The sequence below is a fragment of the Xiphophorus couchianus genome, chromosome 12 (assembly GCF_001444195.1).
Source record: "Xiphophorus couchianus chromosome 12, X_couchianus-1.0, whole genome shotgun sequence".
Lineage (NCBI taxonomy): Eukaryota > Metazoa > Chordata > Actinopteri > Cyprinodontiformes > Poeciliidae > Xiphophorus > Xiphophorus couchianus.
This window is the reverse complement of record NC_040239.1, coordinates 3,757,829-3,829,917: the sequence shown is the minus strand read 5'-3', so window position 1 is coordinate 3,829,917 and position 72,089 is coordinate 3,757,829. Positions and strand designations below refer to the sequence as shown.

The 72,089-nt window shown below is 36.9% G+C and overlaps 2 protein-coding genes across 4 annotated transcripts; one reads left to right on the top strand and one right to left on the bottom strand.

Moving 5' to 3' along the window:
- Positions 1-35,735: 35,735 nt before the first annotated feature.
- On the top strand, positions 35,736-44,007 carry tmem175 (transmembrane protein 175). Its single transcript, XM_028033768.1, has 10 exons — positions 35,736-36,035; positions 37,527-37,565; positions 37,677-37,774; positions 37,849-37,900; positions 38,004-38,039; positions 38,110-38,193; positions 38,447-38,611; positions 39,835-39,913; positions 39,985-40,120; positions 41,193-44,007. The coding sequence occupies exons 1-10, from the start codon at positions 35,835-35,837 to the stop codon at positions 41,863-41,865; spliced, it is 1,563 nt and encodes a 520-aa protein (XP_027889569.1). The 5' UTR covers positions 35,736-35,834; the 3' UTR covers positions 41,866-44,007.
- A 2,399-nt stretch (positions 44,008-46,406) lies between these two features.
- Positions 46,407-70,698, bottom strand: cds1 (CDP-diacylglycerol synthase (phosphatidate cytidylyltransferase) 1). Of its 3 annotated transcripts, none has more exons than XM_028033770.1 (14): positions 70,335-70,698; positions 63,428-63,585; positions 60,582-60,678; positions 60,274-60,371; positions 57,267-57,406; positions 56,695-56,753; positions 54,658-54,740; positions 54,352-54,439; positions 52,606-52,674; positions 51,141-51,293; positions 50,935-51,054; positions 48,957-49,060; positions 48,072-48,246; positions 46,407-47,958 (listed from the first exon to the last, which is right to left on the bottom strand). In XM_028033770.1, exons 1-13 carry the CDS (start codon positions 70,401-70,403, stop codon positions 48,111-48,113), a joined length of 1,374 nt encoding a protein of 457 aa, XP_027889571.1. In that variant the 5' UTR covers positions 70,404-70,698; the 3' UTR covers positions 46,407-47,958; positions 48,072-48,110. The 3 variants fall into 3 exon arrangements, with proteins under 3 accessions (XP_027889571.1, XP_027889572.1, XP_027889570.1); XM_028033771.1 differs by having other exon boundaries at positions 46,407-47,835; XM_028033769.1 differs by having other exon boundaries at positions 46,407-48,246.
- Positions 70,699-72,089: the final 1,391 nt, after the last annotated feature.

The window sequence follows — 72,089 nt, the reverse complement described above, 5'->3', positions numbered from 1 at the left end:
AGACACCGTTTGTTTTAGTCAAAGTTATTAATTGCCTTTTGTCCAAGATCCAAAGAGCCACTCGGGGCTCCAGAGCCGCAGGTTGCAAACCCGTCCTAAACCCGTAAGCTAATGAGAATTTGTGGAAACTATTAATGCTAATTTATTCATTTGTGTGTGAAGTCCATCACTAAAAAGCACGAAAGTACAAATTATCATTCATCAGCTAATTAAACGAGGCCAACAATGGCACAATTACAGCAAGGACAGCCTGAAACCTGCTTCAAGCCGATATTTGTTTCTCACAACAGGCCACATCTGCATTCACTGGTTGATTGCAGAGCTTTGCAAGGTCATAAATGAATCACTGAACATTCAAATCCTCATTTGATAGATTGTTGGTCAGTTTTCTGGTTTTTAAAAAGTTGTGAAAAGAGGGCAGATGTTAATTTACAGTTTCTCCAATTTGATCTTAGCTAAACTATGTACGGTTTTTATTTAACATTCTCCGTTCTCACACTGCAACTCTTCTTTCCAGAATTGTTCTAATTCAGCCACAATGAAGAAGGTCAAATTTCCATTAACCATAAAATGGTACAAATTATCACAAATCCGCTTAAAGGAAACACGGCAATAAAAAACAAAACAAAAAAAACCCTCAGTTTTCAATAAGGTTTTGCACTCAAATGACTTGATTTTTTCAGCCGCATCAATATTGATGTACTTTGCAAAACTGCAATGGAAACACTTATCACATCACAAGTCAAATGATCAGCAATCAGATGTTTCCACTGTTGGAGACGACAAAAAAGATAACAGGAAGTAGTAGGAGGATGATCATTTGTTTTTGTTTTTTTCTGACAATGTGCAACTGTCAGAAAAAACAGTTCTGCTTTCAGAGCATCACATAGTTCATAAAAAGTTGAGTTTATCAATCAAAAGTGTTGAATCCAAAGCTCTTCTGTTCGCAATGGCTGAAATGTGAGTACATCTTAACTGTCTACATCCATTGCCGCCATGATTTTTAACGACTTATTGCATGAACAATATGTGATCACATGTGATCTTTATTTAATTTCTTATTTAATGGAAACACCACAAATGCTAAATTGTTTTTCTTTAAACATCAGCAGAATATCAACAAAGATTCGCACACAATTGTAATGGAAACAAATTTTCTCCTCCTAGATTTTCAGCTAGAGAGCAAAGTTTATGGTTCCATCAGTTCGTCTAGCTCTTAAAAGGCAAAACAGTCCCACATCATAATGCTGCCACCACCATGTTTGAGATCTTTTAGTTTAAATCAGCCATTTACTACAACACATCAGAGTTGAGATCAGTTTTAGTTTCCCCATTTCACAAAAAACTGCTTTATTAAAAAAAAAGTAAAAAAATTATCGACAAATGCAGGGAAAACAAACGATTGTGAAGTTTTCGGTTTATTTTTTAGCTTAAAATTCTCGTTTCAGCTCTTAAACAGGGTAGTTTGGTGTCGAGGAATTGTTAATATTCACTCTATTGTGCAACTGAGCTCATAAAAAATGTCACCATAGAAAAATTATTATATTTTTATTGATTTTAGAGCTCTACCTGCAGCATTTCCTGAGGCTCTAAACAGCATCAGATGGTTTGTTCTGTTCCTCCAACCAGTGATAAACAGCAAGTCGTGGCAGATTTACTCAGCCTCGTCCTGTTCTACAATTTAACAAATGACTTAACAAATGTCACTTAACTGAATAAAAAGCCTTTGCTTGCCACAGGGCAGGATTCATCATGAATAAAACATGAAACAACCCCCATCTCCCAGCATATAAGGACACAAAAGTCCCCTCCTCCCATGTGTCTTCTTACACTACAGTGGCAAACAAAGACATACTGCTTATTATTTGATCTAGATCTCAGTGTTTAATAGCTAATATATGCATAGAGCTGCCTAAGGCATCTTCAGCGCATAAATTTAAGACGTGTTTTTTTTTGTGAGGCTTAATGTTTGGGTTTGATAAGAGAAGCTATTTTTCTCCAAGGCTTTGGACAAAATGTTTTAGTTCCTTTAACTGAAATGAAGACTTTCTACACAAAGAAACGAATGATGACTTTGAAGGTGGAAAACTTGAAAAAATGTATATGCATTTCTGTGGAAAACACGGCTACTAGATACTAGAAGGTCCAACGTTATAACATTTCACCACTTTGCAAAAAAAAAATTAAAATAAAAAAATAAAGTTAACGTCGGAGAGGGAAGAAGGTCAGCTATGCTTGCTTGACTTTGACAACCTTAACATGTAGATGTGCTGCAGAATTTGGTGGGTAAAAAAAAAGCGACCCACACACCACCTCTCTGAAAGATCATCATCAGAGGAGGCATTTACATTAGCTGATCTGCACCACTGTGTCCAGACAATCATTTATTAATCGTAAAATAATCTAACCTGAAAGCATAAAACTGTAATGGACTGAATGTTCGTTACAGCTCCTGTTGAAAGCTGATACATTTTAATCTCTACTCTGTTAGCTAATAGAGCTGTTGTTGAATAGTTGCTATGGCAACGGGTTTGTGTGTAGCATAACCGACACTAAAAGCGACAAAAAAGATAAGAATAAGAGTGGTTTAGAGTTGCTCTTCAGTGTTTCTCTGCGTCATTTTCTGCTTTGCTGTGGCTCACCGGACTATATCTCCAGTTTTCATTTTGTTAACAGAATCATTCTATTATGGAGTGAGGCTATCGATAGAAAGTAAAAGAATGGTCTTTTTGCCCTCCAGCGCTGTGTGCATGCACAACATATCCAGATGTGAACGACAACATACAACATCTCTATAATTCTGTTTATTTATCTGACCACTCTTGGAAAAACCGATGAGGTTCCTTTAAATTGGTCGGTTTCCTGTCAAAATTCTGACTTTTAGGAATGGTCCACAAATTTTCAGCAGGATTCAGGTGGAGGCCGTCACCTTCACATAAAGATAAATTAGTTGGGATGTTCAGGTGGATGCGGTTTGTGGTTACCAAGGTTCAAACCTGTTAAAACCTGGAAGACGCTGGATTAAATCAACATGAACCAAGAGGTTGCTCAACAACAGAGAAATCTTTTGTTCTGGATTATTATGCATAATAAGAGCTCACATGTACATTTATAATTCTGACAGGAAAATAAAAGACATATTTTAATGGTTTCCCCACTCAAGTGTCAAAACAGGAGGCGATGCTTGGAGCTTTCTCCAGTAATGATAGTTGGTTAATAAAATGAGACCACGGATCACTGCCTAAACTCATTACCCGCCCCGTTTCCACCACAGCGCCGTGATGCTCACAATTAGAGGCCTTTCTCAGTGCCCTTAATTTCAGCGATTACCACAGTATAGAGCCGTACAGTGTACGAATTAATACTTTGAATCGCTTGCTGGTGTATTGTTCTTATCCCTTTGCTATTTTTTCATATCAGCCTAGTAGCAGCCGTGTTAATGTTGGTTTATGTTAATGGCTTCTCTTCCCTTATACGTTTTCCTCTTTTTACTAGTTGAAAAAAGAACGCGAGCGGTTCTTTTAACATTAAATATCATCATTATATCATCTCAGTAATGGCATCTTCAGGGCTTTGCTGATGCATATTTTACAATCAAAGCAACAAAGTTTTGGCCCTTAGCAACCTTTAAAAACAAGTAAAGTTTAATCTCTGGAAACAATTTCAAATGTCGTACAAACAATGCAGCATTGAGAGATGCCCTTTACATAAGTTTAATCTCACAAAGTTATTGCAAAACAAAAGAATTTACAGAAAATACCTGTTAAATTTAGAATAAATCCATTGCATTTCTATTAATTATGTCTTGATTTATTAGGTGCAAAAAGAAAATGAACTAAAATAACAAGACACTGAATTACATATTACTTAATATTAGGGAACAATGTGGAGGTAAAATGTTTTTAAAAATCTAAAATATTGGGACAGGAGAAGAAGTTATCTTCCAAATTTAAATTGTTTTTACTGTATAAAATGCTTGTGCTGCTGTGTCTCTATTAAAAACTAACAAATTACAACCATCCATCACAACCTTCAGGTGGCGCTTTTGCAAATGAAGCTTCAGCAATCCATATTAGTCACTCTTACTTGTTAAACTATGTAAATTACCTCTGGGTACTTACGTTTTCGCAGCTTAGTTCTGCTGAAGGCAGATGCTACTTGGATGTGCAGACACATGGAAGACCGATTGACAAATAGGCTTCCTGTAAGCAAATTATATTTGCACAGTTGGTAACTCCAGGACCCAGTCATGTGAAATTGATAAACTACACTACTATGAAAACAAATTGGTGTGTTGGGTCCTTAAGCCAGTCGTTTGATTATGCATCACTCAATGAAGCTCATTGTGGACACAAAAGAACATTTTTCCTATGTTATGAGTGAAACCATCTGCCAGAGGGTCTACAACCATCATCAACATTAATAATAATTTAAAACAAGCTCCTATATCTTGCTGAAAAGTTACTTGTAAGTTATTTTTGTCTTATTTAAAGTGTACAGATATAGTTGCATTATAAACTAGACAAAAATTACTGTAAGATTTTATGTTTTTGTAGTGTTTAGTATGGAAATGTGCTTTTATAATGGGGAAAATTTTGTGCAACAGCAGCAAAGTCACAGTCAATAACAGCAAATAAACTCACACAAAGATAGAATAGATATTTAGAAATGCATATCAGAAAAAGGCAAGTTACCTGCTCATCATGTCTTCCTTAGATATGATGAGCAGGTTCATCATGTCGTATGAAGCGGCTCCCACAACTCAGCATCCTAAGATAACTAAATCTTCATCACTGCAGATGGAGCACTAGCTTGATGTAGTATGATCTAAAATGTAACATTTGATCATTGCTTTGACATTTGAGTAGCAATGACACAAAGCGGATCTGAGGGTTGAAATGCTGAAGCAACAGAATTTCTCAACATGGTCAGAAAAAATTTGGCTGGACCCGTTTAAAGCTGCTTTGAGATCGCAAAAGTTCAACCTGAAAACTTTAAACTATATTTTATTGAAAGGTGATTAAAACATGGCACAAAGCACATAATACATATGAGTGTTTTAAGATCCTGTCAGATGTTTCCAGAAAATACATGTTAGAGTTTTAGACTACCTAGGTTTATGGATTTTGCACTAATGTTTCCTGATTGACTCATTGCATTCGTTATTACTCATATATCCAACCCACATGGCCACTTAAAGTCAAGCTTTCATATGATAACCCTCCTTATTGGGGTTAATCAGCTTAAACTTCACTGCAGTGCCGCGTTCCCTCCCCTGACAGACCGGAAAGTCACTAAGCCTATTTTATTTCCTCTTGGATTACTGGACTCAGAGAATGAGGGGTGGATGATGAGCTATTGGTCAAGCTTGATCTTGTTTGGCACATATGGCGTTTATTTTCCTCGCAACACCGATTCATTTAGAAAACATAACTGAGCTGTTATGACTTCAAGGCAAAATCGGGGTCAGTTTTTACTAGATTCTACCCAAATTTGAGGAACAAGTCAAACATTTTTTCTCTTATTCTAATTAACTAAATTTGTTTTTAATAAAATAAGTGCAAAGATATAAGTACATAATCTTATCTTGAATTTTTTAAAACCAGGAGGATTACTGGATAAAATTTTCTTGTATGCCATTGAATAAGACGCAGGAACCCTTAAGTGATATCACTGGGCTTTCTCCAAATTCAAGCAATTTCCAACAATCCAAGTACCCTGCTTTACTGAGTTGGTTTAATAATGTAACATACCCAGTATTGTTGTACTTCTATTTGGGTCTCCCCTGCTTCTAAAAACACTATAAAAAAAACTAAATCTTACCAATTATTTTCTTTAGTTTCTAGTGCAAATATTTTAGTATATTTGAAGACAAAAAAATAAGTAACTTTTCAGCAAAATATAGGAGCTTGATTTAAGTAAATAATTCCTTATTATTAAAAAGTACTAATTCCATTTACAGGTTATTTCACTTGTAACAAGACCTTCTTCCCCTGATGCAAGTGAAATAATCTTCCACTGGCACTAGTACTTTTTCCATCCATATTAAGGAATTATTGACTTTAAAAAAGCTCCTATATCTTGCAGAAAAGACACTTGTAGGTTAGTTTTGTCTTATTTTAAGTAAACTAAGATGTTTACACTAGAAACTAGGCAAAAATACTTGGCAAGCTTTTGTGCTTTTCAGTGAACACCCACCAGCCGATCTTTAGCAATAAGTTCCAATTATTTGTAATACAGAAAATGAGCAGATTCAAAACCCTTCGGAATGCAACGTCACAAATCAGCAGGCACTGCCCGTTACCTAGCAACCCCAGCAAAGCCTAGCCTGTTACCTAGCAACGAGCACTTCTCTACTACGAGAAGTGCAGACCAGAGTTCCCTTAATACATTTTTTAATTTTTTTTAAATCAAACAAAACCCAGCTACCTGGAAGAAAACTTTTAAAGAAATGAGGGAAAGACATTTGGCCAGCCAAACAATAAATCTATGTAAATTTTTTCCAATCCAGGTTTGCCTTTCCATTTCTTGAATTAATTTTGTGTGGCCTAGATAACCAATGTGATCCAGGATTTTATCCTTTGGCATTTGAGCAGTCAGACCTTCAATCACGGAGGAAACATTTTGAGTATAAAATGTAGGTCAGACACTTCCTTCCCTCAGTTAAAAGCGTGGACATGCCAAGGATTATACAGTGCCATTGAAAACCAGGTATTAAGTGAACACAGCAGGAACATAAACACACACACGCTCAGAGAAATGAGTACAAGCTGGGCTTGAGGCCAATGTCCAGGCCGTGACTAATAATCACAAGACCAGACAGCATTGAGACGTGCTTCCATGTAGCCAAGTGTGCAAAACAAACACATCCAAAGGCATTCCCACCCTGAACCAGACAGCTAAATTCATCCCAGCAGCTCCGTGTTTATCCCTGTAGAGGTCCGTGAGAGTAGACCCCACCTCTGCTTTGACAAGGTTACATAACATAAGGTGTGTGTGTGTGGGTGTGTGTGTGTTTAACATGATCCATTAGGCTACCTTCACACTACAGGTCTTGATGCTCAATTCAAATTTTTTGTTGAAATCTGAAATCTTTACTAATCAAATATGACTGCAATCAGACTTCAGTGTCAGCAATGAGAGTCAACAGTGTCGTCACAAGATCATAAGAACATGAAGGAAGCTAACAGCAGCGGCGTTTTGTGGAGCATTTGTAGAGAAGTCTGTTTGGATGTAAAGTCAAAGCCAAGAATGGTGGAATTGGGATGTGATGTGCTTCAGTGACAGGCTTCTTTTAAAATTTAAAAATCATAATTTTCAGCCATTATATATGTCCAAATTTCTTCATCTAGCTTTTTCTGGTGCAGAATTATGACAAATGTCTCACATCAATGACACAAAAGTTTAATAAAATATGAATGACCATTCAGCATGCTGACGCTTTAAAGTAGGTAATTCAAGTATCTACCCGAATTAGAACCACATATGGAAATGGAACAGATTGGAAGTGGGTCGCTCACGATGCAATCCTGGTCATTTCTTTTAATACCATTTCTGTTTAAGGTGATGAGATCTATAGACACGTAGCGTGACATCACACACACAAAATCCTGTCCTGCAGCTCCCTGCTGCAGGGCAAAAAGATGCTCACTGGCAATGACTACCATTGTTTTGAGCTGTCAAGTTGTCAACATATCATGCTAAACCTTAAACGTACAAATGATATATAGAAGAAAAAGGGACAAAGTGCTTTACTACTAAATGTCAATACTACCACAACTAGATAACAAGGTCAGGATAATGTTTAAAAAGAAAACAAATAGTGAGGGAGAAGATGTAGGTCAGTTATGCTAGCTTGACTTTTACAACCTTAACTGTGCAATTCTGTGTTTTGGTTCAGTAACAAAAAAAAATGGCAACATACACTAACTGATAGATCAGTAGAGCAGCTGTTTAAATTAGCTAATCAACTACCGCTGTGTTCGATTAGCTAATAGCAGCTGTAGCTAATCTACCACGGCGATCAGTTGTTAATCGCAAAATAAACATGAAGCCTAAAAACATAAAACTGTAACGGACTGAATGTACGGTTATTTGTGTGGGAAATGTTTGTGTTTTTTGGTGCTGAATCCTGAAACATAGAGGCATTGTTGTCAGTTGCTATGGCAACAAGTCTGTTGTCATAGCATAGCTGACAGTCAGAAAGCAAGAAAAAAAATGGTTTTCAGTTTTTCAACGTTTTTTTCTGAGTTATTTTTCTCTTTGCTGTGTATATTAATAAAACCTACATCTCCAGGTTTCATTTAGTTAAAGGAATTGTTCTACGGCAGCAGCGCGGTTATGGATGACAAAGAAAAGAGCTGTGTGCATGTGCAAAATCACCGGATGTAAACAATAGCTTGCAACGGATCTACAACCAAGAGAGATTAAATGGATGCAATTCCATACTGTCACCAACATGCTGTAACTCCCAGATGACCCCAGCTTTACGAACATCTGCCATTAATATTATTAATTCATGGGAGGGCACTTAAGGGCCACATGGAGCCCCAACGCTGACACATGCGAGGTCAGAAGTTTAATTCTCTCTGGGACCATCCGTTCGGAAAAAGGTCAGCGTTCCTGGTACTGTAGAAGCAGGGAAACATTCTGCCTTTCCCTCTACATCTGAGTTATAAAAGGATTACAAGTTTAATTTGATTAAACTCTGTGTGTCAAACATTTTCATACACACTTCCTGCCGGCTCACAGCATAGATTTAATCATAAAAACATGCTGCAAACAGCATTTCCTGATTATTCTACATATTTTGCCAACATTTGGAGGTTTCCATCTGTTCAAACATATGAGTTGATGAGACCACCTCTTGGTCAACAATAAAAGGGGAAAAAAGGATTTTAAAACACATTTAGCTTTAGCTTCATATAATTTGCTCACTATATACAGTATGTCAACAAGAACAATTTAAAGAGTCAATGTAACCTAACAGTGTTTATTGGACTTAGTGGGAGTCAGTCCACAAACCTTCAAAATAATTTAACATGTGACAGAAGATACTGAAAACATCTAAAATCTCCCCCAAAACCTAATCGTCACCATAAAAACCACTTTGCTTCCTGATCTGGTTGTCTTTGGAAACGAAAGCCTCCAAACAGCTGAAGACATGCGATTCATAATATGCCATTTAGCTTAATGTTATTCATCAATTGAGCTTTCATTAATTAAAATCAAAAAAACGTCACGGTGAGCATCCAACTGTGGCAAATTGACTGCAGTCATCAACGTAATGGGAAGACTTAATAGTAGTAGGCTCCATAACGCAGTTTTAATTGTGTGAATGCGTCTTGAACCTGAACGCAGAAGAAACATCTGAGGAAATCCTGACAAATTAGCAAAAATTCAAATGTTTTTAAAATTTTATTTTCAATAAAAAATAGAGGTTTTTGTTACGGTTTCATGATTAGAGGAAACGTTGCATGTCAGATTTACCTGCTACAGTGTTGAACGAAATGAGGTAAAAATAAAATCAATTAGGATTTAGGAACAATTCCTGCTTTCTTATTAGATTAATCCCCCAAAGCTGCTGCATGTGTGAGAATTAAGCTGCCTGCGCCGATATCATAGAGGTAACCTTTTCTGGCTCAGCGTCCCACTGAGAGTGCTGTTGTTTGGCATGCATAATGTTTGCATAATCCTCAGGCACCGTTCCACCTGGGCCTTCCAGGGAGGTCAACATGCAATCTGCAGGAGGCTTAAGTCGAGGAGGGGGAGAGAAGCTAAGTGTAGCAAAATAAAAAGTGAAAAATACAGAGGTGATGATCTGAGACAAAGAGAAAGAAATACAAGCAACGTCCTTAACTTTTAATGCGGTAATTCTTAAAAGATTTAGTCCACAGACCTCAAGTGTGACAGCAGTGCAAGACAATAAATGCAGAACATCACATTAATCATTAATTCAGAAAAAAATGATGATCTCACCCATAACAAGACATTTTTCCATGTTGTAAAAGAAATAGAACAAATACTTTTTCATCATTATTGACTTAAAAAAGCTCCTACATCTTGCTGAAAAGATGCTTGTAAGTTAGTGCTGTCGTATTTCAAGTGCACTGAGATATTTGCATGAGAAACTAGACCAAAAATAATTAGTAAGATTGTGTTTTTTCAGGGAGATTTTCCCTGCCTCTCATAATCATTTGAATGAATTTTTGATGACAAATATGTAAAAAAATTAAGTTACCAATCTCAAAAAGTCTGTCAAGATGGGTTGTTCACTCTCAAACACATGCAACAGTGCTGAGTAATCAAAGCAATAAAAAACAAATTAAGGAAATGCAAATAAAAGTAAATTTGGAAGTAAAAGCATGAATCTATGATTCATTGCTCTCCGTTTGGGCTGCGTGTCTGGGGTGTAAAAATGTCTTGCTTTGTGGAAGAGCTGCATATTTTTTGATTACCTCTCGATATCATAAGTTCTTATTTATTCCAACGATTGTGGTCAAATAACTGATAAAAACCTGGAAATTGTTGTTAAAGTTTGAAAACTGCTTCTAATTTGTTGTATTTTGAAGAGTGAGCTGGCCCAAATGGTGAATAGAACCACATGTACAAATTATATTGAACTAAACTATGTTGAAATTATATGTAAATTGAGTATATTTAGGACTATTTATTCAATTTAATTGATATAAAAATGTAACTACAGAGAAATAAAGTTGAATGTGATTGTATAAATGTGATTGTATACCAGCAGGGTTAATCGACCCAGAGGTATTTCAGAATACCACATTTGGCTCGGATGAAGAATATTAGTTCTGACTGGATGTTTCTGACTCATCCAGTAATTTTCTCCTTTGCTTAAAATGTTTTATGTCATTTTATTCACAGAAACTATCAGTGAAGAATAGTAAAACTTGGAATAGCCTAGACGTTGCATGAAAGTAAACAGCAGCAGACCGCTATAATCCCCTCTGGCTTCAGATCAGGTTTGGCTCGTTGTTCTTAGTCTAAGTCTAAGCTTTTCATGATGAGGCTCTGCGGTAATGTACCTGCGGATCCATACCGCACCGCCCATACACCTGCTGCCATCTGATGCTTACAGCTCTGCAAAAAGCAAAGCAGGAGGATCCCGGTTGGTGGTCACCGGGGGGGTCTTAGAGACGGACCATAAAAGGATGCTTTCATTCGTTTCTGATAAATTGGAAATTGACAAACCCATAAATCTGTTTGTGCTGCTGTTCTAAGTAATTAACAAAGTCATGTGCCAGCTGGCATAGAGTCGCCACTCTCTTCTTTTACTAGATTAAGCCATGCAAAGACCAAGCAGGAACGTAATGCCCTTTGTTGGTGCTTAATTGGCTTTCCGTGGAGTGTTACCATTTGCATTACACAACAACAGAGTGATCAAAGAAGGGTTTGAATTCAGTAGAAAACATGGCATCATCAACAAAAAGAGAAGATTTTTATGCCATCTGCTGCTTGAGAGTTAATCTGAATTGTTTTATTAGTTCAAAAGAATCTAAACAATACACAGCAAATCAGTTACAAACTTTCAATTCGACCCTGATGTCTGCTTCTGCTGATTTTGCTTGTTAATTTTGAAGCTTTTTAATTAAAACCATCATCATGTTCGAGAGTTAAATGCTCAGCCAATTTAAGGTGCAATCATCTGGTCCCGAAAGCAATAAAAAAAAAAGCTCCATATTGAGAGGACTTACCAATCTGCTGTCGAGCAGAAGCCTCTCATCAGTCAGCGAACAATGAAAGGTTGGCTGCAGGAAGGAAGAGGAAATGTCACTGCATGAAGCGAATTTATCATCCTGAAGCACAAAAACAACCCAGATCTGAGGTCATTAGAAACTAAATTCTATGCATTAAAGCTACGAAATGCATCTTTTATAAAAATATGTTTTTTGAAATATTCGTTAAAACTGTCACCATGTAGTGACAGTTTAAGATGAGAAAGATAAACTGAGAAAAGATCAGCTTAGTGTAGTATAGAACAAGTTGGCTCGGGGGAGCAAGGATGAGCAGCACCACACTGGACTGATTGACAACGCTAAGACCCACCTCCTGGATCTCATTGGTTGTTTTTAGTTAGCACTGGGAGAAGACAGGGGAGGTTGATTTTTTTTTCCACAGATTTTCTGTCATACACTCGTGACATAGTGACAGTTTACACAAATGTGTTAGTAAATATTTTTTTTTATAAAAGTTACATTCTGGACATTTAATTCTAACATCTAAATCATGTAAATGTAGCTCTGGTCAGGGTCCTGCTGGAAGGTGAACTTTGACCCCAACCTTTAACAGGTTTTCTTCCAGAATTATCCTTCATTAACCATCAACCACCACCAGGTTTAGGTCTGCATATAGAAGTGGTAGAAACTTGATTTTTGTTGTTGTTGAAAAATAAATAATCAGAACTGGGTCACTCTGGCCGCCATGAAAAAGTTGGATATGAGTCGCATTTGCCTGCTGTATAAACGTATATTTGGAAAGTTAGTTTTCTAAAATCTCTGCAAACTTTGGTTTTAGACACAAAATGCAGTTCTGGGAAAGTCTGGAAAATCTGATTAGGACAGTTGAACTTTAGTTAAGACTGGATTCAACAGAACTGATGACAGGTGAGAAGTCAAGAAGACTGAATCCTGAAAATGAATCAGCAAATTTTTCCAATTTACTGCATCTTTGATTTTTTTTCCCCAATCACATCCTTTTTGGGGGGTTTTTAGTGTAATGAAAGTAACATTATATGTAGAAAAGGTTTCTTTCCATTTTCGGATAAGATGTGCAAAGCTTGGTTCACTACAGGAATGTCCAGACTCACTTTTGCAGACTCAAAAGAATTCGCCTACCAAAAAACCCCTACAGCAAATAAAATCGCTGATATTTATTGTAGATCCAGAACTTGAAAGAGATTTTCAAGTGTTGGGGCCATTGTAGATAGAAAAAAGGTGTACCGTATATTTTCGCCAAAAACTAATATATTAAAAAAAAAAAATTTTAATGTAAAAAAATATATATTACACTGTAAATTTTGTAGAAACTTATATCTAAAAAAATGTTTTTTTCTTGAAAATTCCTGAGATTCCTCAAAGAATTTTGGGAGAAATGTATTACTTTTTTGTTTGTGTTAAAAGAAAGACGTCTGGTTTTTGGTTTCTTTTGAGCACGATTGAATAAAATGATTCAATAATAAATTAAATAAATTTATTTAATAATGAGAACAAGATTTAGGCCCTGTTGATTCAAAAGTCTTGCTCTATTTAGCCAAGTTTTTTAAAAAAAAGAGTAAAAGTTAAGTAAAAGTCTGAATAAATTTGGTTTCACCTTTTGTTAAAACTTGGTTATAAAAAGATAAATACTTTGTTCTGTACTTTACATTTTTTATGTAGGAAACTACAAAGGACGTTGTTGGCAACAGTTTTTACTCTGATTACAAATTAAAACTCATCTGCATCTAAAGGCCAAATTTGTGTCATTTTTGAATTGCATTCGGGGGCCGCACAAAATCAGTCCAAGGGCCACAAATGGCCTCCGGGCCGCACGTTGGACACCCGTGGTTAACTGTTTTACTAGCTCAGCTCATAATGAGAATAAATTACAAAAATTCTAGCAAACATTGTAGCCCCTGAACAAGCTTTTCCAGCAGCTCCAGCCATGTTTGACAGGCACAAGCAGAATGCGAGGTAAAACAAATAAATGCCTGGAGCGACGCAGCAGCTGTGCAGCAACCTGCTGAGCTGTGAGGAGCTGCTGCACACCTACAGAGGAATGACGCTAATAAAAATCTAAATATATTAAACCAGGCCAGGTGTCTAATGCAGACCTGGATGTGAGCATTCAGGCTAATCGAGGCCGAGTCAGACCAGAAGCAGACAGATCGCTTTAAAACAAAGCAAACATTTTTATTTCTGTTTGCAAAGGAGAGACAACACAAACCTGTCGGGTTTAGATGCAAACTGTTGAGTTTCACATACAATCCAAGGAAGCAAACTGCTGCTAGAGATGAAGACATTAATTATACATTTATACCACTTAGAATGACAGATTCAGATTTAACTAAATCAGAATCTTTTTTTTATTTCTATGTCCCACGTGACACTGTCTGGGTGGGCATTCACTCTACTTTAATCACCACAAATTGAGCCCTGCTGGGGATTTATGAGCGCAACTCTGCAGTTACATGCTGCTGCATAACCAGAGCCTATTACCCACACAGAAACAGGAAATCAATGAGAAAAGGCCATTTTGATGCACAAGATACAGCATTAATTATCTGTGTTTCATTGTGCATAAATTTGCTGGGTTTTTTATGCATTTCTGCAGGACGAACTTGGACGAGTCGAGCCCTCCTCTCGGGAAAATGAATTGTCCACAAGCATTAAAATGTACAGAGGAAATCCTCTCGGAGTATATTAGCGAGAAAACGGATTAAATCCTGGAAGCTGGGACCGGTTTGCATCATGAGGTCAAAGGGTCGAGAGAGAAACTCGTATTTACAGTGCAGTCCTTCACCTTTTATTGCAACAAACCCTTCTGATACAAATGATCTCTAAAATCACAAGGTAAATATTTACCAATATATTTTTAAATCTGCCATTTTGTCTCCGTGTGACCAGTAAAAATCACATTTCACTTCACCCTGAGCCGTGCCAGTGAGCTAATTGTTTCCTGAAATTGTTCATCCGTATTAGTTATTAAAGCGGGCTCAGGCTGAGATCTATGAATCATTTATGAGCTGGAGCAGAGACTAATTGAAAAGAAAGAACAGATTGTGGTAAAGGTCTTCAGCTCAGTGGGCTTTTCAAAATTTGTGAGGCAGAAAGCTACAAAAGGTGTGGCAAAAAAGTCAAGTTTTTTAAAGGTAAATTTTGTGAATTATCAAACCTGTGATCAGAGTCTGAACCTACTGGTGTTATTTGAATACTGAAAATCCTCTTGCACTGCTGCTTCTGTGGGGATTTTCCTGAGTCTCCATCCTGTCCTGTCATCTGGATCCTGGTTCTGCTGGAGGTTTCCTCCCGTTATAAGGGAGTTATTTCTCTCCACAGTCGCCAAACACTTAGCCAGGATGAAAGCTGCAGGTTGCAGATATAGAATGATAGATGTGCAAAACATAAAATCTTACCATTTTTGGTCTAGTTTCTTGTGCAGATATCTTTGCACACTTGAATTAAAACAAAACTAACCTACTACAAACTTTTCAACAAGCTAACAGAGCTTATTTTAAGTCAATATTGATGAAAAGTGAAATAATCTGCTAGTGGAACCAGTACTTTTTAAAACAAGCTCCTATATCTGCTGAAAAGTTTCTTGTAATTTAGCTTTGTGTTATTTCAAGTATACTAAGATATTTGCACTATAATCTAGACAAAAATACTTGGTAAGATTTTGTGTTTTTGCAGTTCATCTGTAAAATGTTCTGTGAGAAAACAATTATCTCTGCTGGACTGTGAACTTGTTTGTTTACTCAAGTCTGTATAAGATTAGCGTAAACTTTTTATATATATATAATCAGAATCACCCAGGTTGACTTTTCCTGTCTTGTGACTGATCTAAACGGGCGATTTTGAGTCAACACTTGTTTTTTCTGCAGTATTTCGGTCCAGTTCAGTGGTTTCATATGACCAACAGCAGCAGCCGACCGTAAACTCAAGAGAAGCCAGAAAATTTTAAAACATTTCACATGTCGAAACGTAAAATTATCTGCAGATAAACTCCCCTCTGATGTTGCAGCCAGAAACTGTGAAATGATGGAGACCATGTGATGTTTTCAGTCGTTATAAGCCGTTCTGTGCTGTGATTGGTGCAGGCGGCCGTGTGTGAACGTGTTGTTCTTTAAAGCGTGAAGAACACAAGTGAACACAAACATGAAACATTCAAAGTGTTTACTGACCCGCTGTCTGGAGGAAAGACCGAGTCCAAGATGCGGCGGACTGCGACACTGCATGGAGGAGAGAGATGAAAGTTAAAATGCAGTCTTTATACATAAGGTTGAAATATTGGAGGAAACTGACTCCTTTTAAACTAAAAACTAAACTAGTCATTACATTTCTACAACATAAGAGAAGCATTTTGAATTTATATTGTTGAATTTAGGCTACGTTCACACTGCAGCCTTAAGTGACACAATTCAGATTTTTATTTTATTTTCAAAAGCGACCCAGGCCGCTTGGATATCTGATCGTTTCAAACATGACGTGAGTCTGTACGGTTGGGTTGCTTTCGTCTGACCTGAACGTCATCGATACTCGACAAACGTCACTACTCTGCGTCCTGACACGAGCAAACAGGAAGAAAAATGGCGGACAATAATGGCGGGCCATAACGAGGATTAAGTTGTTAGTGTGCCGGCTGTAGTCGGATAACTTCATAATCGTAAAATAAGCTCCACCATTAGCATCCACGTTTACTTCCGCAAACACCGAGCACTTCTTCTTCTTCATGGCGTTTGGCAAAACACTGAGCACGCTCTCCATCTGTTTCGTTATTGCGCCCTCTACTGTACATGCGGGACATTTTGAGGTTGGTTATAGTTCACACAGGACTGCAAACAAGTCCTGTGTTTGCAAATATACAAGTCTCATGTTTGGAAGTGTGAATTACCAGGTCCAAAAAAAATAATAAAAAATCCGATTTCACACAAAAAAAAGAAAAAAGAAATTAGATTTGGGTCACTTCAGGCTGCAGACATTCCTCAACATGGGAAAGACTAAAAAACATGCAATTCAAGTATAGTAAATGGGTGTTAGTTTTCATAAGTCAGGAAAAATCTACAAGAAAAGCCTCTTCAAACCACACAGTGAGGCAACTGCAGCCAAAAGTGGCATCTCTGAGTCACTAGGTCTCCATTGCCATGGTAACTGCCCAACCATCACAAAAAACATTGGAAGTGAGTTAAAACTGAAAATGCCATTTTTGTTCAGTTGACACTAAAGTACAGCAACAACACTCAAAGTGGGTCCAATATAAAAAAAAAATAATACCACAAGTCATTTTTTTGCAAGTCTTAAGTTTATAAGGAACAATCCAAGACAAGTTTTAATCTAGATTAAAATCCCACCTGTTCAGAGTTGTTTTTGAACCATAATAACTGGAAAACTGACCAACATATTCGGTGTATTGATGATTTTGATGATGACACTCATCAAAACGTAATGATTGTTTTTCAATTTTTGACTGTATGGTATTTTTTTATTTTTGTTTTTGAGATGTTTTGAGATGCACTTTGAACTGCCTCATTGTTGAAATGTGCCATAAAAATAAACTTGACCAAGTCTCTTGTGACTGAAATAAACATTTCTTATTAAATCCATGAGATCTAGCTCCAACTCTGCATAATTTTATATTAGAAATATTAAAAGTGACTGAAAACAGTTAAGTCTGCAGAGAGAATCAACAAGACTGATTACAGGTCTATGGTTAGGAAAAGCACAGCTAACATCTCCACACATCCTGGACACAAACTGTGCAGACTTTTATCTACAGGACGGTAAACACTTCAGAGACACTTTCTTCCTCCTGGCTGTCTCACTAAACTACAAAAAAAATTATTTCCCAACCATTTTTTTTATACATTTCCATTTAAAATGTCTTCAGTGAGAGTAAAGCGAACTAATGTCACATTTCTTGTTTGTAGTTAAACTTCTGAGCTTCATCAGAACACATAGTCTAATTTAATGAATACAACCGTTTATTCTTTCGCAAAATGAAAACAGAATTTAAAGTTAAAACTTTTGCAAACAACAAAAACTTGGTTAATTTCTATATTCTTACTGTACAAGACCAAAAACTGGTGTTTTCTCAAGCAGCTGTCATTTTTTAAATCTGCAGTTTGACTGAAAGCTGACACTCACAAACTTAAACAATGACAAGAAAAATTCCCAAACATGATGAAGAAAGAGACTTTCCGTTTAAACAACTGTATAAGCTGTTGGATTCCCTGCTGGCTAAGAGCTACATGCAGCAAATGCAAATTACAAATAAACAGACATTTAAACGTGTTAGACATTTTATTAGAAGTAATGTTGGAGCAACGAATCCTAATGAGTGTTTAAAAGGCAGAACAAGAAGCTCCCAAAGGAGTATTTTACCAAGAAAAACCACATCAGTCAGCTAATGAGCTGCAGAAAACACACAGACATGAACACCCTCACTCTAAACACCGACAACACACACACACACACACACACACACGACTTACAGAGCGACAAAGATGATTTACAAGGTGGAATTTACTGTCGGCTGTGACCTGCAACAAACCTCTACGCCTAGAGTTACGATTTCATCCAGAACAGGCAGAAAACCTCCAGGATGAACCTGGTTTATGTTTAACCAGCTGCATCATCTGTAACCTGATGAACCAGTTTAGCTTCGAAACGTGTGAATTCAAGATAAACTGTAAAACAGCTGAGAACATATGAGACCCATAATAACTAAACAACTATCAGCTGATAAGTTAATAGCTAAACAGATTCCATTCTAAATAATAATGCATTTTTATTTTCACACCCAGTGGTTAATAAAGTGGACAGTTTTCCATAAGTCACTCCCTACAACTCCAACATTATAATTTAAAGCATTGATATCTTTTCAGAAGGAAAGGAAAGTAAAAAATAATATTGTTCCCTCGTCAAAAACATACCTGGAATGTTAAATTGGTTCTGTCATGCAAGTTTGATAAATCCTTTAATCACCATGGCAACCATACAGCTGTGCAAAACACCTGAATGTACCAAGCCCCGCCTACAAGGACGAAGCTCCTCCAGGAAGCTGCAGGTTCGAAGCTTCAGCCTCACAGAGAATCACTATGAAGGAAACAGCACTGGCTGCATGTGAACAGTAGGGGGCGTAGGAGGCACTCGTACTGCATACCAAGTGCAGCCAGAATATGATTTACATGCAAATTAACCTCCTGGAATCAAACAGCAGCCGAAAGCATGTTAACGCAGAGTTAAAATGCAACCTACAAAATCCACTAGAGTTCAAAATGAAATGCGACTCACACCATCATGATGCTTAATGTTTCCAGTGCATTTATTAGAAAATGGAGGCAGCTCCTCTGCCATCATTGAATCGCAATTTTAGCTTGAAATGCTATAATTGCTTAAACTTTACTTTTGTCTTTTAAAGTTTAGCTGCAGAAACATCTATGGATGATTCTCCGTAAATTAAGTTATCAAGATTGTCTGTTGGGCAGAATTTGAGGCGATTGTAATCCAAACAATCCATGTTATTTTTCAGTTTTCTTTCAGCAAAGCAAAGAATGCAAATGGGAGAAAACCTACGCATGATTCATTCCTACAACAGGATTTTTTTTTTGAGACAATACTCCGTGTTGCTACCCAGCATACGTTCATTTGATCAATAACCATTTGAATCTGAATCAGTTTTTTTCTTCAAGTTCATAAATAACTGAATCTAATTCTTTAAAGTATTATACATTTCTTAAATGCCAAAAAAAAAAAAAAAACATTAATTGGAAATCACCAGCTTAAAAAAGAGCATTGATATTGTGAAAGCTGCTGATCCGGCACTTTTCACCCAAATCTACTAGAAACTGTTTGAAATCATTCATACTAAGATCTGCTGTTTTACTCTTTATTCCAAAAAAACAAATTGTTTTGCTGTTTGTGAAATCCCAGATCACCACTTTCTCCTGTCGTTCACTTTGTTTTATGTTTAACATCACCTCCTAGTGGCCACATCATCTAATTATAACTAATCAATCCCGTTGTAAAAAATAATGCCCTGTTGCCTCAGACATGCATCATAAATCTCTGCACAGCAACCAAAACCAAACAGCCAATCCTGTAACCAAAATAATTAGACCAAAGTCTATAAAACCAAATCAGGACGTAACAGAGCTGCTCCAACATCCTACAACACAGCAGCAAATCTACTACAGAATGAAAGAAAAAAGTGTTGGGGTGGCCTAGTCAAAGCCCAGCGCTCAACCTGATTGGACTTTTAAAAGGCTGTGAAGAAACATCTCAACGAGCTGCAATTACGCTGGAAAGAAAGCGTGTAAAAAAAAGTGAGAGACTTGGAGAAAATAACAAGGTGTTGCTGCTGGTTCCACATGTTGTTGGATCGCGGTTTGTTTTTAATATACAAATAGATTGTTAAATAATGTTACAATCAAATAGATACCAGATAATTTCTATTTTACCTTGGAAATAAAAACACAACATGTTTTCTGTTGAAACTTCTGGTCTTTTAAAGTCCCAATTTTACAGAGGAAGATGATCTTCCACAGTACAATAATTAGTCAAGTTTTCACAATTAAAATACAGATCACACATATTAAAAGACAATAATAACAGTGCAGGAAGAGGAAAAAGCCCAAATAGTAGGGCTGGACACAAAGGCTGAAAATCTTATTACACTATACTGTAAACGTTTCATATCAGTCAATATCAATAATTATTATTGATTAGATTTTGCTTTAAATATTTGAAATACTGCCAAACTGGTGGTGTGACTTTTCCTTTTATCCACAGTTTTCTCTCCAAGCCATTGTTTTTTTAATTTTTAAGCAGTGACTAGGCAAAACCTGAAACTGTTACTCAACAAGTTGTTGCTAGGTAACCAAACTGTGAGTGAGTTGCTAGGTAACGAAAAAGCAAGTGAGTTAGTTAAATCCACCAATATTTCTTACTTAGAACCTTGGAGTTCAGTAAATATTGAATATTCTGTCAGGTGTATCTTGAAAAAGTTGGACCTTGAGAGATAGACGTGATATTGATCACATGTCTATCTCTAGGTTATTATTGATTTATTGGGGAGCCCTACCAAAATAGTATAGAAAAAAATATATATATAATCTAAGAAAACAATCCTTCATCAGTTGATCATATATTTAGGAATACAATAAGATTGAAAAAATAAACACATCTATGAAGTATTAATGAAGAATTTAAAAGAAATTTAATGAAGCGACGATGTTGCAAATTTTCAGTAAAATCCAACGAGGCTCATTGAAACTTTCCTCCAGAGCTTCTATGATCTGGTAACCGGCAGCCATTAGCTGCCCAGATGGGCTTCAGTATCACTGAACGTCACAAATAGCTGGGAAAGACGTGAAAGCTGGTCACTGCGGGGTTTGGCATGTTTGGATGAGACCCAGCTGCCGATCATGAGGGGAATGAGGGTTCTCGTAATCATCTTTATTGAATGTGATCAACCTTCTGCAATGAGAAAAATACCTTCTGGATTAGCTTTCAGGTTTGACTGACAGCAGAGGGACCGTCCGCCTGGCCGTTTTCCCAAACAGCACGACTAATGAGAGCCTAATTAATCTCCATCTATAACTGAAAAGATCATAAATAGCATAAAATGAATTTTATTTTGTTAATTTCTGAATTATTTAAGACAAAACTGTTACTATTGAGTAGTTTGTTTTATTTAAATCATTTAAACAAATCATTATGTCTGAAATCAAAATCTTCAGATGCCTGATCTTACATAAGTTCATAGTTTAAGGTGGAATTTGAAAAATACCACCTTATATAACTGTCTGTGCATCTAATCTAATGCAGGTTGTCTTTTAATATCCCAGAAGTTAGTGCTGCCTTCTCAAAGAACTGCCAGTGCCGATATTCTTGGACACATGCGAAGGTTTTAATATCTTGGGTTTATGCAATGCGTGAAGAGCAGATTGGGATGAAGCCTGATGGATTGGCAGTCACTCGCCATCTGAGGATTATAACCCATAAGAATAAATCTGAATGTGTCCGTCATCTGGAGTTACGCAATCAACCCCAGTTTTCCAGACAACACAACTGCTTAAAGGCTTACAGGGTTTTGCATAAGTCTTTATGCCTCAATATATCTAGAAATCAGATATTGAATAAAAATCTAGATCGGTATCGGTGACAATACCTGATCCATTAGAGCAAATCTATTCAGTCTGATTACTGGAAAACACTGTAAATATCCAAAATAAACAAATCGACAAATTGAGTGGAGGGTGGTGGAAACAGATGCAAAACAAACTTTTTAGATTTTTATTATATCAGTTTTCACAATTACAAACTATTTGTGTTGTAAAATAAAACCTGAGTGAGTATGAATACTTTTGAAATGGACTCAATGTACAGAGGGAGTTGGTAGTATCTATTCTTTATTTTTATAACTCTGAATTTTGCTTTAAAAAATTCTTACTTTGGATTATTTACAAAGTTTATTTGTAGGGTTAGGTTATTGTTTATTTTATTTACTTTTCAAGGTTAGACAGTAAGTTTAGTTTGGTTTTTTTAAACAAGAGTTGGAAATAATGGAAAGTTACATTTTTGTCATTTGCTTACCAAACTGGAAAAATAAACCGTGAAAAGCAACCTTGAGGTTTTTTTGGACACTGGACTTCTTTGGATTTGAAACATCACCACAGTGCAGCAGTGGCTCATTCATTAAACTTTTAATATAATTTTTGGTTTGACAAACAATCACCACTACATAGTGGAATTAGAAAACACATTTATATACCGAAATCATTCTCAAGCTGTGTGATTATCTTTGTTTTCAGAGTTAAAATGTGCACAAAACTTTTGTTTTTGATAAACAGTTCACATTGAAAACATTTCTGTAATAGTTATGTCCTAGAAATTCATCCAGCATTGCTACTGGCGTGAAAAAGGCATAAAAAGCTGACGGCAGCAAGACTGGAAATAAAGCGAAAGTCCTCTCACTAATACAAAGTCAGGTATGATCTGATGCCTTCTGACAATTTAAACGCCAGTAGGCATCAATCTCTGCATCACTCTGACACCAACATCCAAGAGATTTTACAGCCTGTCCCCAACTTGTCAACCAAGATGGCGGCTTCTCTTTGGATCCGTTGAGGCAGCAGAAAAGTGAAATAAAAATTAATCTGTAGTAGTCACATCCTTCACAAAAACAAAAATTTAACAACACTGCCGCCTTTTGGCAAAAATAAAAGAACTAATATGGAACAAATCAGATTAACATTCTACATATGACTGCAACTAATTACTATTTTAGTTATCGATTATTCTATCGATTAATCGGAAATACCTATTTGGCACATTCTGTAGATTTCTCATTGAACCGCTTAAGCACATCTCATACAATATTAGAAATGCATAAAAGGATGGAAATTAAATAATTCAGTTTATTTTTTGAAATAAGAAAACATTTTAATGCCTAAAACGCAATAACAGCATTCCTTTTGTGTACCTTTGCAGCAAAGGCATTTGTAGCTAAAAAAAAAAAGTCCAGCTTTCTTTCTTTTGACATCAATACAGTGTAAAGCTAATCTGCCAATATTTTTTTATTAACCAACTTAGTAGATAGATAGCTAAAGGTGATTATTTTAACTGGGTGAAGTTAAAATAGGCCGCTTGAGGAGTTCTAGGTAAATAAAAATGTCAAAGGGTTTTTCTCATCATAAATAAAATAATTATAAACCCATTTTTCAGTTTTGTGTTATTTAGTGCTTTATTAATTAGCTAATAATTAATTTGCACTTTCAGTAAATTTAATTTGATCAGTCTGTATACTCGAGTTAATGATTACTCGATTACAAAATCGAGTAATCGAGTAGCGTTTTTTGACCATTATTTTAAATAATCGACTCATCGAGCTGTTGCATGGCTTTCACAAATCACAAACTTGTTTTTCAATATTCTGCAACCAGTGCAGATTAATCTGGACTAGCTTCTTCAACAGCAGCAGCATGTCTGTGGCACACTGACCCAAATACAGAAGAAGAGTTTGACTCTTGGCCATTTCTTACTTGATGCCACTTTCTGGCAACGCAACATCACAGTCACCATGTTTAAGCTGTGACACTCACAAACATTGTGCAATAAAAGCAAGAATTTCTGAGCTCAGCTAATTACGCGTTTAATCCACCTGCAAGTAGCATGAAGTTGACACGCAACACAACATATGAACAAACCCTAAACCCTCTGCTGATTCCCAGAAATAAATAACCAACAGTGACTTAAATTATTATTATTATAATGGAGGGGCAATCTGTTCAGCTCACATCTGACAGCACCGGATTAATAATGCATGAAGGCTGCGGGATTTTAAAAAACAAACCTGGTGCATCCTTACCTCAAACAGAGGAGGAGTCCCCTTGTTGGGAAGTGTGCATCCCAGTAACTCAGCCAGAAACTTCGCCATATAGCGGTGAGAAGTGAAATTTCCCTGAAGTAGTGAAGCTTTATCAAATTAAAAGCTCCTATTTTCCTAAAGGCATCACCTTTCTGTCTTTGTCACCGGCTTCCCGAGCGAAACGGGGAAGTTTCGCCCGATAATAGGAGCGAAATTCCGGCTTAAACATCTGCAGAACCCCCGCTGGCTGTGGAGGTTTACAATCTTTACTCCCACCGCCAAAATAATCTGAGGTTTAGTGTCAAAAATGAGTCAGAAGGCGGCGACAGAGGGAGGTGTGGGCGGGACAACGAGCTGCAGGTGGTTTTCAGCGACAGGTGTTTGTTTTAGCAGATGTGATGACGGACAGGGCCGGCCAGAGACGTTGGGAGGGGCCGGGGCTCAAAGTAAAAAATGGGCACTCTGAACAAGATTTTAAAACACCTTAACTAACTAACATAACAATAACAAATACCAACTCATATTCACCAAGAATCACGTCATCAAGTTAAAAAATGCTTTATTGATCCTAAAGAGAAATAAACAATGGATGTTGCTATTGAGTGATTGATGAATGAGACTTTAGGCAGCAGCTGCATTTCCAATAACCAGGAAATTGCACAAATAGATTACAAAAAGAAATTTGCTTAATAGAAACAGTTTTCAAACGCAACAATTTCAATAACGCGTTTTTAGATAATAAAAAAAAAGTTTTTACTACTAGTGTAACAGGGCTTTATTTTACCAATATTATAGATGTGTTCGTCAAAATTTATACAAATTCATTTTGTTTAGTCAAAAACGTTATTTCTCCTGACATTTATTGGTATCAGTTGTGCAGATTTCTAACTTTTGGGGATGAATGTTTTTTATTTCTACCAGTTTTCCCAGCAACAGCAATGAGAAATCTCTCCAAAAACCTTTTGCTATTTAGCCAAGTTTAATGAAATGGCGTGCCCAGCGCTGTTTTAGCGTAAAAAGTCAATGGATGTTTGTACCTTACTTACTGTGAAATTGAAAAAGACAGTAAAATAACAGAAACAAGATTTAGTTTCTGTTCTAACAGTTTCCATTTAAGAAAACAAATCTTTCTCAGTGAAAACCTGAGAAAGTTTTGTCCTAAAAATGACAACGTTTCCAGCAGGTCCCTGTGGTGGAGGGCCAGGTTTCTGAACTCCAAACAAAACTATTGCAAAGGCTGCAAAACTGCAGAGTTTCAAGCTGCAGAAGCAAGAGGACTCTGTTCTTAATATGCAAATGCTCTTCAGCTGTGTCCTTATTCTGTCAGCATGTTTCAGTTTTCCTCCTCAGTCCCTCAGCATTGTTACATTTCTGTCTCTTACTTCCTCTGGAAAAATGGACGCTGATGCTTGTTTTGGGCTTTGTTAAAAGAAAAAAGAAGTCTGAGGTTAAAATCGATGCAATGTGCATTACAATTTTGTGATTTTGCTTCATATTGGTTTGTGTTTAGTGTCAAAATTGGATGTTTTTCAACGATTGTTTCCTATTTCTGAGCATTTGAGATTATTGTCCATCTATGTAGGATCACTTTGTTTCCTTTGCACTAAATTTACTACCTATTTGCATCTCATTTAAAGGTTTTGGATGTTATTTTTTCTATTGCTTCTAATAGTTTGTTTTAAGTTAGTAATTTCTTAATATTATTGAAAAAGTGCTAGTTTAATCGGCAAATTATTTCACTTAAAACAAGACGTTTTATGTAAGGGAAAAATAGAACTAGTACTTTTTCATCAGCATTAAGGAATTATTTACTTAAAACGAGCTCATACATCTTTCTCAGAAGTTACTTGTAAATTTGTTTTGTCTTATTTCAAGTGTGCTAAGAAATTTGCTCTAGAAGCTAGACCAGAAATACTTGGTAAGATTTTGTGTTTTTTCAGTGTAACAACTCATAAAAATAAAAATAAAGATAAATACACAATTCTATATTTGATTTGTTATCAAACATTTTCCACCACTAAATGTAGAAACTACATTGGAGTTCACAGTGTGTTCAGATTTTTGAAAAAACTGAATTAAAACTGGTCTTTAATGAGGAAGAAAATGTGATGATAAAACAAAAACTTGAAGCTGCAGATCTGATAATAGGAGGTAATTTAGGTCAACACACACACGCACACATCGACACACACACACACACACACACACACACACACATTCCTACATAAAGCTCCCTGTGTTCGCTGCAGCAGCTGCCTAATGTTGCATCAAAGCCCTGTCTCTGATGGAGAGTGTTTTTCCTCTTTATTATACTCCGCGGCTCTGATGGAACTTCACCACGAGCCGAGCCTCCACTCCATCATCCATCCCATAAACGGCTTCACGACTCCGCAGAGCTGGAGACACAGACAGCAAGACAGAGAGAGAGAGGGGCGGGGGGGAAATAAAGGAGATGAAATAAAAAAGGAGATAGCGGCTGCGCTCTCTCTGCACTGCAGCAAGGCACTGTGGGTGATTTATCCGTCAGTTGGCTCAGGGGAAAGCTGAGTCTCACCATTAGTAAATGAGTCCTAACTCACCCAGACAGCAGAAAACATATTTCCTGCAGCCGTGTGGAGCTGAAGCCAAGTGTCAGCTGCTCCGTCTCTGTCTCTCTGAAGCTGGCTTCACAGAGAAGATCCCACTTTCCTCCAGAGATAAGAAACAGACTCCTTTGTGCTGCGAATGCATCAGCGCAGGATTTCCATTTGAAAGGCAGACCCTCCTGTGGCCTCTCCTCACAGTCGGACCATATCAAAGAAGAAATGTCAAACCCAGAATTATCATCCTACAGTCAGGTTCATTCTTGAATCTTCCCAAAAATTGTTTTTTTAATAATATTTAAAGGTGCATTATTATGTAAAATCAACTTTTTTGAGCTTTACATCTTGTTATGATGTTATTTCCTCATCATAAACAAACCTGGAGTGTTGCTTTGATTCTTTAATAAATGTTTGAGAAAGCCTTTAATCTCCATGGCAACAATTCAGCTGTGCAAAACACGTGGGTGGATTTAGCTTCAAGAAGCAGCTCCTCCTCAGAGCTGCAGTGTTCAAGTTTCTGAGCTTCTGCCTCCACCATGACTCCCCCGCTCAGCTCCTACAGACTAGCCAGCAGCAATTAGCAAACAACTGATCAGCTGATCTCATTGTAGGAGCTACTTCTCATTGAAACACTGGTAAAAATGTTGTTAAAGGGTTAATAGAGGAGCCATGTTGTAATGACTTTCTGAAGGTGGAGTTTCAGAAAGAGCAGGAGCTTCTTAAAGAGACAGAGGCCCAATTGAAAGATGTTAAATTATGAAGTCAAATTTATTTTACAGCATATTTGATATATATATATATATATATTACATTCTTATAACTGAAGTTAACACAGGTAGTTGATTGTGCTATAAAATGGCACCATGTGCCTGGAAAACATGTAATACTCCTGCTTTAATGATATTTAGTTTTTGTCTAGTTTCTAGTGCAAATATCTTAGCACCCTTGAAATGAGTGACTTTTCAGAAAGATACAGGAACTTATTTTAAGTCAATAATTTCTTAATATTGATTTTTAAAAGTACTTGCTACACTGGCAGGTCATTTAACTCCAAAGACTTGTGTTAGTCCTGGACTGGGAGACTCTTTAGTTTTGCTTGCAACCTAGAAGAGAAAAGAACTTTTATCCAATTTTTATCTGTTAGTTATGTGGATAATTAATGTTGATTATTGTGCCCTACCCTAATAAATTAAATTAAAAACACTAACTTCAAAAGAAGAATCATATTATTCTCCTAGAAAATAACAAGTCTTCCTTCCTGTTTTTTTATTCTTTCACTTATGGAAATGTTTCCTTCTCACTTACAACCAATAACACCTATATACTCTGAAATCTGTAAATAAATGAAAGATATTTGGGGGAAATGCTTCCTTGCGAGAATTTTCAACAAACATCACATCTCACATTTGCTCATGTAAGAATGTGATCATAACTGTTATGTTTCAAATTGATGTTCTGCGGTCGGCTCGGTCTTTCATCACTTTTATCTCTCTGAGGTCCATTCTGTCGACTCCGCATCCAGCCAATTAACTCTGGAGCAGCACATAAAGGATTCAGGTCATTTTCACTGCTATCACTGCAGTCCTGTTGATAATAAATCACATGGCAGCTTTGCTCGTGGATTCTGGAAGGATTTGGTTCACAGATGTGAGATTACACTACAAAAACACAAAATCTTTACCAAGTTTTTTTTTTGTCTAGGTCTTAGTGTGAATATCTCACTTCAATTGAAATAAGACAAAACTAACAAAGGAGTAACTTTCCAGAAAGATATAGGAGCTTATTTTTGTAAATAATTCCTTAATGTTGAAATATTGATGGAAAAATACCATTTCCACTGTCAGATTATTTCACTTATCACATGGAAAAAATGTCCTGTTATAAATTAAATTATCAGCCAGTGAAACTTGAATTTATTTTTTTTAATATAAAGCAATTATTCACTTAAAACAAGCTCTTATATCTTAAAAGTTACTTGTAAGTTAGTTTTGCCTCATTTCAAGTGTGATAAGATATTTGCACTGGAAACAAAATAAAATATGTGTAAAAAATGTTTGTTTTTGTAGTTCTTGGAGTTTTTCTGCTACGTTCTCATCGAGGAGGAGTGAATGCTGCTAGTCAACTTAATTTAATTTTAATAATGAACTGATCTAAAAGCACTGCTTCATAACTTGGATCAGTAGGAATGTATTTATTGCTTAATTAACAAATATGTAGAACATCCATCCATCCATCCATTTTCTGTTCACCCTTGTCCCTAATGGGGTCGGGAAGGTTGCTGGTGCCTATCTCCAGCTACGTTCCAGGCGGGAGGCGGGGTACACCCTGGACAGGTTGCCAGTCTGTCGCAGAATATGTAGAACATTTATATATATATACATACATACACAATTAAAGCCATGCTTTTTAGCTTCAATTATTACATTAACTTACCTTTTGATCCAGAGCACCTCTAACTGAATAAAGTAGGTCAAGTTGACGTTGCCTCCCGTTCCAATCTATAACCTGTGGAGAAGCATGTAATTGCTCTGTAATCTTAACTGGACTGGCCGGTTCAGTATGATGGGTCTGAGCTGCAGGCCTCATTAACTGAAGGTAAGCTGCACCCCTCCAGTATCCGGGATAGATAAGATGTGATCAGCTGGATGGCAAGGGCCATCTGGTGAACGGGCCGCAGAAAGGACAACGATAAGCACTGAGAATGTTATCAGCGGAGGGTATTAGGCAGGATTTTCCTGTCAGACGGTGTAAAATGCAAAATCTAGGAGCGAAAAACCTGGATATCTGGGTTAAGACACAGTCATGGGGATATTCAGGAAGAAAATTCTCAGGACCTTTAAAACTGGTATGTTGAGGGGCGGGGAGGGTTAAAAATTGGGCCATGTTGTCTCCTTAAAGAGCAGAGTCATGAGTCACTGTTGTTTTCAACCTTCTGCCTGATGCCTGTCTTATTCAACACACAAACACACAAACTGGACTTTTTTTGTGTGTGCAAAATATGACTAAAACTCTGTTTTTAGTGTTTAAAAGTATTTTTTGCAATTTCATTTGCAGTGAAATGGTGTTGCTATGTCAATAAACTGAATAAAATTTTATTAAAACTGTGTTGTGATAGTTTGTTATGAGATAGATAATCTATGAAAAGATCAACCTCCTTTTCCTCCTCTCTGAGCTACTACTGCCAACTGAAGAAATGCAACTCTCTTGACCAAAAACAACAAATCAGAGTCAGGAGGCGGGTCTTAGCGCTGTCAATCAATCTCAGGTACTCGAAGATAAATGTGCCAGTGGAGGAGAAACAACTTAACGTTACAGGAAAACTGTTTATCCGCCGTCATATGCTAACTAGCCTTAGCATTCATGACAGGCTCATGAATGGTGAGCTGCAGCTTAGCAGCGAGAAAGAGTGATTGACAGCGGTGAAACCTGCCTCCTGGCTCTGATTGGTTGTTTCTAGTTAGCGCTGGAAGAAGGCAGAGGACATCAGTTTTTTCCACGCATTGTCTCATATTATACTGTCACGACAAAGTGATAGTTTCAACAAATATTTTAAAAAACATATTTTTTCTAAAAGTTACATACTGCAGCTTTAATGATTACTGTGTGGAGAATGATGTAGAAAGAGAGGAAATGTTATCTTTTATCTTATCAGTTCTGTTTAAAATGGTTAGTAAACAGTTACAGAAAGCAAAAATGACCAAAGATTGCAGGGAAAATGTTATTTTCCTGCAGGTAAATCCCAATCTTGAATTTTTCATTCATCAGGATTAACCCTTCTTCACATCTGATAGTAATTCTTTCTCCAAAGTTCCTCCTTTAATTTTCACCCATTTTTCTGATAAAAATACAGAATTATCTTTGGATAACATCACTTTTTCAGCGTTTCTCAGTAATCAGTAGCAGATTTCTTTGGATTTTTCTACTGAATAGTTGCTGCTGTGAAGTATCTGTTTTAACATCAGTTATTTAGATAAAAATCCAACATCCCCATAATTATTTATGGTCTTTATGTGTGAAAATAGCTTAAGTGAACATAAATATTTTTGTAAAACTAAAGGACATATTTCAGATTTTCATGTTTACATCAAATAAGCATTCCTTTATCCTATTTTGTAGAATTAAATAAAGCACAAAATAGTTTGTTAAATTAAACACATCGGTTGATTCTATACAACATAAACTTGAAGCGTGGTGTCCAAAAGCTTCCTATTTCTAATTTTTTCTTTTAAACGACATACTTCTCTTCAGCTCAAGAGGCAGAACGAAGCTGCATTAGTGGGCAGGCCGTTGCGTAACGCTGATGCAGTAGATTGTGGATTTGACGGTTTAAATCTGAACTGCAGATTAAATCAGGTTTATTTTAGCAACATCGTCCTGCTGCCACACATCAGAACTGTGAGAAATCCCTCTGCATTTCATTTAGCTGTTTCACCATTTGCATCTCGTTGATAGTCTTGTAAACACAACAGACCATTTTAACATCTTAATACATTATTGTAGATCTGATTATAAAAATACCATGAATTTAGTTGTTGTTTTTTTTGTTAGTCTATTTTCATTTATGTCACTTTAAATGCAGAAACTCTTTGAGTCCCCTGTAAAACAGTTTTTCTTGGGGATCCATCTGTTGGCGAACCCCAGAATCATCTCATCACTCGCTGCGGTTGCATGTCTGCATCCTCCTGACCTCTGACCCCCTCAGAGATTGCTCTTCACCCCATAACGGTGTCACTCCTGATCCTGTGATATTGTTGTCCTCAGACAACCTATCTCTGTCCTGCAGACATGAAAGCTGCTGCCTTAATCAGACGTGACAGCAGAGGAGTCGGCCTTCACAGCCTTCCTGTCTGGATTTGCAACTCATCACCGCGGGGTAACAACTCCTGTCAGACGCCACTGAAGCCCCTCACTTCATTTACCTGAAGAAGGCTTCACTGACTCGCTTAAGAACAGTTCAGACAGGAGTTCAGAAAATTGATATACCATCAATAAATCCATCTGGGTGCAGCATGTGCAGGAAGACAATGAAAATACATGAGTCCAATCCTGAAATCCTTAAATGAGTCCACCCCTATCTGCAGCACGGGGTGTCCAAAGTGTGGCCCGGGGGCCATTCGTGGTCCCTACACTGCAAAAACACAATATCTTACCATGTACTATTTTTGTCTAGTTTCTAAAGCAAATATCCTACTACACTTGGAATAAAACAAAACTAACTGAGAACTGTTTAGTATGATACAGGGGCTGATCAATAATCCCTTAAAATTGATAATAAACTACCAATTTCACTAGTAGATTATTTAATTTATAATAAGGCATTTTTTCCCATGTTAAAAGTGAAATAATCTGCTAGTGGAAATAAATATCACTTTTTTCATCAGTATTAATTAATTATTTATTTAAAACCAGCTTCTATATCTTGTTGAGAAGTTACTTGAAAGTTAGTTTTGTCTTATTAATGAATTTTGTGACCTGCCAGTAGCTTAAAAAAAACATGGACACCACTGATTTACAGTTTTTCCACCTAACTGAGAAAAAGACATGGTGGCGCCAGATGAGGCTCCGCCCACCTTCATTTTCAGTCGTCTGAGTTTACAGTTTGCGCTACAGCAGCCCAGATGTTATTGATGCGTCTGTCTGCAATCTGGCAGCGCAGGCGACGGAGGTCAATCCCATTACACCTGGTGTGTTCTGTGTCAACATGCCTCAGTCTGAGCTGAGGGTGGAGGAGGATGAGGAAGGGTGGAGGAAGAGGACAAGCATGATTGCGCTGAGCTGAGATGAGAAGGCCTTGCTCTCCTTTGATCAGACTCGCTCCGAGTTCATCACTTTGACCGGCGTCCAGAGGAACATCAGCCCGCTACATTCACCATTACCACCACAATCTTCTTTCCAGCTGCACTGCAAAAACATAAAGTCTTACCAGTAATTTTGGTCTAGTTTCAGTGCAAACATCTTAGTACACTTGAAATAATATAGAACTACCTTACAAGTGAGTTTTCCGCAAGGTATAGGAGCTTGTTTCTAGTAACTAGAGCTGAAACGCTTTCGAACTGAAAAAGGGAAGCAGGCATTCAGTGTGTTTTGCCCCCACAGCGTGGAATCAGTTGCAGTCTGAACTTAAGATGTCGGAAATGATTTCACTGGACTTATTTCGAGCAGTTCTTAAAGATAGGCAACAAGATTCTATGAAACAGTGTCATTGTTTTATACTTGTGCATATGTATTAATTGTTTTTATCTTGTAACCAGGTTGCTATGTATTGCAAATTTTTTTGCCCAGGTCCCTCTTGAAAATGAGATCTAGATCTCAATGGGGTTTACCTGGTTAAATAAAGGAATATACTAATGCCATAATATTGATGAAAATATGACATATGACAGTGTTTCAGGGACATTGTATATAGAAAAAAGAGTAAATTTCCACCAAACACTCAGATTAATCTCAGAAGATTTCTAGATAATCCAGGAAATTTCTGAGCTCCAAAAGTTGAGAGTTTGTGAGAAAAAAAGTCAGAAAGTTTGAGTTTAGTCTCAGAAAGTTTGTAGAAAAAACAATGGTATTTCTGAGTTTCAGAAATTAAAAATTTGCATGAGGAAATTCAGAAATTTCCAAGATTTCTTTCTTTAAAATGTATGAGTTTCAAAATTTTGCAAAAACTTGTAATTTTCAAGATTATTTTCTGACATTTTCTAGAAATATTGTTGAAATTTCTGAGTTTCAAAAATCAAAAATTACCTAGAAAAAAAATCTGAAATTTTTAGATCAATCTCAGAATTTTTCTAGAAAAAACAAAATTTGTTTAAAGGGTAAAGTATCAACATGTCTCTATGAAACAGAATTGACCTCAACTTATTTCTTTCTTTTAAATTCAATACATTTTCATTTGATTTTTATGGAAAATGACATCAAAAAGGACTGAGCAGCATGTTGATTTAATTTTTCAAAAGTATATGTTTTACACTAATTGTTTTATTCTTTGTGTAAATTTTTCTGCATATATTGCAAAAAATAGTATAAAAAAGGGCTAAAGCTATAGCATAAAAAATTACCTTTTCATTTTTAAAGTTGCTCAGTTACATGTTTGCTGAAGAGCCAGAGTGGAGGATCTGGAGGAAACCTTTTATTTATTTTAGTTAATTAGATTAATTAGACATTACATTTTTATTTTTCTTACCTGCAGCACCAAAATCTTTACATTTTAACATTATTGTACATTTTTGAGATGCAGATTTTTGACCTCAGTAGTGATTTAAATGACCAGGATGTTAAAATCAGGCTTTACAAGTGAAGCTGCAGTTTTTCTAGCCCATCAGATCCTGGAAATTAACCAGAAGATCCAGTTTTGTTTATCCAGACATTCAAAAGGAAGTAGAGAAATTAATGAGCCAAAACGTTCAAACCTTATTACCCAGGGGTCTTTGCTGTGACACGTCCCACTCCCACTGGCTGCTGTGCTGTTCAGTCAAACAGAAAAACCATTGTTGACATGTTTCTTCTTGCTTCTTATTTCATTGTAGCTGGTTAAAAACAACTCCTCTGAGAAAAATGTAAGACAAGGATTTGCTATGAAACAGTTTTTAATTAGTAAGTTGTGTTTCATGCAGAGCAGAATTATTTTTCTTTTCTTGTTTGGGAGTCTAGATGTTTTTTAGGATAACACCAGTTCCATCTGACAACTCACAGTTCAGTGAACCCAGTTTTATATCTTCATATTGCTTGTGATGAGAAAACTTGATAAAAAATATTAATTAAAAAAAGGTTGCATTTTTGCATTGATGGATGAACGGATTGTGTTATATTAGCATGAAAAACTGGCACAAATTTGCTTGATCAAGCTTCAGGGAGGAAGACTGGCAGCCCAAGGCATTGCTTTAGGATCTGACGGCAAAAGAGCCAAACCTAGTTTGAGAGAAATTTAATAAAAAATAACAACAATTTTATTATTTTATTAGGCATGTGCCTAGAGGCTTCAGCTCTGTTTCTGTGAGTATAAGTTTACTAAAACAGAATGTGGGGAAGCAGGAAAGCACATCCACAAGAACAACCTTTAACAACAATCACAAGAAACATAATAGATTTAGCAATAAACACTTTCTGTTACAGTTTATCATAATATCTGATTTTTATGAATTGCTATTCCTGTAAGGCTGGAGTGTCGAACTCATTTTCATTTCAGGCCACATGCAGATCATGAATGTCCTCACAGGACCGGCTGAGGCAGAATGAATTAATAAAATTACCCTAAACTATGAAAATATCGCAGTTTAATCTGGATTAGATGACTACGGCTTAAAATTAAGTAACATTTAGCCATCAAATTGATGTAATTTGGTTCTATTCAAATGACAACTGATTTGATTTGACCGATAAAAATAAAATTTAAGCACAACATGGAAAAGATGTCTGGTTCTAAGTGAAATAATCTACCAGTGGGACAAGAATTATTGACTAAAAAGAAATTACTAGAGCTTGCTCAAAAGTTACTTGTAAGTTTGTTATTTGCACAAGAAATTAGACAAAAAAATTTTTGATTTAGTGATTTTGCGGTGCGTTTGACACCTGTGCTGTAAGACGTGGTGGTGGTGATGGTGGTAGTAGTAATAATGATGTATTTTTATTATTATTGGGGGTTTTTTTTATGAATAACTGAGTCTTGTGTGCTTATATACCAAAATGGTGACACAATGGTATGATGTCGCCCCCTTCAGGCGAAATAGTTTCATGTCCAATCGTTCTATAAAAATAAGTAAACAAATAAATAAATAAATAAATAAATAATAATAAATATTTTTCTAATAGAATAACAAATATTTGTAAAGTGTTACATCCTCTTTAAGAAGTTTCACTTTTATGGCCACTTAATTGAAAAATCTGATTAAAATGTACCATTTAATTCAATTTGAATCAACCAGAGAAACCCATATATAAATATATATATATATATATATTTAAAATAAAATTTAAAAACACGGGAGAACTGAAACAGCAAAATTAACAATTTCCCCAGCAGAGTGACTCCTCTTGTTGAATGAACGATCTCCGAAGGGAACCGGAAACATCCGCTCCTCTACTTCCTGCTTCCCCGGTCCGCCCACAGTCAGCTGTTCTTCGGGTGTTTGCAAACATCTGCCCGTCCTCCGTGGTCCCGCAGCTCCGTCCAGGATGGGGGAGAACGACCACAGCGACATTATCGAGCACCACGTCGAGGAGGAGATGGAGAAGAAAGCCGGGGTCCGCGGCCTGTCCTCCCCGCGGCTGGACAGACTCAGTCCGTCCGAGAGAGAGGGCCACAGCAGCACCCAGTCCTCCCACAGACTGCTGGCCTACAGCGATGCCCTCATCTCCATCATTGCCACAGTCATGGTGAGAAATCCCGCAACAGATTCACCTTAATTCACAGTGTCCAAGAGTGCGGCCCGAGGGCTATTTGCGACCCTCTGAAGGATGGTGTGCGGCCCCTGACCTCAATGCAAGCATAAGATGGTTGATGCAGATGGACACTTTTTCATTCTGTCGAGCAGCATTTATTACAGATAACATATTCTTAGAAAAAGACGAGGTACAAAAAAATCAGATTCCCGTTTCTTAACGACGTTTTTGCGGTCATCTTGGCTTTGGAGTAACTGGAACCACAAGCATCGACCTACTTTTACTCAAACACAATAAAAGAAAAATAATCAACCCCCCCAAAAAGTTTGAAACTTTGTGCCTGTCTTATGATGACGTAACTGTGCAAAACCGTTTTACGTTTCTGTCTACAATGATTAAGTGTAAATTTAGATTATTATTGTTATGCAGATAAACTTTTTTTTTAAGTCATAAAACATTTGTTTTAAAATTCCTATGTCCCGAAAGTGCATCCAACTTAACGGTTTAACAGTCATGGCAAAAAGTTTGAATTATTTGGATTAACTAAACTTAATTAAGCCCCATTTATTGATTGTTAATTTAAAAAAGAAGTAATTTTTGGTATATTTTAAAATAATCAAACTTTCTTTTAACTGATAATCAATAATCTACATTTTGGTGTAAATATGTGCGACACAGATGCCCAATCTCTCCGAGGGACTCTTAAAAAACCAAAAAGACCAGCATAGGTTTTTTTTAGTGTTGTAGTTTGACCTCCAACCAGCAGAGGGCGCTGAATGGAGCTGTTGATACAGAAACAAAGATGGCGGGACCATACCATAACAGGAAAGAGAAACGGTCAGAAACCATTTATTCAGTCAGTATTTAATTCAGCAATGACAGAAAATAATGTTCATTTTAATTTTTTTATAGTTCAGCATATTATGAAATAATTTGCTAATGTTACCAGAAAAAGTTGCTCTAAGCTTTGATTGTAATTTGATTTGATTGTAATTTGATTTGATTGTGACCAGCTGGGAAAGTCACTGTGGTTCTTTATTACAAACAGAAAGAGTTTGAACAATTGTTTCAGTTCTGCTGCAGATAATAATTTGATGCTGATGTGTTCAATGATTAAATATTTACTTATTTGTAAAACTGACACCAAAATATAACTTCACTAGCTGATAAATATTCCTCGTTTTAGCACGATAAGAAGACTGCTTTCTCATAAAATTACTACTTTATTGCCTTAATATTTATTCTAGTAATATTGTGACTTTATTTTTGTCATTTTAAAAAAGAAAATTCCCTCCAGGTCTGGAGTTGGTTCCCCTAAAATAGGCAAATGAGGCAAAAAGGTCCTACGTTTTGTGAAAATGTTATTGGAGAAACTGAAGCGTTGTCCTCTTGGCAAAAACTGTTACCAATTATTTTAGTTAGTTTAATTGTTATCACATATTATATATGACGGATATATCTTCTAATCCTGACTCTTATTTACAGATATTGCCGGTTGCCCACACCAAAGTGGAAGATAACGAGGTAAAGTTTAATTATCTTGATTGATCTTTATTATACATTTAAATCATGTTTGTTACACGTTTCTGTCTGAAAAGTTCTCCATAAATAATATTGATTGATTGGTTTGTGCAGGAGTTGAGGGAGAGCGTTCAGCTGCTGCTAACGACGAAGATCGCCGTTTACCTGATGACCTTCCTGATCGTGACGGTTGCCTGGGCCGCTCATATCAGGTACTTACTTTCTCTGTTCAGATTACTTTTCATCACTTAGATTTTTTCCCTTATTCGGTCTTTAATTTTCGCAGGTTATTCCAGGTCATTGTTCACATTGACGACTGCCTCGCTCTGCTTAACCTTGTGAGTACAGCCACAGGTTTGTTGATGTCCTTATTTTTTGTTTTTCTATGATTCTCTAAGTTTCACGTTTACCTTTTTTGTTCTGCTTTTTGTTCTAATTCAGGCCTGCATGATGCTGATAACCTTCCTGCCGTACACTGTGAGTACCAGACTGGTTCTGAATGCGTTTACATTTGAATAAACAGATTAATTTTCCTTCTGCTTTGCAGTTTTCCTTAATGGCGACCTTCCCTGAGAACGTCCTCGGGATTTTACTCTTCTGTGGTTGTGTGATGGTGATCGGGGTGATTCAGGTGAGGAAGCGTTTACTCGTCCTTTACGTCAGATATCGGCCCGGTCCCAATTCTCATAATCCTAATCTTGGATATATGGCAATGTTCACAAAAAAAAGTCAGTTTTCAAATGTGAAGTATTGAAATAGTTTTGGTTTCATTCTACTGGACATGTGTGGATACAATGAATTTTGTTCCGTTTTCAACACATTTAAACACCCAAATATCTCCAGCGTGTGTTCAATAACTCTTACCACATTTCTGCGTTTTCCAGTCGGTGATTGTGCTGTACGCCTTCAGTCGGCCCTTCCTGCTGAACGAACAGATCCAGATCTCAGACAACCTGACCTACTATAAACATCACATCCTCCAGGTCATCATGAGGGTTCCCATCATGTGCTTCTTCGCCAGCATCTTCTCCTTTATCTTCTTCCAGCTGGTCAGCACCAAATCTGTCCCACTTAAACTGTTTAGTTTTCACATGCAAGTAAACAAAATGGTGGTTAGTTAATAAGTTTTGCTGTTTTTAAACACATTTGCCAACTTGCCCTGGATAAGCGTAGGTGTAAAACGCCGCTGTGTTTCTCCTGATCATAAATAATCAGACGTTCATCTCATCTGAAGGTTCTTAATCTGATTCCCATAAAATCTGGTAGAAAAAAATATTTTAAAACATTCTTGACTGGATCCGATCGGCGGTTTTCTTTAACCTTTCTAACAAAGTTACAGACAGCAGCTTCCACATTTAAAAGAATAAAATTCAGAATTTTCAGTTTTATCGTCATACTTTCAGGAATTACAGTAATGATTTCAAGTCTTTGTCATAATATCAAGAATAAATGTCACAATTACGAGTTTTAGTTACGAGAATAAAAGTCAATTTTGAGAATAGGTCATAATTTTGGATTTTAAAGTTTTTATTTTGTTTTAGTCATGATATGAAGAATAAAAGTCATAATCTCAAGTTTTAAAATCACAATTTGAAAAATGAGTCAGTTTTAAGATTTAAAATCGTAATTTTAGAGTTAAAGTCATAAGTTTGACTTTTAAAGTCTTTATTTTGAGTTCTGTAGTCATAATATCAACAATAATTATGAGTTTTAAAGTCAATTTCGAGAAGAAGTCATAATTTTAAGGTTAAAAATAATTTTGACAATAAAAGTCATTATTACGGATAAAACTCAATTTTGACCTTAAAGTCATAAATGAAAGTTTTAAAGTCAATTTGAAGAATAAAGTCATGATTATGAGTTTTAGTCATAATTATGACAATAAAACAAATAATTTTGAGAGTGAAAGTTATAATTTTGAGTTTTAAAGTTAGAGTATTGCCTTTCAAGGTCATAATTATGAAATACAAAATAACAACTCTAAGGAAGTTTGCTTCATTCTCAAAATGACTCTCAAAGCCAAAATTAGAACTTTCTACCTGATAATCCTGACTTTTAATTTCACAATTATGACTTTGAAAGTTAAAGTTACGGCTTTGTTTCTCAAAATTCTGACTTTTAAACTCGTAATTATTCCTGTGTGGCTTTTATTTTCTTTACTCATGGCAGGAATGGGTTTCCGTAGCCTCCAATGTTTCACCACCTTTCAATAAGTTGTTGAGGTTGTTATAATTTATGCTGCGTTTAATAACTCTGTCCTGATGTCTTCCAGTCTTATGTTCTCCTAGCCATCATCATCTTCCTGCCTTACATCTCCCAGAGCCTGAAGTGGTGCCGCAGCAAAGCAATCGGTAGGAACGCAGACCCACCGGCGCTCTGATGGCGCTTCCTTCCTCCCCCTTATGAGTCTCTTCTGCTTCAGGTCAGGTGGAGGAAACGCCGGACTCCATGTTGTTTTACACATACCTTCCCAACGAGCCGCTCAGCAAGGAGCGAGTTGAGGCTTTCAGCGACGGCGTTTACGCCATCGTAGCAACGCTTCTCATCCTAGACATATGGTATGCTCTGAAGATAAACAGCATGTTTTACATATTTGTTGAAATGGTCACTATTTTGTCAAATGTATGAGGCAAATAATCTGTAAAAAAAAATAAATAATTGAGCTCTCCTGGCTTTTCAGAGTCTGGACTCTGAACTCTCACATACACTGCAAAAACTCAAAATCTACAAAGTAATTTTTGATGTAGTTTCTTACTATTGTCTCATTTCAAGTGCACTAACTTACAAGTAACTTTTTAGCAAGAAATAGTCAATAATTTCTTAAAATTTGTGAAAATACGAGTTTTCACTTGCATGTGAAAAATGTTCTAAGTGAAATAATCTGCCAGTGGAACTAGTAAGCTTTTTAAATATCAACATTAAGGAATTATTGACTTAAAACGAACTGTTATATCTTGCTGAAAAGTTATTTGTAAGTTGGTTTCGTCGTATCTCAAGTGTACTTAGATATTTGGACTAAAAATTACTTTAAGATTTTGTGATTTTGCAATGAGGAGGCGGGTCTTAGTGCTGTCAATCACCCCCATATATCCAATACAATTCAGTTTATTTATGTAGAAAAAATTCATTACAAATGTCTCGTTTACATTGAATGCTATCCAATTAATCCTAGTTGTCAAACAGTACAGTACACTATGTACAGTTAAATATTCAAAGTAGATTAAAAAGTTTCTATCTAAGGAAACCCCAGAGCTAGCAAAGATTGTTGTGAATGTTAAGGCTAGTTAGCATAGCCACCGTTGATGCTGGATAAGCAGTTTTTCAGTAATTGTAAGTTGTTTTTCCGTCATTAGCACATTTAGCAACGTGCTAATGTGTGTTCATGAGGTTGATTGACAGCACTAAGACCCACCTCCTTGTTCTGATTGGTTGGTTTTTGTTATTTTCTTATGACAGTGGAGGAGATTGATTTAAAAAACATTTTTCACAGATTATCTGTGACAGTTTTAACAAATACAGTATGTTAAAAAAAAAGTCACGTACTTCATCTTTACTAAGGAATTTGTGACTTTAATGGTGTTGTGTTTAGTAGTAAAACAAAGTAACGTGTATTGGGCTCCGTGGTTTCAGTGAGGACAACGTTCCGGACCCGGCGGTGGTGCAGAAGCAGTTTGGCGGCAGCCTGGTTGCCGCCCTGCAGGCCTACGGCCCGGAGTACCTCGCCTACTTCGGCTCCTTCGCCACCGTCGGCCTCCTCTGGTTCGTCCACCATTCCCTCTTCCTCCACGTCACCAAGACGACGCGCTTCATGGGCCTGCTGAACACCTTCTCTCTGGCGTTTGTTGGCGGTTTGCCGTTAGCCTACCAGCTAACGCACGAGTTCCCGCGCAACTCCCAGAACGAGCTCGAAGCCATTCAGATCAGCTGTGTGATCGTTTTCTTCGCCGGGATATTCCAGCTCTCCATCTGGGTGGTGGCGCTCTACAACGAACAGGAAACCTTGCACCCTTACGTCTGGTACGGCGGACGGGAGCACGTGTTCATGCTAGCTAAGCTAGCTCTGTATCCCTGTGTCGCTTTGGGGACGTTTTTCCTGTCCTGCATCTTGAGTAAATTCAGCACCTCCATCTTCCACCTGATGGAGATCACGGTCCCTTTCGCCTTTCTTGTGCTGAGGCTCTTGGTGCGCATCGGGCTGGCGCTGCTTCGCTTCATTTTCTGTCCCAACCGGTCCGATCTGACGACCGTTGTGGACGATGAAGCGGACGAAACGCGAGTGCCGTTTAATGCTGTAGTTACCTAGAAGTTTCCCGATTGGGTCTGTGGAGTATTGCTGCTAAAAGGTTTGGCCACTGAAAGAAACCCCTGGTGGGTTTATATCCAGAACAGAGTGGACAGAACCGTCCTCCTTTTCTATTAGTTGTTTGTTCATATCTGGAGCACAGATGGGATTAAACGCTGAAGGCGAAATCTGGATCCTAGATGTAAAGAAACTGATAGAAACGGCACTATTGCAGTTAGCCAAGGGTCATTCATTTATACATTTTTCTTTTCAGTTTCCACCTGTGTGATTAGTGGCCGTTTTAACCAGAGGTGGGAAGTGTACCCAAAAATTGTACTCAACTAAGAGTAGCACTACTGTAACATATTTTTACTGAAGTAAAAGTAAAAAAATAGCCGTCCAAGAAATTACTCAAATAACGGTAAAAAGTACAGCATAGTAAAAGTACTCAAGTAAATGTAACCAGTTTCTACCCATCTCTGGTTTTAGTTTTGTATAACCATCCAGGCATCCAAATAGGATTCTCTCAGCATGTTTATATTTTTGTGTTTTATCTCAATCAGGATCTGAAGTTTTGACGGCCTTGAGTTATTATTATTATTTTGCATAGCACAGACTCTGTTTCCTTACTGATCCATTTGGTTTTTGCGTAGGCTCGGTGAAGCTGGTTAACTTTTCTGGTTAATGTTTTTTCTTTGTTCTGCTCCAGAGAAACACACTGAATTTGGTCATTGCGGCTGCAGAACTCTGACATTTTTCAGATTGGAGATTTTTTCAAGGCCTGAAGCAAATGGAGGAATGTCCTTAGGAAATTAGTGGCACTTTGACCAGGAAGTTGGAAGGTCAATCTTGGTTACGTCAACAGCAACGGAGGCGTCGGATTCTGAAGTGGCGGAAGAGGATGAACCAAAGAGAAACTTTGGAAATGTCTGGTTCATAAATGTTCTGACCCTCATTTAGAGTCATGAGACGTTTGGTTTTCATATTTTTGCCCCCATTGTTGGGAGCTATTAGCTTCTGAGGGCCAAAATCATTAAGTTGGAAGGACTTTTGGGCCACAAAATGTACATTTTGTGACTTTTTTAAAAGTTTATCCAGATAATAATTTAAATTTAAATCATTGTAGAAACATAAAAGCAGTTTTGCACAATTACATTATAAGACAGGCACACAGTTGATTATTTTCTTTTTTTGCATTTGCAGAAACGTCATTATGAATGGACGATTTGTTTTTTGTACCTTTTTTACTTTAATGAGATTTTAGTTACCTGTAAAACATGTTTCTCTACAAGATGAAAAAATCTCCATCTCCATTAATCTCCTATTGTTGCAATGAAGTCAGGGGCTGCACAAAATCCTTCAGAGGCCGCAAAAGCCCCCCGCGCCACACCTTGGACACCTCTAGGGCAAATCTATTATTTTGGTTTAAATGAAGATGTCAAGATTTAAGGAAGGTACTAACTTCTCATAAACTCTCCACAGAACCAAACTGGAAGCTTGACGCACTTTAAAACTCGTACTGAGAAAGTAGAGCCATAAAACTCATCACTGCACTGTTTTATATTGATTTCATACAAATTCAACAACTTATAAATCACTTCAAATTAACATTTAATCAAAACCTAAACATCAAATGTTTCAGAGAAAAACCGTGACACATACGGAGAGTTTTTACTGTGTTGCATCAACACTGGAACCGGAAACGGTTCCCTCCTTTTTCCTCTAGTTCACTTTGTGTTTTTTTTATTTTCTTTTGTTTATTATTTTTCAAATCAATGATGGTTGTGGATTTGACATCAAAACAACTTAACAAGGGATCCTGTACATTTGTCCAGCAGGGGTCACTGTTATTTTGAATAAATAATGCTTAAATACTGATATCGTCATAAAAAACGTTTTAGACTCAAAGTGGATTTAAAACCTACGTGCACTTTAATTAAAACCTATAAAATTATGTTCATGTTTTTTTTCTTTGTATTTTGACTTTATTTTCTATTTGTTTGCAACCTGCAGTGTTTTCCATTCAGATCCAGATCATTTCTTTATTTCAGTGAAGGCCTGAAAAGCCATTAAATGTTTGGTTGCAAAACGACGTCAACTTCGTCAATATGAATGTTTGTGGCACATCATGCAGATCAATAAAAAATGAACTGTCAAGCTTTATTTTTGTGATTTGTCATCTTTAAGGTCACAATAAAATAAACATTTGCTTTAAAGAAACACATTTATTCATTTTGTTACAGTAAACTGCTTCATGTCCTCTCTAAAACATCAGTGTTTGCGTTACACGTTTGTATTGCTCGGTTCTTTCAGTAGAAGATAAAGATTTGATCCGAAAGGCTAAATGCTGTCATTTCTGCAACCGACCGACCAAAACACACAAATTAAACCAGCAGCATAAAGTTCAGAACCTAAACGTTTGGGTCGCAACAGCTTTGTGCTTTCTGGTCTTTACATTTATGTCTGCATGACCGTTAGATCCATAAATTAGGTTAAAAAAAATTAAATGAAACCTTGAGAGAGCCGCTGGAATTAGATAATTTTTTTAACTTGATTTTGTCTTGTGGCTGTTAGAATCTGTTACTGTCAATTTAGGTAGTTTTTTTTTTTTTTTTGACAATTTGGCCTCTGAATTTTCACATGCACTGCAAAAACTCAAAATCTTGGCAAGTAATTTTGGTCTAGTTTCTAGTGCAAATATCTCATTACACTTGGAATGAGACAAAACCAACTTGTAAGCAACTTTTTAAAAAGATAAGAGCTTGTTTTGAGTCAATAATTCCTTAATATTGATGAAAAAGTTCTAGTTCCACCTGCAAATTATTTTACTTATAACATGGGGAAAAAAATATTTTTATAAGTGAAATATTCTGCAAATTTAACTACTTTCTTCATCAACATTAAGGAATTATTGACTGAAAACAAGCTCTTATATCTTGCTAAAAAGTTACTTTAAAATGTTAAGCTGCTTAAAGTGAAGGACTGTAATGTTTTCTGTATGTTTCCACCTGCAAAATAGGAATAATATTTTGTATTTTGCCAAATAAAAAGGAAAACCACTGTTACATTCAGAATCACATTTTTACTATTAAAAAACAAAAAAGAAAATATATATTTTTAGACATTCTTACCAAACTTCTGCAATAAAAAAAAAAAAAAAATCCTGACCTATCCCTTTAAGTATCCCAGAGGCTCTCTGCAGATTCTGTAAAAATGTAAATAATAGTGTTGCAGATTTCGCTTCAGTGTCTGGAAACAGCAGCAGTTACAGAACATTAACACCTGGTCCCGATAATCTCAGAGGAAAACACTCAGAACCGCTTAAACTAATAAATTAGAACCTTCAAGAACAAAAACTGACATGTGAATTAGCTCTCTGCTTTGGGTTGTTGTTTTAGAGAGGGATCCGACTCACTGGCGCCCCCCGGAAGGAAGTGAGCGTTGATCAACCTTTGGTAAACATTTCTCTGGTTTGGATGCGAGAGCGTGGTAACATGCTCTGTAACGCATCGTTTGACTCGACCCGAATGGTAGACATGGAAACAGCAATTCTAATAAAACCTTCTAGTGTTTACAGATTAATGTTGATGCGTTTACTGTACAGAGAAAACAAACCGTACCGATGCTTCACACCATCTTACATTCATAATCTACTGTTATAAACATTGACTTGATGTAACCCTCCCTTCTCAAATCAATTTGATTTAACCGTCCCGCAGCGCAACCCGCCTCCACCTTACAGTTCAACCACAGACAAAGGAGGCGCTAAGCTTTCATTAAAGGAACATTTCATGTTTAAAGATGGGTCAGAAGATAAATTCCTGTATAGCTCACACAAAAGCATGTTTTGGTGAAAAAAAAAGTAAACTGTAAAACCATAAAATACGTTTCCGTTTCAAGAGATATTTTTGCTTAATTTAGATTTTAGAGTGAAACTAAAGCTTAAAATCTCTGAATATGACATTCCTAAACTTTAGAAATCTGAACGTGACATTTTTCAGTAAGAGATCAAGTGAAAACAAAAGCTATCCTGTGATTTTCTTCTAATATGGGGGGAAATAAAGTAATTTTAGCTTGTCTATTAGCTAATTATTTAGTTTAGAAATCTGTTACTTTTGTCTTTTTCTTCAGGGTTGAAATGTTTCAGATTTATTAAACCTTCTACATATTCAGTGGCAACAGACGGAAGTACCGCTCAGAAACGACACATGCTGAACTCTCTATAAACGTTTTAATCCAAGAGGGAGAAATGTCTTTTCTTCACATTAAAAATGTGCCAACGGCAGAATAAAAGGTTAAAATTTTATTTTTGAGATAAATAATTAGAGCAGGGACAACAGCTGTCAGCTTCCAGTTTCCAAATTGATAAGCTGGGGGGGGGGGAAAACGGTGAATTTCTGAGAACTGAGCCGAGTGCTGCCGCCTGCTGGTGAGGATTTAAACTGCACATATTTCTCATTCAACACGTTTCCTTAAAATCAATTTGTTAAACTGAGAAGACAGATAATTTAATCAAATCTAATTATTTTAATTTGTCAAATAAAATATTTATATTAAAAATGTTTTTTTTAAAGGAATTGTTCCACTGCATTTTTACTAGCATAAGATAAAATGTTCTCAGTATCAAGTTCATACATGTATGGGTTTACTTTAATTTTTTTCACCATAATACCCCTTTTTAATTTTTTTAACCTGATGAGCCACAAATATTTCATGCTGCACTTCAGCACAGGAATCATTAAACAATAGAATAAATAATTTTATATGATTTAACATATAATGACAAAATTTTACATCAAATCATTTCAAGTACCCGTTTCATTTTTAAATATATATATAAATATTATTTATTTTAACCAAGTAAACCTTTCACATATTTGCTCTACTATACATTTTTAATACAACTAGTAAATAAATTTAAATGCCCAGCAGAAACGGAATATTTTTTTTAATTAAATGGCAATTATTCAAATTACTGGTTTGATTTAGAAATACTTAACTTTTTATTAAATGCAATCCTGTTTTTTCGTCTGTATGTAACGGTGGTTTGTAAATAAAGAGTTCAGTCTACAAAAGTTACAGTAATAGTGTAATTACAGCATCAGTTCAGCCTCCTTAATGTTCATTAACAGTTTTATAATGCAGTATTGCAGTTTTAATGCTTAAAACAATATTTTACCATAAAATAAAAAGTGATTTATCAATGAATTTGGGAGAAAATGTAAACTTTATCAATGTGTGAGCTTTACAGGTGTTGCTAGGAAGCTTTTAAAACTTTATTTTAAAACAGTTAATCTATTTTGTGTTTGTTTCTGTTCAGACAAGCTACTCAGGTTTAGATTAAAGCTTGCAGCGTTGATCTCCTAATCCCACTGCAACTCCTAATCTTTTCAATCCTTTTCTTGAAGTAAAGCTTTACAAACATCACCGTCTCTAAATAACCTCGGCTGAAATCTACATGGCTGCCTGTTAAAGATCAACTTTGTTCATGCTAAAGGAAATGATCTCTTTAGTTGCATATCATTTCTCACAGCTTAAAATGGGTTTTTTTCTTGTCCCACAGCAAATCTCTAAGTAAATATATATATTAGGTATTTGTTCAGCTAAATATTTACGTATATTTTTGTACAATATATTTCTTCAAGTGTCAATTGTGCAGATGATGATCTACGATGCATGCCTGCACTCGATCCGTTTCCACCAACGTTTGGTCAGAAACCTAAAAGCTACCAGTGGAAGGAGATGGAGGCAGCGCCGCCGCTGCTGCTGCATGCGCCGCCGCTGCTGCTGCTGCATGCGCCGCCGCTGCTGCTGCATGCGCCGCCGCTGCTGCTGCTGCATGCATGCTACATGTGTGGATATGCAGAGCGGAGTCTGAACCAGTTCGTTCTGCTGGTGGAAGCTTCTCTTAACAGTTCACATCAGAAAAGTCAGTGCAAAGTTTGCCGTTCTCAAACAATCCAAACTCTTCCTCGTCCTCCTTCACCGACGCTGGAAAAGCGAGAGAAGGCGGTCAAAAGCGAACCAGCGGCGGCGACTTCCAGGTTTGGTTTGGCAAGTTTTCTTTTCTTCCCCCTCCAGAGTCGCCTCAAATCTAGAAGGCTGATGATGGGTCTGGGAGTAACACACAGTACAGTCGAAAGGTGCACGTGCGTGGGGGTGTGTGTGTGTGTGTGTGTGTGTGTGTGTGGGGGTGTGTCGGCATGTGTCTGTGTGTGTGCTCGTACTAGCTATGGGAACTGCCTCACACACTTCCTGAGCGGGTTTCACTCGGCCCGGACGGCCAGCGGCGGCAGCAGGCCCCTCTCCTTCAGCTGGGAGCGCAGGATGTGAAAGATGCTGAGCTGCTGCTCCGGCTGCAGCATCAGCAGCTGCTGCAGCACTTTACTGGGGTTCGGACCTCTGCAACACAAACGGCCCAGTCAAAGTAACACAGTGTAGAGAGAGCGCAGCAAACGTAGCGATAATGCTGGTAAAGACGGGCAAAAAGCCTTCAAATAAGTGTCTCTTCTACTGCAGATATAGCAACTCAATGGAAAACTCAAATTCAAAAATAAAATTAAATAAAATTAAAATATATACATAAACGTCACAAAAAAGAAAAAGAAGAAAAACCAGAGAACGATATAGGTGTGAAGATGAGGGAGGAAGGAAGGAAGAAAACACTCAACGAAAGGACGAGAGGAAGGAAGGAAAGAGGAAGGAAGAAAAAAACAAGGAGGGAATGAAAGTAGGATACTTGGTTACAACAGACAAAAATTAAAGGGAGGAAAGAAGAAAAGGAAGGAAAGAAGGAGAGAGGAAGAAAGGAAGCATGACAGACAAGTGAGGAGGAAAATAAGGAAGAAGAAAGGATTAAACGAAGGAAGGAAACAGGTAGGAAAGAATAAATCAGGACACAAAGAAAGGAAGAAGGAAACCACAAAAGAAGAAAGAACAAAGGATTCAAGGGAGGAAGTAAAGAAACCCAGCAGCAACCCGTCCATTTCAATCCGTCACTCAGCAAGTAGAGGCACATTTTATTTACTCATTCATGTTTATATCCTACTTAAAGACATTTAAATCCAGCTGATCAACGATCAGAGTTTGCTGAATGCTTCCTTGTTGCCTACCTGACGAAGCTGGCAATGTAGACGTGAGTGAAAGTTGCCATCAGGTACTGACAGTCGAAGCGGTCCATGATGCCGCCGTGGCCCGGAATGGTGTTGGCAAAATCCTGAGAGAACAGAACATTCCATGACTTTTCCATGCTTCTTCCATGACCTTCAATATAATTTTCCATGACCCTCGTACAACAGGTTCAGAGAGAAAAGTGTATGACTGAAAGACTAACTCCACAAAGTTGTAAAAGTTTCCTATACTTCAGGTGGAGAGGGAGGAAATACTCTTCTTTGGAGAATTGTTTTAATTCAGGCACTCTGGAAATCAAGGTCTAGGTTAGATTTTAACTAGGTTCTCACTACGGTTCCCTGAAGTCCCAGTGGTGTCCGAACCTTTTGCACTGAGGACCAAAACCCTGAGCTGAAAGTCCTCAGGGGCCAAAATTGGTCTTTTCTCCCCAATTAAAAACACAAAAATAATATTATTGTGAATTCTTTATCATTTTCCTGCACCACAATAATAAATTAAACAATATTTCAATATAAACAGACTTTTGACTTAATGTTTACAGTGATTTAACTTATTGGGTCAACTGTTTTCTATTTTGGTGGTCTATAAAATATATTTTTTTCACTTCTGGCAGCAACAGGGAGAATTTGTAATGGATAATGGCCGAGTGTGACCAAGTGTGGTTCACTATTCTACAGAAGGACAAACAAAACAAAATAATTTTGGTAATTCTAACTTATCTAAAACAAGAAAAGTTTCGTTTTATTTAACTTCAGACAATGAGAGAAAAAATTAGGTGTATAAAAATATCTGGTTTCAATTTTAAATAACACTTTCCAAATCTAGCCAATTAATCAATATTATATATATTGTACTTAATTAAAAAAAAAACTCTGCAGTTTGAATATCAAGCACTTTGCAAACATCTGATTAAAATGTAAGTTTTTTCAAGGATTTCAAGCACCCATATGAGCCTCGTTATTGAGATCTTTCAACCGTCTTCATCTAGGTAAAACAATCTATGAAGGGAAAATACTTTTTACACAAGACTATAAATAGTAATTTAGGAAAATCATCATGTTTTATTGCCTCATTTACCAAAGATGGAGATGTTCTGCAAAGACTGACAGCAATTTGAGTGATTAATCAAACCCCGAGAGCTTTTTCCTGTATAATTAGACGAGGCGATGACCCAGGTCTGACAGCAGGTGGCGCAGTTTTATCTCGACAAAACATAGAGAATCTGTGCTGCTGTTTGAATGATCCCTCAAAACCTGCTGAGCAAACAGAGTCTTTAAATAAAACCTCAGCTGAAGCAGCCCAACCGATTCCTGCAACGGCTCACCTCAAGTCAGGAAGGATTCACAGAAAGACACCAGAAAGTTTAACATCGACATTCAACATGTAAATATAAGAATCAGTCAGTAAAATCAGGTCTGCCTTAAAAAAAAAATCCTCCAGCTGCAGCTGATCCAGACCAGACATAGAACATTCCTGCAGTTCTTCCTGTAGCTCAGAGAATAGACGTTAAAATACTGCTGTTAACTGAGCGGCTTAGAGATCTGCTGTTGTTGTTTCAACCCTCCAGACCTCTCAGTTCTGGTTCTGCTCTGCATCCCCAGAACCAGACCCAAACATGGAGAAGCAGCATTCAGCTTCTATGCACCACAAATCCAGAATAAGCTTCCAGAAAACTGCAAAACAGCCGAAACCCTGAGTTCCTTTAAATCCAGATTAAAAACCCTCCTGTTTAGAGTTGATTTTGAAACATAATAAATGAAACCGTTTTCACTCTTCAAATGTAATGCTTGTTAAATTGTTGACTGTGAGGTGTTTTCTTCATCACTTTGTAATTTTGTGTTTTCATGATGTAAAGCTGAAATATGCTACACAAATAAACTTGATTAGTCTGTCTACACAGGCTTTTATTGATAGTAAATCTCAAAGAAAAAACCCTTCATGAAATGACATGCTCCTTACTTTGATTTTGAACGCTCGCTTGAAGCCGCTAGCAAAGAAGCCGCCGAACGGCCCGATGAGGGAGGCGAAGGACGACAGGAAGATGCTGTGGATCTGGAAGGGGTAAAGATTCACTGTTTTCTGGAATGGAAACAAAAAAAAACATGATTTTATGATTTCATTCAGGATATTCTTGAATAATATCGTGGATTAAGAGCGAGTCTCACCCAACTGAGTGTGTTCTGCAGCGCCGCAGGGAGTGTGTACTCCTGCATGACAAACAGATCAGGGGGTTCACATTCCACCGTGAACCTGTTGGTCTCACTGTTGAACTCCACCGGACACACAAAGTACTGGAACTGCGACAGGAGGTAGGCCAGCTGAGGGGGGAGAAAGAAACACGTGAGTGATGGGCCTGTCATGATAAAGTTTGCTGCTGATAAATTGTCCCAGAATTTATGGCAATAAATTATCATATTTTCAGGTAATACAAACAAAATTGCCCTTCAAAAAAAGACTAGTAGAGCCCAAAGCACCAGACTGAAGACTTTTATCATCTAGTTTTTGGTAGGCAGAAAAGAGAGAAACAATAAATCATCCAAATTCAAATCACTGAGTTTGTTTTAATTTATCATGGGGCGTGCTGTGGCGGCGCAGGGGGTTAGCACGCCCCATGTAGGCCTTAGTCCTCGACGCGGACGTCGCGACCTTTGCCGCATGACTTCCCCCCTCTCCTCGCCCTCCGTCCTGTCTGCCTACCGTCACAAAAAATATGAGCCACCAGCTCCGCAAAAAAACTCTTCGGAGAAAAAAAATGGGAAAAAAAATAATAATAATTTATCGTGCAATTAATTGATTTATTGCTTATTGGGGCAGGCCTAGTCAGTGATATGAGGAAACAGAGAGATGTTGCACTAATTACTTTTGGAAAAGTTGCTTTTCTGAGGTTTAATCTCAGTCCTAAACCAAATATTAACGTATGCAGGTTATCTGCAGGTATAAACAAGTCAAATTTAAGAATTTATAAAGACCTTTTAAAGCCACCTTGAATGAAATTCAGGGATAAAAACACTACATATAGGGGATTTTTAGGGTTGCAAAAATGAACCTTGTCTAGCTAAGTGGCAATAAATTTGCACTTTATTTACAATTTGACAATTGTAAGACTTGTGACGAACTTATTTAAGGCCATCTTACCTTTTTCAAAAGGCTTTAAGACAATTTAAGGCCTTAATTCTTTTAGCTACATGAATTTAAAACTTTTTAAGGGTGTGTGGACATCCTCAGTGTGAAAAACCCTTCAATAGTTGCCACAAGAATATGAATCTGTCAATAGATACAACAATAAAGATGATTTTTATCTACGCAGTCAGCAGCGATAAAAACAGAACACTTTGGTTCTTTTTTACATATTTAAGTCTTAATTTGATTTAAGTGCGATGCTGCATGGTAGAAGCAATGGACAGATCACTTTATTTTGTATTCCCGTGGTTCTCAAACTGTGTTACGAGCATCATGGGTTGCTTCCAGATTTTTCCAAAGCCAATCGCTGATTTAATGTCTTCCAGAAGTAGCGATGTAGCATTTATTTGCTTTCTGTAAAACCCGGGTCTTCTTCACCCTTCTATGGGTTCTTGGAAGCCATTTAGGGGGAAATGCTGAGCATGAAGCTGTGAAAACTTAATTACTCACAATGAAGCCAAAAACCACAGTGGAGAAGAATCCCCCAATGAAGCCCTCCCACGTCTTCTTCGGCGAGAGCTGCAAGGGGAACGAAGAGAGAAGAGGAAAAGTAAAAACTTGTTTCCAGCATCAGCAAAGTTGACAACGTTTTTATCCACTCGGTGCCACCATTAATAAACTGCTTGTGATTCGAGAGCAATCGTTTTTTCACATGGTACTTTGATCTGACTCAGTGTCAACAAGCAGATAAAATCCCACCAACGCACAAAAACTGACTTCTGTTTCATTTTAACTATTTAAAATCTCTTTAAAGAAGTTGAGGACAAAACAACAAGATTTTCATGAAGACTTTCTAGCATGTCTTCACTGAAACCAGATTTGGTTTGAAAGAAATTTAAAAGGAGAGACGGGATCTAACCTAACCTAAAAGCAGAGCTTGCCTTTTCAGAGAGTGTCTTTTCTCTAAAAAAAAAAAAAATAGAGTAGCATGACTTAGTTTTTCAAAGTTGCACACTTGATAGTCCGGCAGACTTGGTTTGATTAACCTTTTTGGGCCAGCACCACCTGATCCATTATCCAGGTCCCTTACTGCCACCATCAAAGAAGATGTAGGCTACTTTGCACTGAATACTATCTTATTATTAATATTACTAACATTACTGTTGCTGTCTTGATGTTTATTGTTGCTTCTGCATTTAAAAACCTCTGAAGAAGACACAACTTCCTTCTTAAAATAACAAAAATGTAAACAAAATGGTGTGGCGTCAGATTTTAGCCCTTGCAGGATTTTTTTGTATCTTTCTAGGTAAACGATCTAGAGTTTGATTAAAGCATACTAACTGAATTTACCCTGACTGAATCACAAAACTTAAAAAAAAAAAAAGCTCTTTGGGCAGATAAAACCAGAGTGTAGACATTTGGTCACGATGCCCAGCTGGAGGACACCAAACGCAGCATATCAGCATAAACATATATCAAATGGAAGCCATAATAATTTGACACAGGATTTGAAAACCTTGAAGTCTTTGATCGCCATGAACTTCCATTAACACCAAGTTTAAGGAAGTACAAGATAAGCAGCTTAGATTCATGATCAGTCAAGAACTGAAGGTAATCGGTTTTTAGTCTTCAGACACCCTAACCTTAAAGTCTTAATACCAATCAACGAAGGTGACCAAAGCACTTTACAGTAAAAGTCACATTACAAGAAAAACAGACCAACTGAATCCAACAAGAAACAAAGAAATAAGAAAAATGCCACTATGCTACATGGTGATAAACCTCTGTCTGAAATAAAAAGTCTTGAGCTTAGACTTAAGCACCACTTGCTTTGACGAGTCAGACGTTAAAACCAACCATTTACCACCAGCAGCTGCCAGTCACAAGCCGAGCTTAGTAAGCCTACTGAAGTCTTACGCTGGTTTCATGGCGAATCTACAGACAAAAGTCATGTTGTTGTGGCTCCCGCTAAATTAGTGAAATACGAGGCCACCTGTTGGCAACTGGGCCCAAACGAGGTCAATAACAGGACAGAGATTTCACACACAGCAGAAGATCTAAAACAAGACTGAAAAATTCATGGAATTGTTGACATAAGACAAGCTCATATTTCTTGCTGAAAACTTACTTTTGTCTTATTTCAAGTGTACTAAGATATTTTGCCAAAAATCAATAAGACTTTGTATTGAGTATAAAAGAGATTTCACGCAGAAATCAGCTACAACTTGCATTTAAAAGAAAAAAAGCTTCCTTTACCTTGATAAGAGGAGTTCTCCCAAAGAAGAATCCAAACAGATACGCCATGATGTCGTTGCAGATCACAATGGAAATAGGAACAATGTACCTAGAAAGCAGAAATTTCAGCTATGGTGAGCGGTAGTTGAAGTCACAACAACCAAAAACAAGACAGTTCTGAATCATAATGAGTTAACATTTATTCTATTTAAATTATTTGATTAATTAAAATCAGTTTCTATTTGGTTATTGCTGCCACAGGACACACAAAAAAAGAGCACCACAACACTAGTGAAGGCACATCGTGACTGTCTGTGTCCTGCTTACCAGATCATTCCTTCAAACAGGTTCTGAATGACAAGGTGGGACTGAGTTACCACAATCAACAGGGTCACATGGGTCCAAGCAAACTGGAATGGCAAACACAAAACACAAACACTACAGTTTCACTGCACTGGAATGTTGTTGTGCCCGTTCAGAAGTGAGCTCGTGTCGGAAATAAATGGAGTCCACACAGGTGAATGACGCCGACGGAGGGAGACGATCAGGAACATCAAAATGAAGCGAGACACGCAGGCAACAGATGGACAACAGAGTTCACACTGGAAATTTAGGAGGATGCATGCGAAAAAGAACAAAATCAAACTGTAATACCGCAGCATGATGAACGCAGTACAATACAGGAGCAAGAATTAGTCATATTTTGAAAATAATCGACTCCAGGCACATGATCAGCATGAAGGAGTTCTTAATTTGGGGTTTTTAAATGAGTGATGTCAGCCCCTCTATATTCAGAATGGGACGATTATGCAACATTCAGAAAAAAAAAGAGAGAAACTGAGCGCACAAGCTTGAATTTACTTAAAACATGCACTGCAAAAACACACAATCTTACCAAGTATTTTTGGTCTTGTACACTTGAAATAAGATCAAAGTAAATTACAAGCAACTTTTCAGCTTGTTTAAAGTTAATAATTCTTTAATATTGATGAAAAACTACTAGTTGTATAGGCAGATTATTTTACTAACAAGACATTTTCCCATGTTATAAGTGAAATAATTTGCCAATAGAACTAGAACTTTTTCACCGATATTAAGGAATAATTGACTCAAAACAAGGTCCTATATCTTGCTGAGACAATAGTTATAAGTCAGCTTTGTCTTATTTCGAGTATATTTATTTGCACTAGAAACTAGACCAAAAATACTTGTTAATATTTTGTGTTTTTGCAGTGTATGCTATAATTTAAGATTGTGTTTTTGCAGTGTATAGCATAATTCTGGATTTTAGATCCCTGTTTTTTGGCAGAATTGATACAGTTCATTAGCTGGTTTCAATGCACAGTCAAACTCCCAGATAGTCTTAAACTTTCCACTGATCTGAAGGACTTTTCTAATGTCAGAACCAGCAGTGTTCACATTGAAAAATAACTAATCTTGGCATTAGTGATTACAAAGCAGAGGTTTGGCATTTAGTACCATTTATATTGTTATTTTATGACCTTGTGCAGTGATTGTCTGAACGCAACATGCGTTCAGACAATAACACAGCGGTGGTTGATAAGCTAATTTAACCACCTGCTCCACTGTTAATCTGTCAGGGAGTTGTGTGTGGGTTGCTTTTTTATCATTATTATTTTTATTTTAGCTGAACTGAAACACACCAAATTCTACAGCACGTCTACATGTTAAGGTTGTCATAGTCAAGCTAGCATAAATGACCTAATTCATTCTCTCTCGCTAACTTTTGTTTTTAATCAAAACTTTTTCTTGACTTTTTCTTGACTCTGGAATTTTGTCATCTAATTAGTTATGTTGACAATTAATTGTTGACAACTGCATCCCTTTTTCTTCTATGTATGAAGTGTAAATTTAAGATTTAGTGCATTATGTTGACAACTTGACAGCTAAAGCTAATGGTAGTCATCGTTAGCAAGCAGGATCCTGCACGTTGCAACATAAATATTTCCTCATAATATTAAGCTTTAGGAAAGGCCTTTTCAAAACCCCGACCTAAACCCTGCGGAAAATTAGCAGACTTTGTTTAAAAGCCGGGTGGTGCCAGAAAACCAATTAAATGAAGACCAATTCTGCCAAGAATAGCATTAGAAGAGCCAAGTAGCTAGTTTTATGCCAGTCCACTATTAATTGCAGAAATTCAGTGTTTAGGTTGCATTATTGTTGTAGTGTATTCTGCTTTAAATGCCTTACAGGACAAAATAACTTCACTAGTGCATAAGTAAAATCAGTCCAAATTAAAGTCTTCTCAATTTGACGTCATGAAAAGCGAAGAACAAACAAAGAGGATGGACATCAGGTTCAACGCAGTGAAGCAGAGGAGATGGTTACATTGTTGATACACACCATGTAAAACTGCAGGCGGTAATGTTTCTTCACTAAACTCAGCACAAACATGCAGAAACCTGTGAAAGAGTAAACAACATGCTGTCAGTTTTACTCAGCAGTGTACAGTAGATTAAACAATAGTCTGCTCTGTGCTGTAGGGAGCAGTGTGAACCATGCATTGGATTAAACAACTTCATATGTTCACTGACGTAATAAAAGTTACAATAACTACACAATGCCTCATTTAAACCTGCAGCGCACCCACTATCAACTGAAACAACTGTCCTTCAAATCAGACAAAATTGGTGTCAAACTCTGCTACATTTGTGCAGCAAAAATTTTCATTTGTGCTGCTTTTGCTTTCAAGATATTGATGAAAGGTCAAAGGTCAATCAGTCCCAAACAAAAAAAGTAGAAGGAGGATATGAATGAGCTCACATGATTGTAAATCAGAGTTTATGCTCTAAGTTACCCAAAGGGATTTTTTTAATTTTTTTTATTCACAAAACCAACGCTGTTTGAGGGTGGAATCTGATTCTAAGGGGTCAAAGGTCATGTGTTGTTATTCCAAGATACTGAAGGCGACTCACCTGCAAGGTACAAAGTGAAAGAAATGAAGCGGTGATAGCGAGCCAGGAACTGCAGAGGCTCCTCCCTCCGCACCAAAGCCCCAAAGTAATCCGCAAGCGTTTCACCATAGAAGAAGTAGTTGACACAAATCAGGAAGTACCTGAGGCAGAAAGCACAGTTCTGGCGCTAAGCTATTGTTTGGGTCACTGAGTTTCTGTCTTGACCTGCTGCACGTTGACCTACAGAGAGTCTGTGTGTGTGTGTGTGTGTGTGTGTGTGTGTGTGTGGGTGTGTGTGCGTGTGTGTGTGGTGGCCAGGGGCCTTGGTAAAAAAAAAAGTGTTCATTTACTTCCAGCATGGCAGTGATCTTTGCTCTGATCTTTGCATTGTGTGGGTGTGTATGCAAAGTGTCAACAACAGCAGCAGGGTGGGGATGCTGCACACACACACTAAAATATGCAAATCTCACAAACTGTAATTGATACCGTATTAGTTTAGATAGTAAACAATAGACTAGGAATCATTATTTATTTCCTGTTTAGTACGTCTGTGTGATTTATAAAAGGAAACAAAATTTCATGCTCTAAATTTGACAGAAGAGTCAAATTTAGAGCATGTTTGCGTTGGAGATTTTTATCTCGTAGTTGAAGTTATTTCTGACTGGGGAAAGATTTTAGTTGCAAATTATTTACCACTATTACAGCTCCAGGAAAAGGTTAAACACATTGATCCCACATCAAATTTGAGATTTTAAGAGTATTTTTAATGATGTGGCTTCAAAATATATATTTTTTCATACCAGATCCGATTTTTCTCACTTCTGTTTAGGGCTGAAACGATTCCTGGAATGATTCAAGTACCTCGATTATTAAAATTCCTCGAGAAAAATTTACCTGCGTCGAAGCTTCGTTAATTTATGTTTTATTATTTAGCGCACTGTGTTTCGGCCGGAACATTATTTGCGTTGCGCGGAGCTCTGACTTCCGCCTCTGAGTTGTTGACGAAAGCTAAGGGTTAGCAGCATAACGTACAATTTTCAAGTTCGGCCCGTGGGGATTTTATTGATTGATGATAACGGCCGCGTTTTCATCGTTTTGGGGGACCAATAGACATCCTTAAATGACTGACGCGATGCCTGAGGTACGGCAGCCTTTCTCCTCGGGAGCTGCTGGTTCAGAGTAAACGGCGGGAAGAGGCTGCAGGAGTATCTATACAGGTGAGCGGATAGACTGAACCCGGCGGGCGGCTGAGTAGTTGATGGTTACAGTGTAAGTGTAGCTTTACGGACAAACCGCACAATACATTTTATATCATCCCGGTCTCAACAAACTGGTGGCGGAAATCATCATGGCGGTACATGGCTGGTAGATGAGTTTCTGAGTGTGACGGACGAAGCCGTAAATATCCCGTACTGCTCCCCCCCGTTCTTAGTTCGTCCCCTGATCTACCGGTCGTATCTCCCCCTGGCTCCCTTTGGGTTTGTTCGTCGAGGTCAGAGTTCATCTCATAAACTGATTGAAGATGAATATATAAACTAAAAGCTGGAGCACAGACATTGTTCTAAGTGTATTTGTGAGCCTGCCTCTTTATTATTAAATTTAATATAATTTCAGATCTTTGTATAACTTTTCTTCACATTAACTTAGAAAGTGAGTTATTATTGTTACAGGTTAGTTTTCTAAACTACAGAAAAGTGACTGTTAGAGATGCTCAAAAATGAAAAATTGGACTTATATTGATGTCCGATAGCAACACAGGTGATATGCCGGATTTACCAATATTTTTTTTTATCCGATTACTCAATTAAGAATAATCAATAGATTAATCGATTACTAAAATATTTGTTTACAACAGCCCTACTTCTGTTTGTAAACAAGAAATTAAAAATGACAGAAAATATTTTTACACTACAATAAATAAAATCTCACCAAGTATTTTTGTCTAGATTCCAGTACAAATGTCTTAGTATATTTGAAACAAAACATAACTAACTTACAAATAACTTTTCAGCAAGATATAGGAACTTTTTCAGAGCCAACAATTCCTTAATATTGATACTTCCTTGTTCCACTGGCAGATTATTTCACTTATAACACAGAAAAAGTTTTGTTATAAGTGAAAAATGTATCAATATTAAGGAAATATTGACTCTAAAGCTCCTTTATCTTCCTGAAGTTACTTGTAAGTTATGTTTCATTTCAAGTATATGTATACAAAAGTACTTGGTAGGATTTAGTGTTTTTGCAGTGTTTAATTCTTAAAATAATTTAAGAATTATTTCTAATTCTTGAAATGTGTATTTTAGGACTTATTTAATTAAAATAATCTCCTCTATCTTGCTAAAACATTACTTATAAGTTAGTTTTGTCTTATTTTAAATGTACTAGGATATGTACACTGCAAACTAGACTGAAAATACTTCGGTAAGATTTTCTATTTTTGCAGTGTAAAAAGTGGCTTTTATTTAAATCCTTCCTTCTGTGAGTTGTATGACAAAATATTAGGGACAGACTATGAGAGTTTTTGTTTAATTACAAGAATAAAGTTGCTAGGGATTCACTGTTCCACTTTTTCACTTCCAATACCAATACCTGAGGTTTAGTATCAGCTGAAACAGTGCTGAAGTGACTTAAAATGTTGATTTTTTTTAACAAAAAGACGAACATAAATGTACAGAATTACAATTATTTTGATAACTCTGCACCAGTACAGCACACTTAAATACACCAATAGCTTCACCAGCTTGGTCAAACGTATAAAAACATCTTTAATTTGTTCAGTCAGTGCAATTAGGTGTAGAACAGCCAATGTAAAATAAATAATAAAGTAACTGACAAAAACAATATGTTGACTACCTTGGTCAAATATAAAAATAAACTGCAGAAAACTTGTCCTTTTTAAGAGAATATTACTCTAAGAATAATTTAGAACAAAGTGAAATTTCATGAGACACACTGAAAAACTGCAGCATAATTTTGTGTTCATAAGATGTAGCTGCTGTTTAGCGTATTAATCGATTTTCCTCACCAACTCAGAGTCCTGAACCAAGGCAGCTCATAGGAATGATAAACTCTGTAGCCGATGGTGATTATCTCCTGGAAACACTTGATTTGCACACTCATGACCTGGAGAACAAGCACAAAGGAGAGTCGAAAAACAGAAAATTGAAGTTTATTGAAGTTGAAACTCTTATTTTTTCAAGAGGCAAAGGTTAAATTCTTCCAACAGCTTTTACTAACTTCAAACTCCAAACTTTCAACTTATACACACAGCAACCGCAAGAGGGTTTTTTAAATTAAAGTTTTATGCCTCCTGTGTGATTCACTGCAACTTACCACAAAGATAAGCATGATGGGTCCCAAATAGATCATAAGGAAAAACCCCGAAATCATGCAAATGGACAGAAGTCCTCGTATCCAGTAGTTCCTCCATCTGTGAAGAATTAAAAGCCTTTAGAGAAAATTCATGGCAATTATATCAGATTTATCACAAGATTATAAATCAATGACGAACAGAAGAACCATCAAATTCTCATTTCAACAGAGGATCGTGATTAGCAGAATATTTGAATAGAAGTGGAGAAAATACTAATGTCATTCGAGATAAAGAAATATAAGACGTTAAAACCAACCGTTATATAATATATATAACTGTCTTTTCCACATCCCTGTGTAATGTAATGCATTTCCAATGTGTGCTTGCTGGGGAAAAGCTTCATATTTTCACAACACTGTGCCATGTTTGTAGCTCTGAGGCGACACCTTTCACTGCAAATCAAAACACAGGAAGTGACCTCACAGGAGCCAAACTGAGGCGGCCGTCTGCTGCGTGAATGGAGAAGAGAAACTGCTGCATCATGAGAAACGCTCTCACTGCTGAGTGCTCACTATTCTCATAAACTCTCTCTCTCCTGCAGTCTTCACCTCCAAATCCATTCATCCCTCTGCTGCGTCATTCATCTTTCATGTCAATGCATTGACGTCCCGATCACTGAAATCTGATCTAACTCCACCTTCGTGCTCTACTCTCTCTCTCTTTGCAGTGGCGCCCTTTGGCTGGATGAACCTTTACGCACCGTGACCTGCTAGTCATCCAGCGGTCACACCCTCCACTCCTTCACTGTACAACAAAACAGCCCATTGTCGAGGACCTTTCCACTCGATAGCGTCGATATCTCTGCTGCCTTATGCGTTTATCTTGCCAGACTCTTATCTTTCTTCGTATGTTTATCTCCGTCAGGCACCAGCGAATCAAAACAAACTCCTTGTCTGGGACAAACTGACATTTCTGCTTCTCCTGAAGAATGATCATAATTGTCAGGCCATTAGGAACAATAAATATCTAATAAAATGAAATAATCCAAACAAATTGTGTTAAGTTGTATAATATGCAAAAATACCACAAAAGGTCTCTAAAAAATGTTCTGGTTGAGTTTTCTGCCATTTAGCAAATATCAATAATTTTGGTGATTCTAACTGACCAAGAAGAAGAAAAGATTAGTTGGATTCAACCAGAGTTGGGCAGTAACTAGTTACATTTACTCAATTACATGTACTTAAGTAACTTTTGTGAAATTAAATGTACTTTTAGGAGTATTTTTACCACGCTGTATTTTTTACTTTTACTTGAGTAATTTCATTTTGAAGTATTTCTACTGTAAGTTAAGTAAAATGTCAGGATTTTCTACCCACTGAATGAAAAACAAACATGTTTTAACCAAATCTTCACCAGACACAGAGCTGCAGTTTCTGTTAAAGTTTCATCCGTTTTTAATTGAAAGAAACTGATTTGCCTGATTCTGTTTTTTGTTATCTATATGAATTATTGTCATTTCTGTCCTTAAAATACCAAAATTTCCACTTAAATTTATATTTTGGTTCATCTGATGATGTCATTTTTAAATATTAAATGATTGATAATTTGATCAGTTACTCAGTACTCGATTAATAAGTTATTCTGGTGATTGATCGGATTTTTAAAATGGCCTTTAAAAATATGAAGCTGGAATCTACAGAATTTTTACTTAACCACTTAAGTCTTTTTATACAATATTAGATGTACATTAAAAGATAAATAAACAAGTAATTAAATTCTCTTTTAATTAAGAAAATATATATTTTATTGCCTACAATGCAATAACATAGCATTCCTTTAGTAAATCTGAACCGACTTGAGGAGTGTTGGCTAAAACACATTTACAGACAAGGATGGGTTTTTTTATCTGAAAAGTAAAATATTTATACATTTATATATTTTCACTTTGGGCTTGTTACTCTGAATATGTTGGGTTTTTTCAGTAAATGGCCTTTTTTTGTGAAGATAAAAACAACTGTGACTATTGACCAACTTGCAAACCGAGATCTCTTTCTGCTTGCTGTGAGACTTGGTGTTTTCTCTAAAGATAACACATACATGCAAATTTAACTTTAGCTGCAGTCAGGCCTGGTTAATCAGAGTTCCCTCTGATAAATGCTGCCACCACTTTTCATATGAAATAACCAACTGCAGCAGTTTGAAAACGTTCCAGGAAAGACAAAGAACACGCACCGAAGGAGGCAGAGGTTTGGTTAAGAAAAATGCCAGTTATCAGCCATCTTTGTGTGTGACTTCACAGAATGGTGACAACAGGAAGTATCAAACACAAGAAAATAGGGCTGGACGATATGGCTGAAAACATTCGCGTTTCATATCAGTCAATGTCAATAATTATTGATTTGTTTTTTGTTTTAGGCATCTAAAATACTACCAAAATGGTTGCATAACCTTTTCTGTTTTATCCACAGTTTTCACTCCACATCATTGTCTTTAATCAGATACGAGGCAAAATCTTGCTTAGCAGTAGATGGTTGCTAGGTTACCAAAGTAACCTATGTATACTTAACCTAAGCATGTATACTTAGGTTACCAAAGTAACCTAGCAACCAGAACTTGAAACTGCTTGTTACCCAGCAGGTTGTTGCTAAGTAACCAAAAAGTGGGTGAGTTAGTTGATTCCACCAACCTAGCTTACCTAGCAGTGAGAGGGTGAGCAGTTAAAGTCTTTCCTCTACCTCTGATTATCTATTGATATTGATCTCTTTTCAATCAAAATATACATGGTTATTGATTTATTGTCCAGCCATAAGAGAAAACCTTCAGTGTTACAGAACTCGATGCATATCTGCGTTTGAGGAGTACGTACTTGGGTGGAAGCCCCTCCAGAGCTTTGTTCAGGCATTCTGGAGTGTTGTCCGTGTCCGCTGTGGAGGTGGGAACATCTAGAGTGTCCGTTTTGGAGTCGACGTCACATTCTCCCTCAGTGTCGCCTGACAGGCCCAGCCTGTCGTCGCCATCGGCTTCCTGCCAGAAGAAAAACAAACAAAATTTCCTAGTTTAATCTCAATACTTCTGAATTTGTCCTTGAAAATGTTTGACTTTTGGGGCTCAGAAATTTTCTTGTTTCTTCCAAAAAGTTTCTGAGATTAATCTAAAAATTTCTGAGATTTTTCTTTCCAATTTTTGACTCTTTAACCTCAGACCTCACATGACTTAGAAATTTGACACCTTGAAATTGAGCCTCTGTCTCTTTAAGAAGTTTTTCCACAGAGACACTGCACCTTCAGCTCATCATAATGTTCTTCTATTATCCCATTTACAAATATTCTCAGGAGCGTTTGAGAAGTGGATCTTATGAAAATATTACCAGATTTGCACCAGTAAAGAATAAAAAATATGCTTTTTTTATTTTAAGTTTCAGTTTGCAGCACCAAGTTACAGGAGCCTCCAAGGATATTTATCACAAACAAGATGTCCAACCATGCAAAATATGAATAAGAGTTGCATATTATACAATGATTTTCTTTTTAACGTTTAGTATTTTGTAAAACATTTTTTTGCAACGTTCACTCATAAAATATTAAACGTGGCAAAAACATTCAAAATTGATTGAATTTTGAATGTTTTTGCATCAACTTAAACACACATTTGCGTTAATATGTGTGATTAAGAACGTTAATTGTGCTCTTGAGGCAACACCATTAATTGATCTTAACGAGGTGGGCCGGAAATTTTCCCCCTAAAGGAACCAGCTGCACTTCCTGCGTTTCCTTTCTTAACTAGAGAGTCTCTGCTGTTCCTCCTCATCCTTGTTTTTACCTTTCATGGGCTCTTTCACTCGAACGCTGCCAAGTGTGGTTAAACGGGGTCATCAAGGTTAAATTACAGAGCTTTAAGTCCACAGACGTAATTAGCTCACAAAATGGGAAAGCAGTCGGGTTGCAGTGTGGGTTACTCTAGTTGGTGTGAAAATAGAGACAGATGAGGTGAAACTGGATTTAAATTCAGAATAAAAGGAATAGGAAGTATATCTTTTCATCTTTTGAGAATTGTTCTGCTCTAAAACTCTACATTTTTGCTAAATTTGACAGAGAAACACTAAAGATTGCTTTGGTTTTTAGAAAAACAATCAATGATGAACCAAAGTCTAACCAGAACCAGTCATGGTATTCAGTAATATTCAAAATAATGAATTTTATTACATATCCCGGTGTTAAATGGTCATTAGAATTGATAATGTGTTCTTGCATTATTATGCCATTTTTACTTAAAAATAAAAATCTTATTTATCGGAATAATTTCTAGAAGAATTTATCATCCAGCAAAATTTGTTATTGTGACAGATGCAGAGTGTGGTCGATTTCCAAAAACGACTCGTTTTCATGCAAAACTGAATTATAAATCAAACAGAGGACGTTATTTTAGTCGCTAAGCAAATAAAACCTTTAAAAATATTTCAAATTCTTTGATGTTTTGCAACATAAACAAGCAGGTATGAGTAATTAAAATCCCATAATAGGCAAGAATAATTTCTAGAATAACTAGAAAAATGCGCATGTGTCCTAAGCCGCTGAAACAAACAAATCTACTGCATAGTGTCTCTAAATAATATTTTTTTTGTAGTACTGATTTTATTGGCATATTGATTATTTTGACAGAACTCATAGCAAGGCTTCATCCGTCCGTCTTTCTGCAGCTCTTCATGTCTCTCAGAGCTGCAGGAACTGAATGATGTCATTTTGTCCCTGCAGCTCTGGGACAAGAGAACAAATGTCTCTGTTCTAGCAGAGGATATATTGACCTTTAACCTCGCTTAGAGCTTGGACAATAGGAAACAAATCGCTTCAGGATATTTTAAAAAATAAATAAAAAAGATGAGATTGTTCTAATTAAGAGTGAGAATATTAAATATGGTTTCAGGTCATTTCATTAACTTGAAATTGTACACAAAGTTTGGGAGGAAAATGATGCATCGTTTCTATAATTACATACAAACAGAAATCTGAAAGGTGTGGCATGCATCTGTAATTAGCTATCTCTGGCCACGTTTCTGCCAGCTTTGCATATCTAGAGATTACATGAATTTTTGTTTCTCAAACCAGCCTAAGATTAGTCACTCTATATGGAAATGGACTGATCCCAGCTCTGAGATGAGGCGACCTTTATGCTTCCTTAAACAAGTTAGGATAGATCTATGGGTCTTGTTGTACAAGAAATGTCCGACACTTCTTGTACAAATCATTCTTAGAAAATTATATTTTAGTCTGTTCCTTTCAGAATGAGATGTTTTAGGGCTGGGGTGCCCAAAGTCGGTCCTGGAGAGCCGGCATCCTGCATGTTTTAGTTCTCTCCCTGGTTTAACGCACCTGGATCAAATGATGACTTGTTAGAAGGTATAGGAAGAACACTGACATGCTGAAAAGATTGTTGGTGCCACCAGGGAGAGAACTAGAACATCCAGGATGCCGGCCCTCGAGGACTGACTTTGGGCACCCCAGTTTTAGGGAGTCTTGTCATTTTAAATCCAAATAAGCTGCTGTTGGCCACACCCACAGACTCAACGTTAACACTCACATGTGAAAATGGCTGCAAACAGATAAAACCGTGCATCTTTGAAAAGCAGCAGTGGAGCCTCCTGCAAAACCAACAAGAATTCGGCAAATGGTTTCTGGATGGTAAGTCGACAACAAAACACTTGTCTTTTCCAGCAGTCATTGTACAGCATTGTATAGCAGTAAAACCAGCTGACCAAACTTGCTGGAACTCTGCTCCGGTTACTAAGTAACGGGCGGAACTCTGTTGGGTTTGCTAGGTAATGGCACAGTGCCTGCTGATTTACATTCCAGAGATTTTTGAACCTGCTCATTTTGCAGACACCAAACTTTTTTTTTAAACTTTTTGCCAAAAACCGGTCGGGTGTTTTGCTTTTCTTCTATTTTTTTTGTTTGTTTGTTTTAAGCACTTGGGCTGTTTTAGAAGCAGTAGAAACACAAATGGAAGAACAAAAATTAGGGAAAATATATCAATTTTGCGCAATAGGTCCCCTTTAAAATAATATTTTAGAACCTCAATATGTTTTAAACCTTCTCTCTGATCTGTCTGCTGTGGTCTTCATGATGCTGTTTGTCCTGCAACGGTTGGGATTTTAAAGGACCAATCTGATCAAATCACAGCCTACACAAGTTTCCTAATCCTGGAGGGAAGAAGAACAATCAAGCAAACACCTGAATGAAAGTGCGACTTCCTCAGAGAAGCATCTCCGTTTTCAACAACGCTGCTTTTTTTCCCCCCCCCTCTGACAAACTGCAGCCTGAAGCAATAAGAAGCTTTCAGCAGCAGAACAAAGCCAGGTGGGAATTTAATGCTCATTGATACAGATGGATCAATAGAAACGGTGGGCTGCCGTTCAAGCACCAATTGTCTCTTTAATTCACGGCTTTACCTTGTGCATTGCCTGCCTGATTTAGACTCAACTTTAAGCCGAGTTCAGCAGAATCACAACAGCCTGGGTGGATCGTCTTTCAAGCTTAATTTTATTTATGAAAATATTGTAAACCAAGTCAAAAATAAACAGCGTTTTAGAATAAATACACTTACAGAATCAGAAAGCCAATAATAAACATACAGACAATATTTATTTACATCTTGCTGCCATCTATTTCAGGTCATGTGACAGTGATGCAGTGCATTTTAAGGTTTTATTAAGCCTGAAACAATTAATCGGATTAATTGTGATTAATCAAATATTGAAATATTTTGCAGTGTAACTAGCTTACACTGCAAAAACAAAATATTACCAAGTATTTTTGTCCAGATTCTAGTGCAAATATCTTATCACACTTAAAAAAAGACTAAACTAACTTAAGAGTAAGTTAAGGAGCATAGGACATAGCAGCTTGTTTTAAGTCAATAATCCCTTAATATTCATTATAAAATATACTTATTCTATTGGCAGATTATTTCACTTATAACAAGACATTTTTTCCATGTTATAAGTGAAATAATCTGCTAGTGGAAGTAGTACTTGTTCACGAATATTGAAAGAAAATAACAAAATCAGCAAAATATATTTTTTTAATCAGTTTCTTTCAATAAAAAACTTTTGAAACTCTAACAGAAACTCCAGGTGTGTGTCTGTGTCTGGGGAATTTTTGGTTAAAACGTGTTTGTTTTTCATTCAGTGGGTAGAAAATCCAGAAATGTTACTCATATAAGAACAGAAATACTTTATAATAAAATTACTCAAGTAAAAGTAAGAAGTGAAGTAAATTTTTCGAAAAAGTTACTCAAATTAATGTAACTGAGTGAATGCAACTAGTTACTACCAAACTCTGTTGATTTCTGTCATTTTAATAATTATTTGCTTCATCAGTCCCTTTACTTGATTAACTTGATTGTGTGCGTCTCTAGTGGTTAAATGTCTGTTTTTCTGTTTTTAACTTCTATAAATGACTTTGTCTTACAAATTGACTGAGAGCCAAAAAAGGTTTGAACTCAGACATCCAGCTCTGACCTGCCAAAAGCTCGTTAATGGCTACAGAAAGTCAGTGAACCATGTGCATCGTTTCCAAAAGAAATTTACATTTATGCACACAAATCCACATTTTACAAATCACTTTAGGTTTTTGGTGTCTAATATTTCCATCTTGGAAAAATAAACACTCCCAACTTCAGTCAAAAAAAAACAAAAACAAAGGTTTCTGAAGCAGAGCTTGTGAAGACTGCAGAGATATTAAAAAATGTTGAAAATCGCCACCAACCAGCTGGTCTGCAGAAACCCCACCAAGGTCAGCTGTCATGTAAAGTCTGCAGCAGATGACCCAGACGTTTCTCCAGCTCTGTCTGGGATTTATCTACAGGGTGTGAATTAAAGCAAAGCGATCGTTTAACGCCCCAAAAACAAGCCGAGTCCAGCTGACTCATAGCAGTTAGAAACAGCTCCAGACACATTAAAACCATCGTGTTCATTTTCTCCCAATCGCACCATTTCAGCAGCTCTTTCACAAGAAAAGGTAATAACTTAAACACCATGAGCTGCACCACAAAGCCTAAACAGAGCAAGTCCTGACACCACTGCATGCATCACATCTAAGCAGTCTGACGCTGCAGAAGTTGAAATACGAGTTCTACTTTAATTAAAGGAGGAGGAGTCACAAAACCTATTAAGTAGGTCAGTCGCAATAAAAAAATAAAATATTAGTAGCATGACAAACCAAAACAGGCTAAATAATTTTCACTTGCATGATTTATCATTTTTCTCAGAAATTAAAGTTTTTTATATTTGAGAATGTGTACTTGCATTAATATGTCATTATTATTATTATGATAAAAGTTGAAATTTGTCTCAAAATGGCCATATTGTTTATTGCAATCATTTCTGGGACAATTTATCATCCAGCAAAATTTGTTATCATGAGAGGCCCATTATTAAAGCAGGTGATTTTGCTGCTGTGCAAAAGGTTTTAGTTCACATCTACCTTCAGTCACTAATAATTGTGCAATTTGGGATATCAAAAATATATTTGTTGAATGGAAACACGGTACTTTAAAAAAAAAAAGTTTTTGATATAAAGTTTAGCCGCTAGGATGATGGAAACATTACAATTGTGTTCTTCTGACATTAGCGGAATATTGACAAAGTTTTGTGAATATTTCTAATGGCAACACAGCTACTGAGAATGACTCTTATAAACCCGGGGTGTCTAAAGTGTGGCGCGGGGGCCATTTATGGCTCTCGGAATGATTCAAGAATGGCTTCAGTTTGTTTTGCCAGGCAGTTGACAACAGAAAGACATTTTTAAAAAACAATGTTAGGATGCCATTCTCACTGATGCCAGCCTTTAAAAACAAAGACACAGACAATTTAACATCTTACAACGGGAAATGTAAGGTGCAACACAAAGTATTTATCCAGGATTCTGCTTTGAATTTAGTTTATTTTAATAGTGAAAAGGACAACAAACATCCAAGGATTTTTCCTAAAATGCAGACATGGCCATTTAATACACTTGGCAAAATAAATCAACAGTGAGTCATAGCCTGTACTTGTTGCTGAAAAAGATGGTGGAATAATTACTTCTAATTGGCATTTTCTGCATTGGTCTCCTAAAAGGACGATGCCCCTAAGCACACTGCCAATGGGGCAAAAGTTGGCTATATGTGAAGCATAGGGGTCTCATGCTAGAAGGGGTGCCAAAATGATGCCAGAATAATTATTTCTAGTTGGCATTTTCTGTATTGGACAGGTGTTTGTGACCTCAAACAGGTCTTCCAAATGGATGATGACTAAGGACAAAAGTGGGTATGTACTATATTGAGGGATGTGGGCGCCATGCTAAAAGGGGCGCCAAAATGATGGTGGAATAATTATTTCTAGTTGGCATTTTCTGTGTTTCTGTATAAAATACTTAACAGGGTTTGCTCAAATTAGTTACAAAGTCACTTAGAGACAACAAAGTCAATGTTTAGAAGTGCTTTGAATCCTTTAGTGTTTAATCCAGACATAAACTTCAGGATGACACATTTCATATTGGTCAGCAGCAGCCTGACATTGAAGAGTCCGGCTCATAAAGACTCATGGGTGAAGGTATCACCTCCACCCGAACTGCTCCCAATCGGAACCGTATCCGTGACCGAGCTGCGGCTGAAGCTGGATTAACCAGCTAACCAGCCTGGCTAACCCCGCTGTCCAGCAACAACCAGCCGGACTGGTTTCCAGGGCGAGGATCCACGGTGATACCGGGGTCTCCTTATGCCCGAAAGGTGCGCCTTACCTTGTCGCTGATGTTCTCGGCGGTGTCGGGGTCTCCTCCGCCGGCGCCTCGCTTCCTCAGCTCCGTCATGTTTCGCTCGTCTCGCCCCCGGGACGTTAATGTGTCACATAAGCCGACTCCGAGGGCAGGGAGGGCGGGGAGAGAGGAAGAGGACCGGGGACGAGCCTTGGAGTTTTAACAGCCAAAGTCCGGGATTTTTAGAGCCAGTTCGACCTCAGAGACGGTCCGAGAAGAAGGTCAAGTTTCCTGAAAGTCAACCGGTGCCGACAGCGCAGCTCCGTGGGACGAGGTACGGCTGCTCTACCTGTTTGTTTACCACCGCAGTCCCTGCTTTGCCTTTTTTACTGCTGCGAAGTCCGAGAAATCATGGACACCACTTCCGGCGAAGGCTTTCAAAAATAAAAGCTTTTCTCAGACGCGCGGTTTTTTTTCATTTTTCCCTCAAAAGTCTAAAGGAATAGCTCAGTTGTTTGGTTTTTTTTTACTTTATTTATTTGTTTATTTACTTACATATTAATTTATCTATTATATGGCGTGTTAGTACAATTGTAGATAAAATGGGAGTAAACTTTTACCAAAAAAACTCAGAAATTCTCAAGAAAAAATCTGAGCTCCAGAAGTTGAAAATTTGCAAGGCAAAACTCAGAAATTTGGAAAAATAATCATTTTTAAATTACTAGGAAATTTCTGAGCTCCAAAAGTAAAAAAATGTAAAGATTTTTTGATAAATATCAGAAAAAATAAGGAAACTTTTGAGCTCCAAAAGTTTAAAATTTGCAAGAAAAAGAACTCAAAAAGTTTTTGATAGACGTTGAGTTTTATCTCTAAAAGTTTTTTAAAAGAAATTCCTGAAATTTTTAAGAAAAAGCAAGGAATCTTGATCTCAAAAAGTTAAAAATTTGTGAAAAAGACTAGCATTTTGAGAATATAAGACATTTTCTAAAAAACAAAGACATTTCTGAGTTTCACAAAGAGTCAGACTTTTGAAAAGATTTTTATAGAAAATTTCAGATTAGTCTCAAAATTTCTGAGTTTTTTGGCAGTTTTTCCCCCTTAATCTATTTTACATTGTTGTAGATATAAATGAATAAAATAGCCACATTTTTTTGTCATTGAATGAATGGTATTATTTCAGTGCACCATAGTAGCACATTTGGATGACATATTTCTTTTGATAACCCCATTTCTAATTTATCCACCATAAATTGATTTTTCTCTTGTTAAAGTTGGAACTTCTTAAATTATGATTTGCAGCTAAATCATTTTTTACAGTAAAGAAAGCTTAAAATACCAAACATTAAACGTTTCCACCATTAGCAAAAAGTCATTGTTACATGTGGTATGCATACTTTCACGCATCATTTACTTCTTTGTCTTCAGATGTAATTCATAAATGCGCAAAGGGGCTCACATTTGGTTTTATTTTGAAGTGCGACAAACCACACTTCCGGTGTGAGTCTGCATTTATTGTTTTAACTTTATTCTGCTCTGCTGCGGCGTCACCCTCCATTCAGCTCATACTGGGTTAACCTGCTCTGCTTCTCTCTGCAGTAACAACCAGTGAGGGCCGAATTAAACACACAAACACACATTTTGCATCGATTACAACCTGAAAACTCACAGACCCAAAATCCAACCTGCTCCTCTCAGGACCGGCAACTTAAAAACCAACAAATCAGTTTAATTCAAATCAATTTAAATACCTCACAATGTCATGATAATGATGTTTGTGAGCAAAACATCATTACACATAAA

Coding starts and splice junctions, on each gene's coding strand:
- tmem175 (XM_028033768.1), top strand. CDS start 35,835: ATGGGGGAGAACGACCACAGCGACATTATCGAGCACCACGTCGAGGAG. Junction 37,901..38,003: donor GCCTCGCTCTGCTTAACCTT/GTGAGTACAGCC, acceptor GTTCTAATTCAG/GCCTGCATGATGCTGATAAC. Junction 38,612..39,834: donor CCTTTATCTTCTTCCAGCTG/GTCAGCACCAAA, acceptor GATGTCTTCCAG/TCTTATGTTCTCCTAGCCAT.
- cds1 (XM_028033769.1), bottom strand. CDS start 70,403: ATGACGGAGCTGAGGAAGCGAGGCGCCGGCGGAGGAGACCCCGACACC. Junction 51,294..52,605: donor CTGTGGTTTTTGGCTTCATT/GTGAGTAATTAA, acceptor CTCCCCCCTCAG/CTGGCCTACCTCCTGTCGCA. Junction 49,061..50,934: donor AGCGAGCGTTCAAAATCAAA/GTAAGGAGCATG, acceptor CTGTTCTCTCAG/GATTTTGCCAACACCATTCC.